This window comes from Canis lupus, chromosome 1, assembly GCF_011100685.1.
Source record: "Canis lupus familiaris isolate Mischka breed German Shepherd chromosome 1, alternate assembly UU_Cfam_GSD_1.0, whole genome shotgun sequence".
NCBI classification, from domain to species: domain Eukaryota; kingdom Metazoa; phylum Chordata; class Mammalia; order Carnivora; family Canidae; genus Canis; species Canis lupus.
In genome coordinates, this window is record NC_049222.1 from 101103332 (window position 1) to 101175420 (window position 72089).

The following is a 72089-nucleotide window of genomic DNA, read 5'->3' on the forward strand; positions in this document are numbered from 1 at the left end:
CTAAGGTGTCCCTAGGGCATTTGGCCATGCAGGTCTGGACTTCAGGGAAGGAGCTGTGTTGGAGACCAATGAGGGACGAGGCCTCAAGTCAAAGCCTGGAGAGCAGATTCTGAGGAAGAATTTTAAGGATGTCTTTATCTCACGTAGTCCTTGAGGTGAGATATTGGAGGGCAGGGAAAAAGAGGTGACATTCTTCATTACCTTCAGAAGGAAGCATGTGAAAGAGTTCTGGCTGGTCTTAGCTGGAGGAAAGGGCTGTAGGGTATAAGGAACCTGACATGAGATGCAGAGGCAGGAGCGAGGTGCTATAAATTTGCCACTCTGTGGGCTCAGCAAAGGCACTGCCTGAAGAACAGAGGAAAAGTCAGCCTGGCTAGTGGAGCAGCCTCAGCCAAATCCAGGACGCTGGCACATCAATTCCCCAACTCTTAAGTAAGAGAGATTGTGAACATCTCTAATGAAGGGCCTCCAGCAGGCTCACCTTCAGAGGAGTATGTTACAGTTAGGCTGCTTTGGCGAAAGGCCAGTGTGCACATGGCTGGTATACATAAGCAGATGTATGGATATAAGTTTCTGTTAATGCTTAATAATTTGCTTGCCTCTAAGTATTTGATTATGATGAAAGTCTTAAATATCACATCTTCTTAAAAGCTTAAAGCTTAAAAATAAATAGTATCAAAACCTGTCCCTTCATTTGTACCACAACCAATTGGAAAAATGTGAAGCTTGTGGAGAGGAAAAACTAATTCAAAGATCCTTGACATGTATTAACCTGTTGCTACAAACTGTAGCCCTGTTAGGTGTCTACTGCTGTTATCCCTGCTTTACAGATGAGGACACTGCAACACATCTTTGTTCATGGACACCCAGCTGGTAGAAGGCAACACTGGAGTCTTCGTATTTGAGATTAGACATTCAGAAATTATCCTCACCAAAGGGCAAGGGATAGGGGAATAGTTCAGTCCATGATACCCCACTCTGGTTACCTGCCACTCTCAGCTTCCTCCTTCTGCCAGGTTGCTTTGATGGTAGAAGCACTTAGGATCTCTGCATAGGTGAGTGCAGAGTATGCAGGTCCTGATTCATCATGCCCCACTTGGCCATGATCTTGGCAACCCACTATGGGAAATGGTGGTGTCTCAGGAGTCTTCACTTATCCTTCTACTTGCCTTTGAGTTTGGGAGTGCCAGTGTTACTAATGGTCTTTTGCCTTGAATCCAGTGCAGTGGGATGAAGTGTGGAACGGTGCTCCAGGCACTAGAACCAGCAGGTGCAAAAACATCACTTGAGGCTGAACTAGGAGTGTTTAGGGAGCCTCAGGTCTCCATTATGTCTGGTGTGATCAGAGAGCAGGGGACAGGCAGGATTCAACCCCAGAATGGCAGCCTGTGGAGCTGGGCTTCTATTGGGAGCCATGGAATGTTTGGAGCAGAGGAGGGAGTGAACTGACTGGTCTTGACAGGCTTTCTCTGGCTGCATGGTGAAAAATGACTGGGGTCAGGAAAGATCACTTTTGATGATGGCTAGACTGGACTGGTGGCTCTGGAGGTGAGGGACAAATGCTTGGATTCTGGATTTTTTTTTTTTTTTCTTTAAGTAGGGCCAACCAGATTTTCTGATGTGGATGGTAAGAGAAAGAATGGGAAGAGTCAAGGATGACCCCACAGCTCCCATAGTTTTTGGACTGAGAAAACATAAGGATGGAAAAACCCTCAATTGAGATGGTGAAGTTGGTGATGGGAGTAGCTTTCAGAAGTAATATCAAGAATTAGGCTTTGACCATGTTGAATCTGAGTGGAGGTACAGGTAGAGAGCTGGACACAGACGTTTGTATTTCAGAGGAGGGATTCAAGTCTCAAAGGTGGCAGCCACTATATGGATTAAATAGAGCTGCTTATCAGATTTATAGAGAGAATCTTTACATCATAGTGGCAGTGCCATTTAGGGTCTAGAAGGGGGTGGACACAGCAGAGTGGGATAGGAGTCACCCAAGGGACAGGAAAAGGGAGGTTAGTGTGCATGGTTGGGAAAGAGGAGGATCTGGCAGGTGGGGAAGTCTTCTAGAGAGAGCATATAGACGTGAGATGGATGTTGGTATAGAGTAGTATTAGAGATGAGATGAATGTGAGGCCAGAGCAAGTGCTTTTCCTTTCGCTGTGTGGTTCCCACATGTTCGTGGTGACCTTTAATGGGATGTGGGGAGTTTAAGTCACGGTAGATTACCTCAGGGGCAGATTGGGTCAGCTGGCAGAGTAACTATGATTGAGGTAGAAGGACAGTGGGTGTGGGCTTTGCATGAGAATTTAGTGTTAAGCCTATGACTATTGAGAATATAGCATCCTTAGTATGTAACAGCAAAGTGGGAAGGAGGCTGGGTTTATCTGACCTATATGTTGTTCTGGATTGCTGAAGTTGAATCAAGGAATAGGGCCTGGAAGGAAGGATTTAAAAATTGGGTTCAGAGTACATGGCGGTGGGGACCATCAACTGGAGCCAGGTAGGATCTTGGATGCATTAACCAAGAATTCTTTGGGTGCTGTGTGCAGATTTGCATGTGGGAGGTGCCTATGTTGTGGATATGCATAGACATGAGGGAGCTCTGGTCTAAAGAACAATATGTACTAGAGATGGGATCTGAATTCATAGCCTGGGGGCTCTAGGGAGAATTCCAAACTCAAATATGTATATGAGATGCATGATCTCTAGACCCCAGGAGAACTAGCTGACAGAAGTGTCTATCTGTCCCCTGCCTGTTCTGGGTTGGACAAAATGATGACTAGAAAGTGGGAAAAGAGTGGGTGGGCACCAGTCACATGAGGGCCTGGTATCTGAGTTGGGGAGCTGGGGAGGAGGGTAAATTGTGGTAGGTAGACCAGGAGTCCTAGGGAGAACTGCTGCCTCTGTGTTCAAGTTGTTGACTTCATACAGGGTCATGTGACTTTCAAGGATGTGTTTGTGTCTTTCTCTTGGGAGAAATGGGGGCTGCATGGTAAGGCCCAGAGATTTGTGTCATAATGCAGTGTTTTCTGTGCTTTGCATTTACGGTCTTGCCAGGTAAGGCCCTGTATGCCCAAGTTTTCTGGGCTGTGCTCTACTCTTTCTTCCCTCAAAGGTTGCCATTTTCTTCCCATAGCTGCCTGGGCACTGCTATTTTCCCTCACTAACCTAGGTTTTCTTAGGTACTGAAGCTCAGCTGTGTATTGCCTCCTTTATTCCTTGTGGTCAGCCCAGTGGACTACCTTGCTTGCCCTTTCCCTTACTATATGGCTCTGCTCACATTCATGATACCTCTGCTCCACATTCTGCCCCTTTCTTATAATAGGCATATTCTTTGGATCTACTTGTGTCATGAATTGCCATAATAGTCACTGCCATGGGGCCCAGTGTGCTGATCCTACAAGATGCTTCTGATACTCATTTTGTAATATTTAGTTGTCTTCATCACTTGTGGATGGGCTGCTCTAGGTCACTGCTTTCCTACTTGCCCTGTCTTTCCTCTATGACTTGTTTCTTCCAGATGCTTTGTGGTTGCTGAACTTAGCAGGGGAAAGAACTCTGAGTGCCTGACTGAGAGGTCATGACTCTAGCCATGGCAGGAGGGACGTGGACAGGCCCTGGTGAGTGGGAGCTTGAAGTGGGTGTGACTTCTGGGCTGGGTTCAACTAGCACCAGAATCCTGTTTGGTGCCCAGGTTGTAGACCATACTTATTTCTATCTTTTTCTCCTTGTTCTTGTCTTTTATGTTCTGACCTCTGACCCAGGGCTGTCCATGCCCACTTTACTAGTGCTCTCTACTATTCCTTCTGCAGTGTTCTTTATTGGACAATGCTAATGTGTCATGACATACATATATCCTTAAATGATTCTAGGATACCAGTTGCTCATTTTAAATCAGATTTTACTGGGCCTGGACATACATTTCTGCATAGCACTCACCAGTAGCCAAGGCCCTTCTAAAAATCATTTGCTGAAGAGTAAATTGGACATCCTGCCTGTTGGTTCTCCCTGAGCTACACCTCATTCTTGTGTATGTCCTTTGTGAAGGCTTCCTCATTCTGTGACCCTTCGGGACCCAGTATTGCACAGCAGCTTTTTCTTTAACCTGATCCCAAATCTGCTGTCCTGCTAATAGCCCCATGAACTAAATCCTGGGTATACTAGACACATTGGTGATAGGGTTGCCCCTTCCCACCAAAGTCATCATGCACTTCAACAGCATTTTTCTGCCTTTAGGTTGTTGGTGTGCAGTGGAGGATGAAGAGGCACCTTCTGAACAGAGTATTTCTATAGAAGTGTCACATGATAGTATTTCCAAGGCAGGTTCATCCACCCAGATGGCTCACCCTTGCGACATATGTGGCCCTATCTTGAAAGATATCTTGCACCAGGAAACACGCCAAGGGCTGAAACCTTACACATGTGGGGCCTGTGGGAAACAATTCTGCTTCACTGCAAACTTTCATCAGCACCAGAAGCAGTACAATGTAGAGAAACTCTTAAGAAGAGACAAAGGGAAGACCTCATTTGTCAAGAACTGTAGAGTTTGTGAAGAACCTCACCTGTCAGAAAAACCTTTTCAATGTGAGGAGGAGCAGACCCTCCAGGTCAGTTTGGGCAGTCACCAGCAGAAGGCCACTCACAGCAAGAAGAAGACAAGGAGCACCAGGAGTGGGGAGGCCTCTCACAGTGGCCAGATGCATTACAGGTGCAGCGAATGTGGGAAGGCCTTCAACCGCAAAGACACACTTGTCCAGCACCAGAGAATCCACACTGGAGAAAGGCCTTATGAGTGCAGTGAATGTGGGAAAGCCTTCAGCCGTAAAGCCACCCTTATCCAACACCAGAGAATTCACACTGGAGAAAGGCCTTATGAGTGCAAAGAATGTGGAAAAGCCTTTAGCCGCAAAGACAACCTTACTCAGCACAAAAGAATTCACACTGGAGAAATGCCTTACAAGTGTAGTGAATGTGGAAAATACTTTAGTCATCATTCCAACCTAATTGTACACCAGAGAGTTCACAATGGAGCGAGGCCTTATAAGTGCAACAATTGTGGGAAAGTCTTCAGGCACAAATCCACACTTGTTCAGCATGAGAGTATTCATACTGGAGAAAATCCTTATGTTTGCAGTGATTGTGGGAAATCCTTTGGTCACAAATATACCCTCATTAAACACCAGAGGATTCACACTGAGGCAAGGCCTTTTGAGTGCATTGAATGTGGGAAATTCTTTAGTCGAAGCTCTGACTTTATTGCACATCAGAGAGTTCACACAGGGGAAAGGCCATTTGTGTGCAGCAAATGTGGGAAAGATTTCATCAGAACATCCCACCTTGTTAGGCACCAAAAAGTTCACACTGGAGAAAGGCCATATGAGTGCAATGAGTGTGGGAAAGCCTATAGTTTAAGTTCCCACCTCATTCGGCACCAGAAAGTTCACACTGCAGGAAGGCTTTAGGAGTGCTCTCAACAGGACTCATACGGAGAGGAGCTCTATGATTGCCCTTTGAGAGGAAGACATCAATCAGATGTTGAAACTCATATCTGAACATTAACACTGGGGAGATACCTTATGAATGCCAGGTACAGGGAAGGTTTCATGAATTGTGTTGCACTTTCAGACCTACTCAGGTCTTTGCCAGATTTGTCACTCAATGCCTGTGGCTGAAACCATGTCTGCTCTATCAGCTTAGTTACCGTTATGTCCTCAGGGAAGGTAGAACTTTGTACTCTCCAGTCCCTAGAGGGAAATAATAAGAATCCTGAATTAAATGGGATTCCTCATTCCCTCCCCACTGACTGGTTAAAAGTGTGGACCTTACATACATCTTTAGCCAAGAGGATCTGAGCTGTGTTCTGGTGGCTTACAAAAAAGGTTTACTTTCTTCATAGTGTTGGTCTCATGTGGTACTTATAACAGATTTTCCAGCCTTCAAGTCACCCAACCTGGAGAACTACTTACTTCTGTTGCTCTGGTTTCTATGATAATAAAGACCTTATTATTTAAGCCATTGTTAATTTTGGACATTCTTTTTACTGTTTGGAGTGGTTAGAAAACAATTAGGCCATGCAAAACTGAAGAGATAAACTGGGAGGGGGGTGCTCCTGGTTTCATGTGCCTCAACTGAAAGAGCAGGTTGACAGGGAAACATTCTCAGTCTACTTCTGGTATTGCTGACAAAAGTTTCTCAGGGGTTTGTGGGCCTGATGTCTGGATTTCAGAGTTATTTAAGAGCCCAGACATCACTTTGATGGTGATGTTGAGGGAGGTTGTGACAGCCTTCAATATGTTTGAGACCAGCATGGATTGAGTGTCTTATTTCCAGCATATGTGCCATATTTCACAGCACAGTTGAGGGGAAGCTGTTTCTGAGGACCTGCCAAGTGCCATATGCCATGAAGGCCAGAATCTGATCTGGTACCCAGGTCTCTGGCTGCAAGACTTACCAACCCAGGAAGGAAACAAAACTGATGCCAAGACACAGTGTGAATAATTGGGCCTGGGGACTGGCAAATGAGAGTGGATGTTCCCATTTTAAAAAGACATCCACAAACATACCAGTCACTATGGCTGTATGAGATTGGGATGCATGGCAATTCTTAGCATCTCCAGAGCTTTGTCACTCTGACCAAGGTCAGTGACAGAGCAAAGAATGTAAATTTTATTTCGATTTCTGTACCTCTCTGGGCTCTATATCTAGTGTCTTTGCTGCATAGGCAAGAACTCTGGGGTATACATTGTGGTCCAGGGATGTAGATTTTGTGACCAGCCAGAGATTCTGGTGACTCACTGGGAAACAGCCTTCACTGCTTGCCAGTTTTTCTTGCTGCAGAGGCAGAGGTTCTCTACCAGATGTTTGGAGAGAGAAAATAGAGTCACTATATTGATAGTCTGGTTTTCTAGTAGAAGTGGGAGACCCAGATGTTGCAGTGGAATCATCTTTTATAGTTTTACTGATGTGTAGTCAACATGGAATACACTGCATATACTAAAGTGCAATTTGGTAGGCCTTAATATATGTATAAGAAATTACCCAGCTGTAGTATTGAATATAACCACCCCCAAAGTTCCCTCATGCCCCTTCCTAATCCCTCTCAATGCTCTTCCAAATACTTCCCATCCCTTCCCCAGGCAACCATTGATTTACTTTCATTATAGATAAATTTGCCTTTTCTAGAACCTTATTTAAATTGAATTTTAGAAGTTTATTATTGTCCACTGTCTTTCATGCAATTATTTTGTGAATCATCCATGTTGTGTGTATAAATAGATGAGTAATACTCGATGGATATACTGCAGTTTATCCCTTTATCTTAATTGACCTGTTCTTCCCCCAAATTCTAAATATTAAAAACAAAGCTGGTGCAAATATTAATGTACAAGTCTTTATATGGACATTTAGCTGAGGAAATTCCTAAACAAAGTGTTGAAAGTGTGGTCTTCTTTGTATTGTTCATGGTAAAATGTGACACGGAAGAGATAAACATAGAGAAGAACTATTATACAGAAAAGACCCAAGATTTGATGATTTGGGGAATTCTTATCCTGTCTTAATTGCAAAAGACATTGAAATGAAATGATTCATGATCAGGAAAGCATGTTCTGGAGAAATAGCCATGGGTGTGACTGTATAGTCTCTTGTAATATCTCAGCAAGATCAAAAGAGCAGAGTATTCAGCCACATAGAATTTCTTTGAAGAGATTTGACTAAGCAGGTCTCCTCAGTATAAGCAGAGACCATCTTGGAAGCTTAAAGGCAACCCTTGGCCATCTCAGCAAAAGCAGAAATTGATATGGGATCATCCAGGGGGGGGAAATGTGTGGACTAACCTCTTGTCTAGTGGAGTGAATCTCTGTGTTATATACAGAAGAGCCACAAAGTTCTTGAAAATTTTGTGGTAGAAACACTTTGGATCTTAAAAGGACAGAATATGAAATTAGGACCTCCGATATTCTGCACATATGAAACTGGCTGGGAAAATTACTAAGTTGCAAACCTTTGTTACCTGTCATAGAAACGGAGGACTTAAAGGACAGAGTAGAACCCAGGATGGGGAGCTGAGAGCCCAGTGGCCAGAGCCCTGAACCTGGGTATTCCCAGACCTTGCTATTTAATGTAGTTTGCTAAGCTTGATTTCCAAATTTCTTGGAACTTGTGGCTTTCCCTTATTCTTTCATTTTCTCCCTTTTGAAACAATGTGTATAACTATTACCCTAGGTCTATCCCACCATTTTATTTTGGGAGCAGATGCCTTGTTTTCCAGTTTTACAGATCCAGATGGAGAGGATTGTGTTCCAGGATGGATTATATCCAGAGCCTCAGACATATCTGATGTAGACAATATTTAGATGAGATTTGAGTGTTGAGTTGATATAGAAATGGAAGGAGACATTTTGTGATCTTGGGATTGGTGGAATATATTTTGTAAGCAGGACAGATACGAATCTGAGGACCAGAGAGCAAACTGTAGTAGATGGAATTGTTGCTGCCAAAGATGTCCATGCCCTTATCCTCAGAACCTGTGAATGGTCCTGTAGATGACCAATGGAGCTTTGCATGTATAATACACTTTGTGATGAGACTTCCCCAGCTGGGCTCGATCTAATCCCATGAGTCATTAAAAACAGAACCTTTCCCAGCTATAGGGAGAAAGAGGCAGAAGAGTTAGACATGGCTGTATCAGGCCCTTTGTTCCATTGCTGGTTCTAAGATAAAGCTAGGTACTAAGTTGAGCACCACACCTATGATAGCCAGCATCTTCAGTCCTGGCTCAGCAAGATCAGGTCAGAGCATTGAGTGACACAGCCCTTTGAAGAAATTGTGTGACTTTGCAGATGGTCTCAATACAACCAGAAGGCCCCTCGGAAGCTTAGAGACCTCAATCCTACAACCACATGGAACTGAATTCTGCCAACAAAGCATAGGAACAGGAATCTGATTTCCCAGAGCCTCCAGAAAGAAACAACTTGCTAACTTTAAGTGCAGCTGGGGCCCCAGGGATTGGGGGAAATCACCGGCTGGTGCACTGCATCAAAGGTACAAAGGAGTTGGGGCTGCCAGGGTAGGACTTGCCTGCAAAGAGGCTTTGGTTTAGATGGGAAGGAAGCCACAGCCCTAAATCCTAAACTGCTGGCTTAGAGGTAGGGTGTTAGGTGTGTACTCGGGCAGAGTCCAGAGAGCTGTGGTCTAACTGGCTGTACCTCTCTGGGCTCTAATCTCCAAGCACCAGGTTCTGCTGCCTCCCACCTCTGCAATCCCTAGCAGCTCAGCTTTGGAGATCTCCATGTGCCTATTGCCCCAGCCTAGGAATTCCCTGCTCACCTAATGGCTCCTTGGTGGCAGCATTGACTCCCTGGACCTCTTATGCTATCAAGACACCCAGCCCTGGTGGCTCCCCAGGCCTTGTTCTGCACCCTTGGCAACCTGCTCCCTCCATGGCCCAGCTGGCTTCTGACCCTAATGCTTTCCTCTTGCCTGCCTGCTGTGTCCTCAAGGCTATTTCTCTCACCTGCTTCTGCACTGCTGCCTGCTCTGCCCTAGCCCCTATAAACCACCTCCTACCACTTAGTCTCAAGCTCAGACCACTGCTGCAAGCCTCTATGCCCTATCCCTGGCACCTCAGGATTTTAGCTTCTCTCTGTCTCCTGAGCCTGCTGCAAAATCACTCCCTCTCCCTCACCCTATTTCACAGAGGAAACACTGAAGTAAGTGTAGATCTATTACGTCAGGGTATTAAGACTAATGTGACTAGACTTTAGGTGTGAAAGGGTAGGAGCTAGGGATGGGGGTGGGTGCACAGGGAAAGAAGAAAGGCAAAGAATTGAGGAAAGATCACTGAATTGTTGACTATGTCCAGTTCTATACAAATGTGAGGGTAAACTATCCGAGGTTTAGAAAAGTACCACTAGAAGACAGTATACCAAATAATTCCTGCAGCTCGTGTAGGGCTGGCAATTATTTATGTTCTTATCTACCAATGTAGAAATACCTATTATAGTATACAGAACAACACTTAGAAAACTCAGAAATATATCGCCTAGATAGTGAAACTTAACACAGATTAAGATTTGCTCTGGACACCCTGAAAAGAATTAAAACCAAACATTCAAGGGAAGGACTGCTAACGGGTACCTTTACCTGAAAGCCAAGAAAAATCTGACACTGAAGGAATACAAGCAAATGCAACGTTCAACAATGTAAGGTTTATCTTGTCTGGCACCCAATAAGCAATTTACTGGGCACACGAAGGAGCAGAAATATAAGGAAAAAACATAAAAAATGACTAAAATGATAAAACTAAACAAGTACGTTTAGAAAGCTTTTATAATTTTTTTTTTGTAAATATCCTGCATTTGTTCTTGGAAAGATAAAAAAAACAAGAACTTGATTAAAAGAAAAATAGATGTAAAAACAGTTATAAAAATAGATCTATGTAGAACTTATGGTAGAATATAATATCTAACAAAAAACTAGTATGAAAATCAGATGAGATATTGCAGAAGAAAATGTCAGTGTGTTTAAAGGTAAAGTTATAGATAAGCAAAATGAACCACATAGAAAGGGAAAAAGTGAACAAAGAATAAACAGCATTAGTGACTTGTAGGAAAATATCAAGTGGTCTAATATACATGTATTTGGAATACTAAGAGCAAGAGCATAACAGGAAAGAAAATACCTGAGTGAAATGTCTATTTAAAACAAAACCAGAGACTGGTTTTTTATGCCAGTACCATACTGTTTTAATTACTACCACTTTATAGCATAACTTGAAATCTGGAATTGTGATGCCTCCAGTTTTTTCTTTTTCAAGATTGCTTTGGCTATTTGAGGTCTCTTATAGTTCCATACAAATTTTAGGATTGTTCTAATTCTGTGAAAAATACTGTTGATATTTTTATAGGGATTGCTTAAATGTGTAGATTGCTTTGGGTAGTATGGGCATTTTAATATTTTTTTCTTCAACTCAAAGCATGGAATGTCTTTCCATTTCTTTGCATCATCTTGAATTTCTTTCATCAGTGTTTTACAAAGTTTTCAGAGGTCTTTCACCTCTGATTAAGTTTACTCCTAGGTATTTTATTGTTTTTGGTGCAATTGTAAATGGGATTGTTTTCTTGATTTCACTTTCTGCTCTTTTATTATTAGTGTGTATGAATGCAACAGATTTCTGTACATTAATTTTTTATGTTGTGACTTTATTGAATTCATTTATCAGCTCTAATAGTTTTTTGGTAGTCTTTAGGGATTTCTATATATTGTATCATGTCATCTGCAAGTACTTTTTCCTTACCAAGTTGGGTGCCTTTTATTTCCTTATGTTGTCTAATTGCTGTGGCTTGGACTTCTAGTACTATGTTGAATAAAGATGGTGAGAATGGACATCCTAGTCTTATTCCTGACCTTAGGGCAAAAGATCTCTGTTTTCACTATTGAGTATAATGTTGGCTGTGGAATTTTCATATAAGGCCTTTATTATGTTGAGATATGTTCTCAATAGATCTACTTTACAGAGGGTTTTTTTATCATGAATGGATATTGTACTTTGTCAAATGCTTTTTCTTCATCTCTTGAAATGATCATATGGTCATTATCCTTTCCCTTATTGATGTGAAGTATCATGTTGATTGTTTTGCAAATATTGAACCACCCTTGCACCATAGGAATAAATCCAACTTGATCATGGTATAAGATTTTTTAAATGCATTATTGGATTTGGCTTGCTAATATTTTGTGGAGGATTTTGCATCTTTATTCATGAAAGATATTGACTTGTAATTCTCTCTCTCTCTCTCTTTTTCTTTTTTTTTTTTTGGTGTCTATCTGATTTTGGCATCAGAGTGATATTGGCTTCACAGAATGAATTTGGAAGTTTTTCTTCCACTTATATTTTTGGAATAGTTTGAGAAGAAGGGGTATTAGCTTCTCTTTAAATGTTTGATAGAATTAATCTGTGAAGCCATCTCTTGTAGGCAATGTATAAATGGGTCTTGTTTCTTTTATCCACTTTGTCACCCTATGTCTTTTGATTAGAGCATTTAGTCCATTTACATTCAAAGTAATTATTGATAGGTATGTGGTTCCATGTTGTTACTTGTTTTGTGGTTGTTCCTCTAGATTTTTTTTTTTCAGACCCGTTCTTCTGCTCTTTTTCATGGTTTGTTGACTTTCTTTAATGATATGCTTAGAATTCTTTCTCTTTGTTCTTTGCACATCTATTATGGGTTTTTGATTTGCAGTTATCATTAGGTAACTTGTGTATAACATCTTCTGCATATAGCAGGCTATTTTAAGTTGATGGTTGCTTAAGTTTAAGTTGCTTAAGTCCATTCTTCTCTCCCCCTCACATTTTGGGTGTATTCTCTCATATTTTGTATACTTTTATTTTTTGGATCTCTGCACTGATTTTATAGAAATATTTATTTTTGCTGCTCTTATGTTTTTTATTTTTCATACTCTCACTTATGGTCCTCCTTTCCACTCAGAGTCCCCTTTAATATTTTTATATTTGATTTAGTGGTCATGAACTCCTTTAGTTTTTGTCTGAGAAACTCTATCTCTCTTTCTATTCTGAATGATAGTCTTGCTGGATAGAGTATTAGCTGTAGATTTTTCCCTTTCAGCACTTTGAACATATCATGCCACTCTCTTCTGTCATGCAGTTTCTGCTGAAAAGTATTCTGATAGTTTTATGGGGTTCCCCTTATATATAACTATCTTCTTTTCCTTCCCTTTCTGCTTTTAATTTTTTTTTTTCTTTTTGGCAAGATTGTGGAGAAAAAGGAACTCTATTGCACTGTTGGTAGGAATGTAAACTGGTACAGTCACTGTGGAAAACAGTATGGAGGTTACTAAAAAATTTAAAATAGTATAACCCTACCATCCAGGAATCACACTGCTGGGAAAGTGAAAGAGTACACTTATGATGAAAAATAAATAAAATGATTTTTAAACTATCAGTAGCTAGGAAAGAGGCAAGAAAGGAATCTTCCCAAGAGACTTCAGAAGAAACATGTCCTAACTGACATCTTGACTTCAGATTTCTAGCCTCCAGAGCTGTGATAGAATAAATTGCTGTTGTTTTAAGCCATTTGTGGTTTGTGATAATTTGTTACATCAACGATAGGAAACTAACCTACAACCATCAACCAACTTGGTCTAATTGACATTTAGAGAATCTTTCTCCAACAATAGCAGAATATATTTTAAGGTCCACAAAAGGATGTTCATCAAACTAGACCATAGGCCATAAAATAAATGTCACTAAATGTAGATTGGTTAAATCCATGAAACTATACACTCTGACCATAAGGGAATTAAGCTAGTCTTTATAAAGGAATATTCTGGGGGGAAAAAAATCCCCACATGTTTGGAAGTTAAAGAAAACACTTAATGTTTGCATCAAAAAATAAATCACAAGAAAAAGTAGATAATATTTTGAACTGAGTAAAATGAAACCCAGTATATCAAGATTTACTATAGCTGAGATTAGAAGAAAAGGTATAGATCTAAATACTTATTTTAGAAATAAATAGGAGATGAATAGGGATGCCTGGGTGGCTCAGCGGTTTAGTGCCTGCCTTTGGCCCTGGGCGTGATCCTGGGGTCCTGGGATCAAGTCCCACATCGGGCTCCCTTCGTGGAGCCTGCTTTTCCCTCTGCCTGTGTCTTTGCCTCTCTCTCTGTGTGTGTCTCTCATGAATAAATAAATAAAATCTTTAAAAAAAAATGATGAGTAAATATTTTGAATACTCAAGGTAGGACACTAAATATAAAAATAATTAAAAACAAAGTAGACAAAAGGAAAAATATTAAAGAGAAGAAAATAAAATAGATCATAAAAATAGAGAAAATTAATGAACTCCAAAGCTATCATTTAACTAGATGAATATAGTTGATAGATCTGTATGTAGCTTGTTCAGAGACAGGACGATTTACCAATATAAGCAATGAAAGATGGTATAGCACTAGATATATTAAAGACATTAAAAAGATTATACATAATATTTTAAACAACTCTCCAACAACTCTGGAAACTAGGAACTGACCAAAAAAATTTCCTTGAAATGCTTCACCTACTCAGGTTCACTGAGGAAATGAATAATCTGAAATGCCCTCTATTATATATGTAGACATTGAATTGGTAGTTTTCAATTTTCCCACCATAATTTCTTGCCAAGATGGCTTTACTAGGGAGTTCTTCTAAACATTTAGGGAAGGAATAATTCCAAACCCAGTAAAATTATTTTTTTAAAAAGAGAGTGGAACTCTTTCCAACTAGTTTTATGATTTTAGCTTTAATTTGATACCAAACACAGGTAATGCCATTCATAGAAAACTGCAGACCAATACTCATATGAACACAGATGCAAAACATCCTTAATAAAATTTTAGGAAATAGAATACAATGATGATACATAGATAGAAATTACATTATAACTTGTGAGGTGATACACACACATACACATGTATATACATATATATAAAAATATATTTCCTGGGATCTCTGGGTGGCACAGCGGTTTGGCGCCTGCCTTTGGCCCAGGGCGCGATCCTGGAGACCCAGGATCGAATCCCACGTCGGGCTCCCAGTGCATGGAGCCTGCTTCTCCCTCTGCCTGTGTCTCTGCCTCTCTCTCTCTCTCTCTCTATGTGACTATCATAAATAAATAAAATTTAAAAAAATATTTTAAAAAATATATATTTCCTAAATAAATGGAAACTATCATAATATCAATATAGTGATCAAAATGAGAAAACTTAATGCTAATCCAACAGTATTATGTATTTCAAAGATTATATTAAAATATCAGTTATTTATCTTATTTTTTTTCAAGTCCAGAATGAAATCCACTGTCATTAATTTTATTTATTTCTCATCTCAATTTAGATAGACAAATAGATTTGTTCTAGAGATTTTTTAAAAACAGCAATATAGGGTAGCCCCAGTGGCTTAGCGGTTTAGCGCCGCCTTCAGCCCAGGGCATGATCCTGGACACCCAGGATCGAGTCCCACGTCAGGCACCCTGCATGGAGCCTGCTTCTCCCTCTGCCTGTTTCTCTCTCTCTCTTTCTCTCTAATAAATAAATAAAATCTTTTTTAAAAAGTTTAAAATAAAAATAAAAACAGCAATATATTCAGGCATTGTTTTGTTTTTGTTTTTAGATTTTATGTATTTATTTGACAGAGAAAGAGAGAGAGAGCACAAGCAGGAAGAGCAGCAGACATAGGGAGAAGAAGGCTTCCAACTGAGCAGTGAGCCTGATGCAGGACTTGATCCCAGGACTCTGTGATCATGACCTGAGCCAAAGGCAGATGCTTAACCAATTGTGCCACCCAGATGCCCTCGGGCATTGTTTAAATGATTGTTATTATTTTCTATGATTACTACTATAGTTACTTATTATTTACATTATTTACTATGATTAAATGTTTCCTAGAGTTGATGAAGAATTATATATTCAATTATGAAAGCAAAACAATTCTAATAAAAACAAAACAAAGTACACTGAAAGGCACACCCTTATCACATTGCACCCTAGTGAAGAAAAAAAGGAAGATTGTGGAATAGCCAAGACGGAAAGATAGATTACCCAGAAAACAATGTCTTTAAACTGAGAGTGAAATATTAAAAGAAATGATGGAAAATAGAGGAGAATCACATAATGTTTTGAAGATTAGAAAGAACAGTACCACCCACTCAGGGTTGCATATAATTTTAAATGACCCTACAAGAATGGGACCATCAGGGCAGCCCCTGTGGCTCAGCGGCTTAGCACTACCTTCGGCCTGGGGCGTGATCCTGAGGACCCGGGATCGAGTCCCACGATGGGCTGCATGGAGCCTGCTTCTCCCTCTGCCTGTGTCTCTGCCTCTCTCTCTCTCTCTCTCTGTGTCTCTCATGAATAAATAAATAAAATCTTTTTTTTTTTAATTTTTATTTATTTATGATAGTCACAGAGAGAGAGAGAGAGAGGCAGAGACACAGGCAGGGGGAGAAGCAGGCTCCATGCACCGGGAGCCCGACGTGGCATTCGATCCTGGGTCTCCAGGATCGCCCCCTGGGCCTAAGGCAGGCGCCAAACCGCTGTGCCACCCAGGGATCCCTAAATAAATAAAATCCTAAAAAAAAAAAGGACCATCATGAAAATACATGTAGATAAACACACAGTGTCTTACTACCAATGATGCTATCAAAATGGATTTCTAAAGTTGTACTTAAGAAAGAAAAGTTTTGCTGGACAAGAACAGGATATACATATGAATAAAACAAAAGCATTTGAAATAAAAGCATTCTGAAGCTTTGAAGAGTTTAAGAAAAGGGGTTTAAATAATTACTAATTTTAGATACTGACACAACAATGATGAAAGTTAAACTATACAAGGTAACCTCCAAGAAAAGTAGCAAAAGGGTTTTCTATACAGGTGGGGATTAAATTGATTTTAAACAAAAGGCAGAGAGAAAGCACAGAAAGAGGTATATAAATTTATGATTATGGAAAAATACAAAAGTTAGAAATTAATCCAATGCTTAAACATTTTAAAATTTAAGTAGATTGACTTTTTATTTTAAAAATCTCTTGTTAGACTTGTATGACCGCAAGTGGTGATCAGATAGGGTTTAATTGCTAAAGAAGCCTCAGAAGATTCAAAATGACTGATACCAAACTGCAGTTTATTGCAGGGAAAAGAATACAATATAGCAAAAACATTTAAGTAATATCCATTCCAAGCAAGGCCTGTCTCAGCAAAGTCTAGAGAAGCAAAGTCTAGAGTAGCTCTGGTAGTCTTCCCTCTATAAGTAGCTCTGCATGACTTTACTCTCAAATCAGGAACAACATGTAGACAGAACACCTGGGAAGCAGGGAACTCAAATGAAGTTTGAACCCTTCTGTTCCTATAGGCACATTCCCTCTGCATAATCAGCCTCAACAGCAGAGAACCTCAGGCACTCCCAGACCCCTAGTGAAAATCATCAATGTGATAAGCATCAATAAGTGCCATCAATAAACTTGTATAAAATGCCCCAATACTAACCTCTGAATAAAATCTTTTTTTTTTTTTTAAAGATTTATTTATTCAGAGAGAGCGCGAGAGAGGCAGAGACACAGGCAGAGGGAGAAGCAGGCATCATACAGAGAGCCTGATGTGGGACTTGATCCAGGGTCTCCAGGATCACACCCCGGGCTGCAGGCGGCACTAAACCGCTGCGCCACCAGGGCTGCCCTAAAATCTTTTTTAAAAATCTTGAAATAATTAAAAAAATAAAGAATGATTGTCCTGTCATAAAAATGCCAATGGTTACAATGGTAGACTGTTCTGCGAATTTTGTCTAGCTGGTCTAGAACCAGCCTGAGCTGTTTTGTTGAGAACAGTGAATAGCAGTGACTCATGGTCAAAGCATGCCACATACTGATAATTGGTATTGCTTTGTACTTACAAATTCAAGGTTAGATTCATTTATTCATGAGAGAGACAGAGGCAGAGACAGAGGCAGAGGGAGAAGCAGGTTCCATGCAGGGAGCCCTGGGACTCGATCCTGGAACCACGGGATCACACCCTGAGCCGAAGGCAGATGCTCAACCACTGTGCCACCCAGGTGTCCCAAGATATTTTATTTTTAAAGCAAGTCACAATACTAAGCTTTTGGCCCATTCTGCTAATGTACAAGCTACAAATGGTTGCTCAGCAGCTGAGGGGCACTCTTTACTAGCATGTTTGTAAAGTGAATAAAAATCCATATAAAACAAATACTCAATAGTTTCTATAGGAACACAGATAAGTGACCCTATCTCCTAGTCCTCCATATTGCATCCATGCCAACTTTACTTAGAAAACATTTCAAAACTACCAGTAATTAAGTTAAACAGTCCCCCCAAAAAATCCATAATTCAAGCTAAACTCAAAGTTAACAGCTACAGTACTGGCACCTACATGTTAATGCTAGCTGAAGCAGAGAGAACAGAGGGACACTTCATTCCTCTCTTCCAAGCACAGGACACAGAGTACTGACATCCTGCTCCTCCACCTCAGGTGAGAAGTCACTTGCTGCATCAGTTGCCATGTTGGCCCTGATATCACATAATGGAAGTTGACCTCTGGAACCCATTTAAAGTAGAAGCATCAGCAACAACGTAAGCACCCATTTTTCAAAGAGCATCTCATCGTCTACATACATCTCAGGCAAATCACAGCACTCAACAGTGCATGCAATCAAGGCTGTCACATGTCAGTCTCCATATGCTGGTTGAATAATACTTCTCATCTGGTTTGAGCATAGATATAGATCTATCCTAAACTTCAGTGTCTTCTGCTGACCTTCCATGATACCTTATTTTTTTAGACACCTAAAGTAAGACTCCTTTAGTTATTTCTGTTCACCTCACCCTCTTGGATAACTTTACTAATAAATGTTAAGAGCTGTCAGTGTTATGCACAAATCACAGGTGTTTTTCAGAGATAATCTCAAATCCCTTGCAGATAGTGTCAATGCAGTTACAGATGAAATTATAATTATTTCCGGACAACGAGGTGAGTTCATGGAATCTCAAACCTTTATCTTATTGTCCAGATGACCCCTTTCTACACCTGTGTGGATGTTGCCCCTGCAGTCGCTGTCCTGACATCAGACAGCAATTTGGTAAGTAGCTATTCTTTTCAAATAACTATTAAACTCTCAGAAGGAATAGAAGCCACCCCATCATCCCCTGTGTCCCGTAGGAAACAGTGTATAGATGAAACCATTCTGCCTGCTGAGGCTGGAACACCAACACACATAACCAGAGGCAGGCTGTTAGTGTTCTAAGGGATTTTGAGAAACGCTGTTGCCCTGTCCAGCTTTTCTGGGACTGCCAGACATTACCCCTCCATCTTTTCTGTGTCATGTGATCTCTACCTTGTTACTGACAAACCCACTGACCCTGAAAATATTTTCCTTAAGACTCTTCTCTGTAGATACATGAAGGGCAAAGAGATAACATTTGTCAGCTTCCACCCACTAATACTTGGTGGTGCTGGCATTTGCTTTCTTCATCTCTGGGAACTAGTGTGCCTAACTGGTCTGTAATAGAGCATCTCCAGAATTTCTACCCTCAGTAAACAGTAGGAGACTTCTAGCTCCTCTGTACAGAAATAAGTCTCTTTAAAGGAAAAGTGACTCAAAAACTGCACTTTTAAAAAGCGCTTGATATTCCTGTTCATTTAGTGATATATTAACCTATCTGTGCTCACAGGGCCTCTGCATCAAAGGGCACTCTGGCAGTTACCCCACCTGCCCACCCATAATTAATAAGGTGGTTTAGGGATCCCTGGGTGGCTCAGCAGTTTGGCACCTTAGGCCCAGGGCGTGATCCTGGAGTCCCGAGATCGAGTCCCACATTGGGCTCCCTGCATAGAGCCTGCTTCTCCCTCTGCCTGTGTCTCTACCTCTCTCTGTGTGTCTCTCATGAATAAATAAATAAAATCTTAAAAAAAAAATAAAGTGGTTTATTACTCCAGCATTCAAAACTCTAACCAGCTGGGTGCTTTTAATTAAGTTGTCCATAGAATACCTATGAGCAGAGAAGAGCTGAGCTTTATTCTCTCTGAATAACTGCAGTCCTTAGTGGACAGATGGGATCAGTAACCACAGTAGTTTTAGGATTCTCAGGCTCAGTTGAGGTCTAGGTAATACAAACTGTTCATTTTCACATAAAGTCAACTGATCTATTAATTCTCTAAATTCATTTCACAATTTAAAATAATTTGGCTCTTTCCCTTCTCTCTTAACTTAGTTTGCTTCATTGATTAATTCAATTTACTTTTACCCTAAATGTGCTTCCCTATATTTTTAAATATTTTATTTATTTATTTGAGAGAAAGAGAGAGAGAGAGAGAGAGAGAGAGAGAGAGAGAGAGAAGGGAGGGATCAGCAGAATCTGCCCTGAGCACAGAACCTGATACAGGGCTCAATCCTACAGCCCCAAGATCATGACCTGAGCCAAAATCAAGAGTGGGAGGCTCAACAAACTAAGTCACACAGATACCCCTCTTTTTATTTTAAGTGCTATTGTGTAAATTAGAGTATCTTCCTGGAAAGTTCTGTAGAAGCTGTGTGTGTGTGTGTGTGTGTGTGTGTGTGTGTGTGTGTGTGTGACACTGAAGTACACATTGCTCTCTGAAGCTATCTGCTGCTCCCCATATCTCCTCTATATCTATGAGGTGAGCACTCTTGTCAGCAGTGTGGGCTCTCTGAGAAGCATTTGGTTTACTTAGAAATATACGGTGCCTTCCCTCTTACTTGCCCTCCTGTCCTAGTTAATCATTTTCTCATTAGCTCTATAAAATACACTCACTGAAGTCCTCAGAATGCAAATCATTGCTTGGAGGATGTATTCTCTCATAACCTCTGATCCCACCAGAGGGTTTTATGTTTATCAAAATTCAGTTAGTTTTTTTCCCAAATTCTTAATTCCAATGTTACTTTAAAATTTTATCATTTGCTTAAGATAATGTTTACCAGTGGAATGCAATTGCAGGAAAAGTTTCTATTTAAGAGATTCCTTAAAAAATAGTGCTCACTTTGGCAGCACTTATACTTAAAATATAAACAAATAAATAAAAATAAAAGATTCCTCACTTTAAAAATTTTAGGCCCTAACAATAAAATTCAATATGAGTTAAAAGTGAGGGTTAAACTGTAAATGATTAGAATATAATATATAATCTTTGACATTTCATACTTAGATTTATGAAACATTTTGAAATTTTTAGTTCACTTACAGAACTCTAGTAATTAAATAATAATATTAATAATATTATAATATTATAATAATAGTAATTGTATTTAATTCACTTTTGTTTTTTATAAACACAAAGGATGATAAAATATTTATGGGGAGATCCATAGTAAAAATTTGACCATATAAGAAATTAGAGAAAATTATGTGCCTTAATGGTGAAATATCAAATATCACTTAACCTGAGTTTTCATAAACATATATGAGATGAGCATTTAATATGTGTTTATGGTTGTTTTCCTCCTAAAATGCTTTTTCATAAAATTTGCCAGAATTTTTGTCTGTTATCAAATTAATAGGGATACTGAAAATTGTCAGGACACCTTCCTCTATATAATTTATGTATTAAATATTTTAATTGGGCTGCATTAAAAATATTCAGTATCATTTTTTAAAAAGGTTTTACCTATTAGTTGAGAGAGAGCATGCGCTGCACAGGAGAGCACAAGCAGGGGTCAGGGAGAGGCTGAGGCAGAGGGAGAAGCTTGTTCTCTGCTGAGCAGGGAGGCGAGGGTGGGCTCTATCCCAGGACCCTGGGAACATGACCTCAGCCAAAGGCCGATGCTTAACCGACTGAGCCACCCAGGTGCCCCTCAAATGATATATTTGTGACCGAAAGCTTCAGAATGCAATTTTATTGACAAACACCAAAAACGGTCAAGTACTTTTCTTTGTCCCTGAGCCAACCAACTGAAGCTCACAAAAGTGACTTTAATACTTCAGCCTGCATTCGTTTAAAGGGCAGTAAGATAATGTTTATTCGCTTCCAGCTATCAGTGGCTATCCATTAGAGTTGGCTTCATAGAGTCTGAAATGCGGAAACACCTCAGTAATCAGGAGCACCAAAGACGTTGAGGGCGCTTAAGACTTCCCAGAAGTTGGCCCACCCCTTTAAGAAGGAGCGAAGTCGGGCAGTCCCGGGTGGCTCTGAGGTTTAGCGCTGCCTTCAGCCCAGGGCCTGATCCTGGAGACTCAGGATCCAGTCCCATGTCAGGCTCCCTGCATGGAGCCTGCTTCTCCCTCCACCTGTGTCTCTGTCCCTCTGTTTCTCATGAGTAAATAAAAAAAAAAAACTTTAAAACAAAAAAAAAGGAGCGAAGTCCTTCCCCCACCCTAGAAGTATAGGAGGGTCATTTCCCGTAGGCCTCGCTTTTGCTGTGCGACCATTGCTCTGGGAGTTTTTGGTGTTGGGCGCTCCTCTTTCAGACCTGCCCTGCCATTGGAACTACATTACCCAGAAGGCTTTGCGTTGAGCGGCAGCGGTAATACTCCAATGAAAATCCAGAAAGGGGACGTTTCCGTCAGGACAACGTCTTGAGGCGGGGCTTCCGTCGTTTCCGTGGCGGTCATTTTAGCGGTTCCAGGGTCTTTGGGCTCCGTCCGACGATCCGGAATACGGGTTGGGACTCAGGCGACGGACAGGGAAGGCTTAGGGTCGGGAACATTCGCTGCCTGCGAGGCCGGCCTGGAGACTTCGGTGCCCGGGACGGCCGGGTCGCTCAGCTGTCATCATTTCATTCCGTCCCCCGAGTCCGATGGCGGCGCCCGCGCCCAGGGACCCGGCGCAGGTAAACGCTAGTTCCCCGGGTCCTCGCCGCCATCCCCCCACCCAAACCCTCAAGGCCCGACCGCGGGGCGCCTGCTCGCGTGCCTGCGGCCCCGGCCCGGTATCCGGGACAGAGAGGCGCCGGTGGGCTGGGGCCTCGTGTGTTAGCGCGGGCGTGCTGGTGTGCGGGAGTGGGCTGCAGGGGAGGGGCAGGGGCTGCGGAGTGGGGGCCTGAGGCGGGAAGACTCTTCGGTCGGGGAACAGGGAACGTGAGGCGGGGTCACGCCGGAACTGGCGGGCGGAGGTGCGGTACCTCTGTTCCGAGGGTCCTGGGACCAGTGGTCTCCGTTAAGGTTTGAGATAGCTTTCAGAGTACGCTCAGTAGAACCGATTGTAGGGGTGATGGGGACATGGAGCGGGGGTGGGGATGGGTAGGCAGTGAGTCGTTTTCCAAGGACACAGCTAGTTGAGAGCCAGCACAGAGGTTGGCCAATCTGCCCGAGGTTACCTGGCTCTGGTGCCCCGCAGGGACACAGGGAAGGCCTGAGCCCCTGGAAAGTCGCCATGGCCACACCCCTTGAAGACCTGCCTCTTCCCACAGGTTTCCATGGTTGCAGAAGTGTTTTTGGAACCTACACAGGTAAGTGGAGGTGTTCCAGTCCCTCGCTGGTCCTGTCCCACATTTTGTCCAGATTTGTGGTATCATGAAATTCTTCATCTGACATTCTTCCCAGCGCTTGATTTTGGGGCCTCTGAAGAATCCTAGCTTAGGGTCAAGTCTAGGCCTGAGTTTTTTATGGAGGGGTTCCCATTTGGGGCCATCAAAGGAAAGAGATGTGAAAGCTTATTACAAAAACAGGTGTCGGTATGTGGAACTGTTCAGAGATGAGGCTAAGTCCATTCAGGTAACTGCAGGCCTCCTTTCTTTCTGGTGAGAACAAACTGGCAGTGGGCCAGAGTCGAGCTTGGAATAACTGCCTGTGAGGTTAGGCATCTATCTGGAGGCAAAGGAAGGTCTGGATCAGAGGGAGGTGATCTTACCTGGATCATAAAACACTCCATCTGGTTAAAGAGTGGGAAACAGAGTGAACACAGCAGTTAATGAGAATATAAGGAAAGAGCAGACATCAGTGACACTAGAGTCTGGTATGTCTTCTGATTTGGGGGTCTTGGGAGGAAGAGGGACATGGGGTAGATGTGTAGGGATATGGGTCTTCAGGAGTGAGGCCATTCCTGGTTTCATCTGTCTCTATCTTGGCAGGGAAGTGTGACTTTTGAGGATGTGGCCCTCTATTTCTCCTGGGAGGAATGGGATCTCTTAGATGAGGATCAGAGATGCCTGTACCATGATGTGATGCTGGAGAACTTTGTACTCACATCCTCCCTAGGTAAGGCCCTCACACCCGCCCCTGTGCCTTGGGCAAGTTTCTTCCTTTTTCTTTTCCACAGGGACAGTTCTGTCTCCCATCTGAACAATAGATACTGCTGCTTTCCCCAATCCCTGGGTAGGTGCTATGGTTTCTAGGGCTGGACTGAGTGAATGCCTATTTCTTTTTATTGCCACACCACCTGCTGCTTCAAACCCTCACAGGGAAGGATTCAGGATCAGTAGTCTTAATGTCAGCCTAATGAATCTTCCCTATTGAATGGTCTTGGCCTCCTTGTGGAAAATCATTTGACCATATATGCAAAGGTTTATTTCTGGGGATCCCTGGGTGGCGCAGCGGTTTAGCGCCTGCCTTTGGCCCAGGGTGCAATCCTGGAGACCCGGGATCGAATCCCACGTCGGGCTCCCGGTGCATGGAGCCTGCTTCTCCCTCTGCCTATGTCTCTGCCTTTCTCTCTCTCTCTCTGTGTGACTATCATAAATAAATAAAAATAAAAAAAAAAAACAGTTTATTTCTGAAGGGTTTATTCTATTGCATTGGTCTATATTTGTCTTTATGACAGTATCACAGTGTTTTGACTATGATAGCTTTGGAGTAAAATTTTAAATCAAGAAATGTGACTCCTCCAACTTTATTTAGTCTTTTTCAATATTGTACTGGCTGTTTGGTGTCCTTGAGATTCCATGTGAATTTTTCTATTACTACAAAAAAAAAATTGGAATTTTGGTAAGAATTGCATTGGATCTGTAGATGGTTTGGGGTAGTGTTGACATTTTAACAGTATTAAATCTTTCAGATCTCGAATCTAGAAGTCTTTCCACTTACTAATGTCTTCTTTAATTCCTTTTAGCAATGTTTTATAGTTTTTTTGTGTTCATATTTTTTACTTTTTTTGTTAATTTCTAAGTATTTTATTCTTTAATACTATTATAAGTGGAATTGCTTTCTACATTTCCTATTTAGATTGTTCATTATTGGTGTATAGAAATACAGTTGGGTTTTTTATGTTATATTTGTATCCTGTTATTTTGTTGTTTTATTTTATTTTATTTTATTTTATTTTTTTAGATTTTATTTATTTATTCATGAGAGAGAGAGAGAGGCAGAGACACAGGCAAAGGGAGAAGCAGGCTCCATGCAGGGAACCCTATGTGGGACTCCATCCCGGATCCCGGGATCACACCTTGAGCCGAAGGCAGAGATGTTCAACCACTGAGCCACTCAGGCGTCCCAAATTCATTTATTTTAAAAGTTTTTTAATTCTTTAGGCTTAGTTTTTTGTGTATAATATATTCATAAGGATAGGTAATTTTACTTCTTTCGTTTAGGGTGCCTTTCTTCCTCCTTTTTTTTTTTTTTCCTTCTGTCTAGAGCTTCCAATACCATTTTGAAGAGTAGTAGTGAATGTTGGCATCCTTCCTAACCTTGGGAAAAAGCTTTCAGTCTATCACAGTTGAGTATATTAGCCATGTTGTAATCTTTTGCTTTTACTATGTTTAGGTAGTTTCCTTCTGTTCTTCATTTGTTGACTATTTTCATCATGAAAGGGTGTTAAATTTTGATAGATATTTTTTTTGCATTAGCTGAAATGATTATATATTTTTTTCCTCATTCTCTGAATGTAATGCATTACATTGATTAATTTTTGTATGCTGAAGCATCCTTTCTTCTAGAAATAAATCCCAGTGGGTCATGATGTATAATCCTTTACTATGCTGCTGAATTCAGTTTGGTAGTATTTTGTTGATTTTTTACGTCGATGAATCATCAAGTATATTGGGCTGTAGTTTGCTTGTAGTGGCTTTGTCTGTTTTTTATTAAAAAATGGTGTTAGTTCTTCATTAAGTGGTTGGCAGAACTCAGGAGTGAAACCGTCAAGTCCAGGGCTTTTCTTTGTAAGGAGGTTTTTGATTAGTGATTTAGTCTCCTTTTGGTATTCTCTTATAATCTCTTTTATTTCTATAGAATTGTAGTCATGTTCCCAGTATAATTTTTCATTTTACTATTTTGAGTCTTCTTTTTTTTTTTTTTTAAGCCAATCTAGGTAAAAGTTTGTCACTTTTAGATTTCATCTTTTATTTATTTGAGAGAGAGAGCACAAGTGAGGTTGGGGGAAGAGCAGAGGGAGAGGGACAAGCAGACTCACTTCTGAGCAGGGAGCCAAATATGGGGCTCGATCCCAGGACCCTGAGATCATGACCTGAGCAGAAGGCAGACATTTAGTGGACTGAGTCACCAAGGTGCCCCTTATCAATTTTTTTTTAGAGATTTTATCCTTTTAAGTAAGCTCTAAACTCAACATGGTGCTTAAACTCACAACCCCAAGATCAAGAGTCATGCATGTACCACTGACTGAGCCAGCCAGGCACCCCGAAAGTTTGTCCAAATTTTGATAGCTTTTTGAAAGAACCAGCTTTCAGTTTTGTTGATTTTTCTTTATTGTTTTTTCCTGTCTCTGTTTATCTCAATTCTAATCTTTATTATTTCCTTTTTTTTTTTTTTTTTCCTGCTGGTTTGAGTTACTTGGCTCTTTTTTGTAGTTCTTTCAGTTGTAAAGTTAAGTTGTTGATTCAAGATCTTTCTTCTTGGGACACCTGGGTGGCTCAGTGGTTGAATGCCTTTGGCTCAGGGCGTGATCCCAGGGTCCTGGGATTGAATCCCACATCAAGCTCCCTGTAGGGAGTCTGCTTCTCCCTCTATGTCTGCCTCTGTCTCTGCCTCTCTTTGTCTCTCACGAATAAATAAATTAAATCTTAAAAAAAAATTCTTTTTAATGTGTTTATGGCAATAAATTTCCCCCTTTAGTGTTGTTTTTCCTTCTTCACATAATTTTTGCTGATACTGGCTTTTCATTTGTCTCTAAAATACTAAAGTATTTTCTAATCTTTCTTGTGAGTCTTCTTTGACTCATTGGTTGTTTAAAAATGATCTGATTAATTTTCATAGATTTGTGACTTTTCCAGTTTTCCTTCTGTTTTTGATTTCTAACTTAATCTATTTTGGTTGGAAAGATACTTTGCCTGACTTCTGTCTTTTTAAATCCAATAACATTTCGTTTGTGGCTGAGCATATGGTTTCTCCTGGAAAATGTCCCCTGTGCAATTGAAACAAATATATATTCTGTTGCTGTTGGACGGAGTATTATGTATATTCTGCTAGGTCTGGTTGGTTTATTGTGTTGTTCAGGTCTTCTATTTGCTTATATTCTATAAGCAAATTATTGTTCTATATTATTGAGAATGGGGCATTGATGTCTCCAACTATTATTTTAGAACTGTCTGTTTCTCCCCTCAATTTCATCAATTTTTGCTTCATAGGTTTTGATGGTCTATAATTTAACAGAGATCTTTATTTGGTTATAGTTGCATAAGTGTTTATAACTGTTATCTTTTCTTATATATTGAAACTTTTATTAATATATAATATTTTCCTTTTCTCATAACCTTTTTTAACATAAAGTTTATTGTCTTATACTAATATAGCCACCCTACTCTTTGGATTACCATTTGCATGGAATGTATTTTTCCAAGCATTCACTTTCAATTTACTTGTGTCTTTGGGTCTAAAGTGAGTGTCTTGTGGACCACACATAGCTGGATCATGTTCTGTTATCCATTCTACCAATTTTGTCTTTGGTTTAGAGAGTTTGGTCTATTTACATTTATAGTAACTACTGATGAGGTACTTGTATCATTTTGCTCTTCGTTTTCTATTTGCCTTGTAGTGTTTTTTTTTTTTTTTTTTTTTGTCTCTCATTTTCTGCATTACTGTCTTGTGTTCATTTAACTTTTTTGTAGTGAAATGTTTTGATTTGTTGGGGTTTTCTTGTATACTTTCTAGAGCACTTTATTTTGGGGTTTTTGGTTTTTTGTGTTTCTTGAGGGCTTTTTTTGTTTTTGTTTTTAGTTAACCATGTGGTTCATTTAACATATAAAATTATAACACATAATTTGAATTTATACCGGCTTAGCTTCAATCATATTTTTTTAAACTCTGCTCCTGTACAGCGCTGTCCCCACCCCTTTTAGTTATTGATGTCAGGAAATTACATCTTGTGTGTGTTGCGTGTCCAAAAATTTAGACCTGTAATTGTTATTTATGCATTAATTTCTTTTTTTTTTTTTAATTTTTATTTATTTATTATAGGCACACAGTGAGAGAGAGAGAGGCAGAGACACAGGCAGAGGGAGAAGCAGGCTCCATGCACCGGGAGCCCGACGTGGGATTCGATCCCGGATCTCCAGGATCGCGCCCTGGGCCAAAGGCAGGCGCTAAACTGCTGCGCCACCCAGGGATCCCATATGCATTAATTTCTTAAACATAGAAAACAAAAAGTGGAGTTATAAAAGCCAAGTTACTAGCTTTTATAATTGTATATTTAACAGAGATCTCTATTTGGTCAAATGGCTTTTTTTTTTTTTTTGAAGATTTTATTTATTCATTCATGAGAGATACAGAGAGAGGCAGAGGCACAGGCAGAGGAGAAGCAGGCTCCATGCAGGAAGCCCGACGCGGGACTCAATCCCAGGACTCCAGGATCATGCCCTGGGCCGAAGGCAGGCGCTAAACCGCCGAGCCACCCAGGCATCCCTGGCCAAATGGCTTTGAGTTACTATCTAGTGTCCCAAAGGACCCCCATTAGCATTTCTTGTGGGACACATTTAGTAGCAAAGAACTCACTTGGCTTTTATTTATCTGCAGGGTTTTAAGTTTCTCTCTCATTTTTGAAGGACAGTTTTGCCTGTTATATAAGGTTTCTTTTTTTTTTTCTTTTTTCTTTTTTTTTTAAGATTCTTTTCTTCCTTCAGTACTTGGATATATACCCCACTGCCTCTGGCCTCTGTGGATTCTGATGAGAAGTCTGATAATCTTTGGAGATCCTTTGTATATGATGAGTCATTTCTGTCTTGCTGCTTTCAAGATTCTCTCTTTGCCTTTTGCTTTTGAAATGTAGAGTATAACGTGCCAACTGTGAGTCTCAGTTTTTATCCTGGTTCGAGTTCACTGAGCTTCTTAGATGTTAATGTTTGTATCTTCTGTCAAGTTGGTAAGTTTTCAGGTATTATTTCTTCAAATAAGCTCTCTGTCTTTTTGTTTCTCTCTTCTAGACAAACACATTGCATATATTGGTTTATGATGGTATCCCACACGTTCTTATATTTTGCTCACTCTTATGTTTTGCTCACTCTGGTCAATGCTTTTTCTTTCTTTCCTCAGATTTGATATCTTCAAGTTTACTGGTTTCTTCTGCCTACTCAGAGCTGCTTTTGTACCCTCTAGTGACCTCTTTCATTCAGTTATTATACTTTTCAGCTCCAAAATTTCTTTTTGATTATTTTTTTTCCTTTTTCCATTGATATTTCTATTTTGGTCATGCAACATTTTCTTGACTTTGTCCACTTTAGCTCTGAGCATCTTTTAGACAGATGTTTTAAAGTCCTTTTTGAGGACTTGTTTGTTTTTTCTTTAGAATGGGTTAAACTTTCCTGTTCTTTGTATGTCCTGTGTTTTGTTGTTGTTGTTGCTGAAACTTCGACTTTTGGAGATGGTTATTTGTTTGTTTAATGGTTGTAGGATTCTCTACTGGACATGAGTCTGAGGTGTAAACTTAAAGTCTTCTCTGTTTTTTTCTGAGACTGTGCCTTTCCCTGAAGGGGAAAATCATGTATGATGATTTTTTTATATTCCCCCATATATGTGATTTTGAATATCCTAGTCCTTGAATTTCTGCTTCCCACAGGGGAATAAGAGAAACATGAAGGGAGGGTGGTGAGAGGGGATAGATGTCTGCCCTTTAAATCCCCTGTAAAATTGCCTGTGTCAGCGAAGGAGATGTTTTGCAACAATGGCTGCCCACCGGTCACATCTCCACCAGCAGAAGCAGTAATCAGAGCACAGATCTGTGTTACTTGAAGGACAGGGTCCTTATTTCCCACCCTGGCTCCAGCAAGCTACTCTAGGAAAATGTGCATGACTACCTGCTCTGAGTTATACAAGTTGGGAGATGGATAACTTATACAATGCTGAGAGCTGAAATTGACAAAAATGAAAGCAATTTAGCATGTTGCAAGCCTTCACTAGACTCTAGAGTTGCAAAATAGTTACATCAGACTGATTCTGTCAGTGCATTTGTGGTCCAGGTGAGGAGACAGGCTCCTGGTGCTTACTGTCCCACCATCTTCATTCTAGCTGGGCCTTGAGGTACTTTTTATAGTATCTTTTCTGATTTGTTGTGTGCTGAGTTGTTCCAGGCCAATATTAACCACTGACCTGTCCTGTCTAACCCTTAGAATTTGGATCTTCCAGATCCCATGCTGTTGCTCAGCTGGGGTTAGGGGAAGAGTCCCCTGTGCTTCACAGCATGGATATAATTCCAGTCTCCACAAGATGGGCCCAGAGAGGGCCTGACCCAGGTGAATGTCAGCTGGAAGAGAATGTGATGTCAGAGCTTTGTTCAAATCATACCAGAACCTGTCATATTTGACTTGTGTCTCGGTGCCATTGCTGGTGGCCACAGCTGACTTCTACCTTCCTTTCTCTCTTCTTGACACTTTGCTGACTTATCATTTTTATGCTTTTTCCAGCCCCAGGCTAATCCCCACCTCTCTGAACCTTTTTTCTCATTCCTCACACTCTTATCTCAATAGTGATTTTCAACACTGTTGTGTTCTAAGTGTACACATATCTTTCAATAATTTTTTTTTTTTTTAAGAGAGGGATGGAGGGGAAATAGAGAATCTTAAGCAGTTTCCATGCCCAGTGTGGAGCCTGATGTGGAGCTTGGTCTCAGATTGAGATCACAACCTGAGCCAAAATCAAGAGTCAGATGCTTAACCAACTGAGCCACCCAGGCACCCCATCTTTTTTTTAATTCTTAAAACCGGTTGCTTTGTTCCAGTCAGATTTTCCTACGTGTAGACATAGACATCTACATAGCACCACATGTCACCAGCAGATGTAATCGTGCAAAAAGGCATTAACAGTAGATGATGTGTTCACCCCAGCCCAACCCTTTCCTTGTATCCTGTGCCTAGTGAGGCCTTCCCAATTCTGTGACCTTGAGGACCCAGTAGTACAAATCAGCTGCTTCCAAAACCTAACCCCAACTTCCTTTTCCTGGAAACAGTTCCTTATACTGGTTCTTTAATTTGTCTGATGTACATTTGTAATGGATTTTGCCCCTTCCCAATAAAGTTGACATGTATTTCATCATCACTTCTTTGCTTTCAGGTTGTTGGCATGGAGTGGAAGATGAGGAGGTACCTTCCAAAGAGAGCATTTCTGTAGGAGTGTCACAGATTGGGACTCTTAGGTCAGGTTCATTTCCACAGAAGGCTCAGCCCTTTGAACTGCGTGGCTCGATCTTGGGAAACATTTTGCATTTGGCTGAACACCAGGGCACATATCTTGGGGAAAAACCATATGCATGTTGGAAACAATTCTTTGTAGCTGCCAACCTTCAACAATACCAGGGTCAGCACACTAGAGAGATACCCGTTAGAAGTCATGTGGACAGAGGTTCATTTATAAAGAACTGTACAGTCCATGTGTCAGGGAAGCCCTTTCCCAGTGAGGAGACAGGGAAGGACTTCTTAGCCAGCATGGGATTTCTCCAACAGGTCACTCCTACTGGGGAGAAGCCAAACAATGAGTGTGAGGCTGTCTTTCACAGTGGAAAAAGTCATCACAACTGTGGAGAATGCAAGAAAGCCTTCAGCTGCACAGACATACTTGCTCAGGACCAGAGAGTCATCACTAGAGAAGGACTTTATGAATGTGGCAAATGTGGGAAAGCCTGTACCCGAAGATGTAACCTCATTCAGCACCAGAAAGTCCACACTCGAGAAAGGCCTTATGAATGTAGTGAATGTGGGAAATTCTTTACCTATTATTCCAGTTTCATTATTCATCGGAGAGTTCACACAGGAGAAAGGCCGTACGAGTGCAATGAATGTGGGAAATCTTTTAGCCAAAGCTACAGCCTCAATAGCCATAGGAAAGTTCACACTGGAGAGAAGCCTTATGAATGCAGGGAATGTGGAAAATCTTTCAGCCAAAGGTCCAACCTCATTCAACATCAGAGAGTTCACACTGGAGAAAGGCCTTATGAGTGCAGTGAATGTGGGAAGTCTTTTAGCCAAAACTTCAGTCTCATTTACCACAGGAGAGTTCACACTGGAGAAAGGCCTCATCAGTGCAGTGAATGTGGGAAATCCTTTAGCCGAAGCTCCAGCCTCATTCACCACAGGAGACTTCACACTGGAGAAAGACCTTATGAGTGCAGTAAATGTGGGAAATCCTTTAAGCAGAGCTCTAGTTTCAGTTCGCATCGGAAAGTCCACACAGGAGAAAGGCCTTATGAGTGTGGGGAATGTGGAAAATCCTTTAGCCATAGCTCCAACCTCAAGAACCACTGGAGAGTTCACACTGGAGAAAGGCCTATTGAGTGCAGTGAATGTGGAAAGTCCTTTAGCTGTAAATCTAACCTTGTTAAACACCTGAGAGTTCACACTGGAGAAAGGCCTTATGAGTGTGGGGAATGTGGAAAATCCTTTAGCCAAAGCTCCAGCCTTATTCAACACCGGAGAGTTCACACTGGAAAGAGGCCTATTGAGTGCAGACAATGTGGGAAATCCTTTAGCTCCAAATCTGACCTCATTCAACACCAGAGACTTCATACTAGAGAAAGGCCTTAGATGTACAGAGATGTGCAGTTTCCTTTAAGATAATTACACTGGAGGAGAGAAGTTGTGAGGAAGCCATCTACCTAAATTTAAGCCCATACTACTGAAAATCCACAGTGAGGAGATCTCCCTTTAGTTGAAGAATGTGTGAATCTGTAAGGAGTTGTGTTAAGCTTCCTAACCTGTCCAGGGCTCTTGCCAGATTTATGTCAGTCTTGGCTTTTGTGGAAGTGTTTTGTCACATCTGCCACTCAGCAGGTTCACAGTGTGCATCAGATACGTTATATACCCCTGCAATGTGCTCAGGGAAGCTGACCTCTTTGCCTCCCCTTTTGCTGGAGGAAATCATGTTAGTCTTAGCCCTTATAGGGTCTTCATTCTCTTCTCTTGTAGAAGTTAGGGCATGGCTCAGTGGACCCAATCTGAGTTCTGCTGGTAACTTGCCAAGAAGGACCACATTTTCTAGGATGTGCTAGTTATGTGTGATACTCCTCTTGGATTTTCCTATCTTCCAAGTCACCAACCTGGGAACTCCCTGCCTAATATTGCATTGGACTTTGCAATAATAAAGAGATTATTTAAGCCACCTTTGATCTTGGAGTTCTATTCACTGTGTGAGGTGAATTGGAAACAGCTGGGCTTTTCAGCATTAAAGAGCAAACAGCTTTATTGGGGTTCCCAGTGTTTTTGTGCCTCAGAGATGACCATCTGATGAAAGAAAATAGCTCTTTCCAGCTTTGGCTTAATTTACATTGTTGCCTGAGGTCTCCTAGGAAAGACAGCAGGGCCTTATCCTAATTTGTGGACTGGCTATCAGGATTTTTTTGTGTGTGTGGGCTCAGAACACCGTGAAAAGTCAGGAAGTTGTGACAACCTTCAGTGCTTCTGAAAACTACATGAATTTTCTTTTTCACAGTGGATGTCACATAATGGTCAGTAGTGTTCAGGGGAATCTCTAGATCCTATGAATGAGCCATGTCCCCTAATTCCCAGAATTCACTAGGCTAGTGTCATGGTGAGAATTCAAGGCCCCGGAGAAACCATAATTGGTACAGTAACACTGCAGCGGAGAAGACTCCAGCAAAGTAGATGGCACGTGCCTCTTCTAACATTGCATCAACAAATGATCCAATGACTGTGACTGCAGGATCAGTGTGCACAGAAATTCTCAGGATCTCCATGTATGTGCATCTTTTGTGGCTGAAATCTTTGTCAAAGAAAATAAACTATCGGTTTTGTGGATTCCCATAGCCTTTCTGGTATGTTCACCTAAAGGCCATTTCTACACAGATAGGAAAACAAGCAGAGAAAGGAGATCCCTTAGTTCCTCAATGTGGCTCTGTGACCTAGCCAGCATTCCCGTTGACTTTGAAATAGATTTAATTGCTCATATTTGCTACCAAGGCAAGGCTGCTCCTCCTCCAAGGTTATTAGGAAAGAGAGTCAATATGGGGCTACCAAACCTGATTTTATGAAAAGAGAGAGAGATACAGGGTTTTGTGGTTTTTTGGGGGGGTTTTTTGGAACTATCTTACAGAACTTTATTCAGGTGTAGTTGTCATGCAAAATAGTGCACCTATTTGAGGTGTACAGTTAAGTTTTGCCATACATATAAACCCACAAAACTTGATCATAATCATGATTGTGAACATGTCTGTCACCCCTAATTTGCCTCATGTAATTTTATAATGTCTTTTCTCTCTACAGGCAACCTTTGACTTACCTTCATTTATAATAAATTTGTATTTTCTAGAATTTTATATGATCTGAGTCATAAAATGTTCATTTTTTTTTCCTGGTTTCATGATTTGTAATTATTTTGAGATTCTTCAGTGATGCTTACATAATTATTTTGCTCTATTGCTGCATAGTATCTTTAACATGGATATACCATTTGTTTATCCACTCATCTGTTAGAGGCCTTTAGGTACCTCGTCTTGGCATTGCAAATAAAGCTGCTAGAACATTTGTGTATAATTTAATATATATATATGTATTTTTCTCTTTTCTTGTGTTATAACTCAAAGTAAAATGCCTGAGTCATAGGATAGGTGAATGTTTGAATGTTTAACTTATTAAGAAACTACCAAACTGATCTAAAATGATTTTTTTGCTTTTGCATACCCACCAGGAGTGCATGAGTGTTCCAGTTTTCACACTCTTGCCAGCACATGGTATCAGTCTTTTCATTCAGTCTTTTGAATTTACCCTTTTAACAAGCAAGAAGCAATTTTAACTGCATTTCCCTAAGGATTTATGATGTTGAAAAATTTTTTCTTCTGTTCATTTGTCATCTGTGTATCTTCTTGATAAAATGTCTGTTCATATCTACTGCCTGTTTTCTTTTTTATGAATTGTGGCTGTTTTCTTTTTTATTAACAAAGAGACCATTTATTTTTGTTTCTCTGGTGTTTTTTATTATGTACAATGTAATGATTATATACACCACACACTTTTAAGTTTAATCTGAATTATTTACATGTTTTCTATTGTGTTCTTAAGTCTGGACTTTCAGTAATATATGTAAATCCTGGTTTGTAGTGTCTTTTTTTTTTTTTTTTTTTTTTTTTTTTTTGTAGCGTCTTTCAAGTTCTCTGGTGTAAGTACTCCCACTATGGCCAATTTCAAACTGTCAGTGTGATGTCACTGAGCACAGTTGGGAAAAATTCCCAGAGGCACACCATTCTATTTTCCACACTTCTGATCCAGTAACTGCTAGTAACCTGTAGAACATAGATGATCATAAAGCATACTAAAATCATGAAGAAGTGACAAGTTTTAAAGATTTGTTTAATAGAGCTGTAGTTGGCAACTATAAACTGCACATAGTTAAGATACACATTTTAGTGTTTTGAGACATCCTTAAGACCCTTGAAACCAAAATTTCATTGAAAACGTAAAGATCTATGATACTGACAATAATTAGGTTAAATACTTCAGTTCAAGAAACAAAAACAAAGCAGGCAAGCTATTTGAAATACAGGAAATTCTTGGGAAAAAGTAAAACTTTGGTGTTTTTTTTTTTTTTTCACAAAGGATCAGCAATTACCAATTGAGATGCAATTTGCCAACATTTTATTTTGGGATCAAAGCCTGTTTTCATTATGAACCCTCTGGAAATTTAGATCTTCATTTTTGTTTACAGGAAAACTGAATAATCCAGCATAATTCTCAGCTTGGGGTTCCATAAAAGGATTGGGAAATCTCGATTTGAAAACATTCCAAAGGAACATTTAGAGTTTAAAGTGCTATTATCCTCTCAACATTCTTGATATTATCACCCATATTTAACTGAGGAGCAAGGCTTCGCTTCTAATTTCTAAATTTTTCCAGTGCAGATAAATTGTTTATTGAAATCTCTCATATTTCAGTTGCCCATGTTTGGTATGTTTTTTTTTTTTTAATTTTTATTTATTTATGATAGTCACACAGAGAGAGAGAGAGGCAGAGACATAGGCAGAGGGAGAAGCAGGCTCCATGACCGGGAGCCCGACGTGGGATTCGATCCCGGGTCTCCAGGATCACGCCCTGGGCCAAAGGCAGGCGCTAAACCGCTACGACACTCAGGGATCCCGGTATGTTTTTTTAATAACAATATAAGCAGCACTCATGTTTGGAGAAGATAATAGCTGTCTATTGTCTCCCTGCCTCAGATCCAGGGCTAGGTCTCAGAGAACACATCTCACTAGCTGTAATCACAGCTGTCCCTGGGCATCTGGCAGGGGCTAAATGTGTTTGTGTAAATTTATCATGTATTTATTTTTTAATTTATCATGTATTTAAATGAGAACTTTAAAGTAAATTCAAAAATGAAATGAAGCAGTAGGCAAAACCACAATTGAATCTTTTTTTTTTCTTTTTTTTTTCTTTTTCTTTTTTTTCACAATTGAATCTAATAAGAGAAAAGAAACAAAAAGGGCCAGGAATCATTTTGAAGACATACCAAGAATATAACATACAAATTAGGTAAGGTTCATTAACTTATAGGAAGTAGCCATTTTGTTTACATCTGAGAAACCACAATAGATATTTAAGAATCCTCAGAGAAATGTCATCTCATGGTAAGTTACTGCTACCTTGGTCCCATCCATTAAAGTTCCTATACTCACATAATTGAAACAAATGAAGCCATTCAGTCATCTGCTGGCAAATATTTTGTTCTATATGTTCCATTCAGTGCCTAGTTCAACAACCTTTCAATCACATTCACTCTCAATGATGAATCCAACAGTTTATCAGTTTACTCAGTTTTCCATGGGATACCTTTGAAGTTCAGCCATCACATACAGCCTCTACTGGCAAAACCCTAATTAGTTTTAGCTGTCCTGAGGTACCCATATATAGCAGTACATTGATGACATCCTCCTGTGAGGGAACTTACTAGGCATACAAGACAAACAATCACTGTTGCACTTACAGAGAGTAGATGGTCTGTTGCCCCCATCCCCATAAAGTTCAGGGTTATGCCACTTCAGTGAGTCTTAAGTTCATCTAGTATGCCTAAGGGCCACTCTATTCCTGATGTTGCTAAAAGGCAACATCTAGTCAGGAGTTGAATGCTCCAATCAGTCTCAAGCAGGCCAACCTACTGAGTCTGGCTTCTGAAGGCAAAGTATTCTCCATTTACAAATACTACTAGTTTATTTGTGCACTCACCCACAAATCAGCCCGCTTTGGGGACCTTTACAACAAAAGGCCCTGGATTCAAGTCAGATGGCCATACAGCAGCTCACCTTTTACTTGCCTCCTGGCAACCATGTGGTGGAAGTTCTGGTGCTCACCTCCTATGTTTGTTAGAATCTGTCCTACTCATGCTGGCAGTAAGTTACCTGTAGGCTTTTCTGATAGAGAAAGCTGCCTTTTTTTTACTCCACATTACATGCCCTTTGAGCAACCACTGTTGGCTGCTTACTGAGCCCTTTTGGAGATGGAGGCTTTCAGAGGACCTGAACCTGTGGCACTCTGCCCTCAGTTACCAATTATTTTCTGGGTTATGAAGGCTACACCCCACAAGCTCAGCATGAACATCAAGGTTTTGATAAGGGATGGAGCCAAACCTAGACCCACTGGTGTATCCCACCTGATGGAAGAGGTGGTCTTACCTGTCCTCAGTCTCTAGCCAGATGCCACAGTGATGAAGGAGGGCACCCTTCTGGGTATGATCATCTCACTATCAAATGCTCCTTTGGCTCTCTGCCAGAGTTATTTGGCACCCTGCTAAATGCTGATTTGCTTAGCCTACACCACAAGCTTAGCCAAATATTCCTGGCTATAAAAAATACTTAATTTCTAATGCCTATAATAATCTTACTCAATAAATAGAGATTATGTGTCCAAGACTCACACACAGCAGTGTGAATAGCAGAGAGGTCAAAGAGAACTAAAACTGGACATATCTAATAAGATATTCCACTAAGGAATGCAGGTTCCCTCCAACCACATAGACCTGAAATGGGAACATCACCCAGTCCACACTAAGCCCATGTGGTTAGTGGGCCCTTAGTGCCTCAGGTTAAAGCACTCATACAAAACAAATACTATTGCCCAGCCTTCTGGCTTCTCATAGCTTGACTATACCTACTTTGAGTAGGTAATAGCATGGGCCTGGAACCCTGCAGGCCATAAGCAGACCCCATCTGGCAATGCAGCAGCCATCTGGTTATATTTTGGCACACTGACACCTATGGCCTCTTAAACACCACTGCTCTACCAACCACTAGTTAGCACCATGATTTTGTTCCCATCTCAATGGCAAAATGTTGTACAGTTGGACATGCCATAAGTTTCTCTTTCAGCTGACCAAACATGCTGAAGCCTATTCAGATGATCTTAAAGAAACGTTGGCCATAGCACTACCCACACCCTATTGATCTCTTTGGATGGATACATTTCCATATCTAAACCTTGATTGTTCTAGTGGCCTTTCCTTTTAAAACCAACTCAAACTAGTCAGGATGGTCACTATAATGTCATGACCAAAAATGCTTACTGACAATATAGAAATTCTTGGTTGCCCATGTCAAATGCTAAGCTCAAAATTTTAGCTCCCAAGGACTATTTTTACCCATTTCTGCAGGCATATATTGCTCCACCTCGGATTTCTCTTAATTTGACTTGCACCATCTCCATTTGGGTGCTAAATATAACCTTTTGACCCCCTGCCAAAAAAGTTCTGTATCTTTATTGTGGAGGTAGTTAATGAATCCACACATATAAAATTGCACAGGACTACACACACACACACACAAGTACATGTAAAATGGTAACTTTGGGAAAGATCCAAAGATTAAGTTCCTGATTTTGATATTAAGATTATGTCCGATGTTACCATAGGGTAAACTAAGTGAAAGATATTACAACTTCTTGTGAATCTATAATTATTTTAAAATAAGGCATTTAAAAAAAATCATGTGTTTATTGTGTTAAATCCTTCCCATACCTTCCCAGATCAGTCAGAATAAAATCCAGATTTTCATTATAGCCTATGAAAAACCATGTTCATCAGTCCCTTTCCCCTCATCCCTCCAACCATCACTCTCCTCTTCCAGCTCTACTGGCATTCACTTGATTCCACAAACAAGCCAAGCTCTCATTGACTTTGGGGTCTTGGCACATGCTTTTCTCTTTGCCAAGAATTTTCCTTCACCTTTGCACTGGGATGGGGTCTTCACTGGGCTGTATAATATCATCTGTTATTTAATGTCTGCTTCACATTCTGTGCTGTACAATTTTATGTTCATTATTCTTATTTTACAGACATGAATCTTGAAGCCTAGGGAGAGTAGACATGACCAAGGTCAGCCAGTTGGTAATGGGCACAGCTGTACCCACCATCAAGCACTTAGCTATTAGCCCTCTACCCCTCTTCACACATGAACTAGAAGAAAGTAAGATAAAGAGCCAAGAAATCCAGTTCTAAGCTTCATCTTTAGTTAAGACATCAAAATCTTGAAGTTAGGTTTACTTCAAAAAATAATGGAATAAACAATACGGAAATGCAAAAGACCTATAAGAGTCAAAATGTTTTCTTTAAAGTAGAACAAATCTGGACCTTAAAAATCTGATTTCAAAACTTAATATAAAGCTATGGTAATGAGAGTGTGGCATTATTCTGAAGAAAAAAAAAAAGTGTGATATCCTCAGTCACAAAAAAACCCACAAAAACCCCTCAACTCTACCCTCAGAATATTCACAGATAACCCAAAATGGAACATAGACCTTGATATAAGAAATAAAAATATATACCATCTCAAAGGTAACATCGCAGTAATGCTTTTTCGTCCTTGCTTTAGGCCAAGATTTTTTTACATGGGAAAAAAACAAACACAAACCATAGAAGAAAAATATAAACTAGACTTTAATAAAATTTTAAAATTCTTGTAGTTCAAAAGATCCTGTCAAGAAAAGGAAAACCAGCTACAGACTACAAAAAAAATATTTGCAAAACCTTTATCTGATAATAGATGGGTAACCAGAATATCTGATAAGACAAACATTAAAAATTAGGCAAAATATGTGAACACATATTTCACTGAAGATATATGAATGGTAAATAAGCATATGAAAATAAATTCAGCATTATTAATATTTAAGGAAATACAAATGAAAACCACAATGAGATACCACTACGCATATTCATTTCATGGGAAACATTAAAAGACTGACAGAACATTAAAAGTTGAAGGTATAGGGATCCCTGGGTGGCGCAGCGGTTTGGCGCCTGCCTTTGGCCCAGGGCGCGATCCTGGAGATCCGGGATCGAATCCCACGTCAAGCTCCCGGTGCATGGAGCCTGCTTCTCCCTCTGCCTGTGTCTCTGCCTCTCTCTCTATCACTGTGTGCCTATCATGAATAAATAAAAATTAAAAAAAAAAAAAGGTTGAAGGTATAAAAAAACCAGGACTTTCAGACACTGCTGGCGGGATTGCAAAATAATAACAATACATTTGGAAAACACTGGCAGTTAACAAAATTAATCATCCACTTATCATTTGATGTGAACTTCTACCTAAATATAGCCACAAGAGAAATGAAAACTTGTATTTACATTTTCCCAGAAACTTTATTCTCAAAGCCAGACACTAGATAACAAAAACAAACATCCATCCACAGATGAATGGTAAAAAATTATGTTATATTTATAAATGGAAAACTCCATCAAAATAAGGGAATGAATTACGGATACAAGGAAAAAAACCATGAGTATCAAAAGCATTATAATTAGTATGAATGTGTGCATCATCTTTATCAATAACTGTCAGAGAGATCAGAAGCCCTCCTACATCTTTATCAATAACTGTCTTAGAGAGTACAGAAGCCACCCTATTGCGACGGGATGTTTACATCTAAAGAAAACCACATGAAGTTTGGGATGTGGCCCTGTGTGCCCAGTTCTGATGGGCCAACCTATCAGAAAGGAATACAAAATATGTTCCTCTTCCTCTGAACTGACGGCAGGAAGATTGAGGGCGCGACTAGGAAATGGGAGAGAAAAACTGATTCTTCTGTCTGAGCTCTACTAAATGCAAAAAGATTGAGGAGATGGGAGAGAGCTTTTCAGTTCTCACTGGTCATATCCACCAAAGTATCAATCTCCCTTTCCCGCCTGTTCTGTCTCAGACTCTGCCCCATCTGCTTCACTTTATATGAGCCGCACCATTTCCCAGTGTGGAAATTCTGCCCTCTCTCTGCCACTCCTGCCACCCTCTGTACATACATCCTCTGGTCACATCGTCATGGTGCCCACAACAATGGTCACCTGTGCATCCTTGTTCTTGTCCCCTGATTCACCCATAGTGTGTGTCTTTCTGCTGCATCCCTGAATTTCTTCTACCACCTCCTCTCACATGCCTCAGAGTCCAACAACTTCAGGATCTCATGTCCATGCCCAACTTAAACCACTGAAACTGCTACCCATGTGTCTTCTGCTGGGTCATCACAAAATTTTCCCCTCTTTTGGGGACTACTTGCATCTAGATCTTGGTAACTCTCATTTTCTTTATGTATTCCACAATAATGTTTAGTAGCATTACGTGTTAGCCACTGATTCAGAGGCATAAAGCAGAAGAATATTCCTTCCCACAGTTAGATCATGACCTTTACTCTTTAAAAAAAAAAAAAGATTTTATTTATTTATTCATGAGAGACAGAGAAAGAGAGGCAGAGACACAGGCAGAGGGAAAAGCAGGCTCCATGCAGGGAGCCCGACATGGGACTCAATCACGGGTCTCCAGGATCTTCAGCCTGGGCTGAAGGCAGCACTAAACCGCTGAGCCACTCACGCTGCCCAGACCTTTTCCACTTCTATGCTTTCTACTTGATTCTTGTATCCTTTGCCTTTCAGATATCATCTTCAATCTTATCATCTGACTCACTAGTTAAGCCTTTAAATATCTCATTCTCCTATTTATTCTAACTAGTCCTATCTTTATAAACATTTTCCATGATAAATATTTTCCTATTTTTTTAAACATATCTTCTTCTTCCTATGATCTTTGTTTCTCTTCATCTCCGTGATTTTTAAAAAAGATTTATTCATTTATTTTAAAGAGAGAGCAAGCAAGCAGGGAAAGGGGCAGAGGGAGAAAGAGAATCCTGAAGCAGACTTGCCACTGATTGTGGAGCCCAACACAGGGCTTGATCTCACAATCCTGAGATCATGACCTGAGCCGACACCAAGAGTTTTTAACCAACTAAACAGTCCCGGCAACCTTCTTTGATTATTTTATCTGCTTGTTTGAATTTCTTTGTACTTGTCTGACATCACTGTTTTCCAGATGTCATATTCACTATGGTTTTTTGTGTTGTTCCCATATCTATGTATGTATGAGTTGTTCTACCTCATATGTGCATGGAGGAAAGGCCTAGGTCAGGCAAGTGCTCTGGCAGATGCAGTGAGTATGAAATGGGGAGGGGGCAGGGAAAGGAGCCCTGCTCCCAGTATACTAGGTCATCGGTTTGCAGCATATCTTGGCCAGGGTGCAGGCATCACCTAAACTGTCATCCCAAGGTCTGTGGGCTGAAAGAGGATGGCACAACAGCCCAGGGGCAGCTGGTCAGCCTGACTGAATGCTCCTCAAATCCTCTTGCTCTGATATTACTGCTTACTGCAGCACCACAAAAGGGAGGTAGTACAGGAAAGTAATGACTGTCCTGAGGCCCTGTAGGTGGTAAATGAAGCCACTTTTTTTAGCTTGTCCTCAGCTCTGGGCTCTCATCCAGACAAGTCTGAGATCACCTCGACTTCCCCATATATTGGAACAGGACTCTGGAACTTGCTGTCATCTGTGCTTCCCTATAACTTTTCATTTCTCTACCTTGAAAGATCACCACCCCTCCTGGACCCTGAAGGCGTCTTGATGTTTCTGCCCTATATACCCTTCTGCAGTTCAATTAATTCTGCCCTTCCTGCAGCTGCCATATTAGTTTAGGCCACACCCTCTCACATTTGGAATATTCATTTCAAATAGACGCACAATTAATTAGAATTTCCAAGGGCCCAGATCTATATAAACCACTCAAGATACAGTATAGACAAAAACAAAAAGAAAGGAAAATTTCATCTGTGAGTCAGTTAAACTCTACGGAGAGTGACAGATAAGAAATAAGACAAGTAAGAATAATATAGTTTTTCTGATGAAGGTCATTTCTATGGAGAAAAATAAAGCAAAGAAAGTGACTAAAGACTGCCTGGTAGGAATGAGGCACTGAGATGTGACGAAACACATTCAGTGCAGGCCTGGAGAGAAGTGAGGAGAACTATGGGTCCCTTTCCCATGGACAAAGGGAAGGGAGAATAAAGATGCAAGGTGGGAGTGAGGCTGCCAGTGGGAGCTATGGGGGGAGCTGTGAGGCTGTGGCAGAGGGGGCTGCTGAGGCAGACAGACCACTGGAGCCAGATCAACAGGTCTCTAGGCCACTATCAGGAAGCTGGTTTCACACTGTGTCTGTGACACTTAGAGGGTGGTCCAAGGGCACTGTCCTTCTCCACACTTGCTCCTGTCTTTGGTGAGGAAAGTACCTAAGCAGAGAGTAAGTATATAAACTCAGAGCACATTACAGATGTTTCACGTCCTTTGAATCTGATGACATAAAAGCCCTTGCACTTTGTATGCCTTTGTTTTCTTGTTGGTTTCACATTTCTGTTCATTCATTTTTATTGTATTTTGTGAAACTGTGAGTCTGTGACATTTTGAGGAGTGGGTAAGTCCTTCACCAAGGATGGTGTGTACTCAGGCAGAATGACTTTGGAAGCCACCAGGGAGCTTCTGCAGAGGAGGGATGTGGTCAGACAATTATAAAAGGGTCCTTGTTGACAGCTGCTTTGAGGATAGAAAACTGGCAGGAAAAAAAAAAAAAGAAAGAAAACTGGCAGGAGGAGAGGAGGCCAGGCAGGAGCCAACCCCACCATGGAATGATAAGAGCTGCACAGTAGAAGGTGAAAGTGGTGTGACTCTGGATATGACTTGAAAGTGAAGGTCAGACATGATGTTTGGATTGCTCCACAGGTCCCTTCCTTAAAGAAACCCATTCGATCTGCTTCTCCAACTCTCTTTCATGTTGTACTGGGTGGTCATTTCCACTACAAAGAGTCAGGAAACAGAAATGCTGAGTTTCCCAAAATCTATTCCTGCCACTTTTCCCTAGTGAGTACAGGCTGCCCCTCCCAGCCACATTTCAAAACAGGGGCCTCTCACCATTGTAATTCTTCCCTCTCTGACAGATGGGTCTTCACAATTATAGGATCTAGTTTTCTAACACAGAGACCAAAATACACATAGGATCCACTGTACTGCTATGTTCTGTTCACCTGTCTGATTATATTCTCTCTCTCTCTCTTTTTAAACTTTTTTTTTTTTTTCAGCTTCAGGTCTCTTCTGATTTGTTTAGAATATATTTCTCTGGGGCTGTTGTTGCCTTTTTAGTATTTTGTTCTCTTGTTCATCTATTTTTTCTCCAGACAGAACTACAAGATGGAAAAACTCACCTCAAGAAAGAGAACAAGAGGCAGTACTGACTGACAGGGACCTAATCAGTATGGATATAAGATGTCAGAAATATAGTTCAGATTAACAATTATAAAGATATTAGCTGGGCTTGAAAAAAGCATAGAGGACACTAGAGAATCCCTTTCTGGAGAAATAAAAGAACTGAAGTTTAATCAAGTTGAAATAAAAAAGGCTATTAATGAGAAGCAATAAAAATGGAGGCTCTAGCTACTAGGATAAATGAATTAGAAAAGAGAATTAGTGACACAGAGGACAAAATGATGGAGAATGAAGATGAAAAAAGAAAGATGAACAACTACTGGATCACAAGGGGAGAATTCCAAAGATAAGTGATACCATAAAGCAAATCAATATTAGAATAATTGGCATCCCAGAAGAAGAGGAAAGGAGGGTATGCAGAAGGTATATAGGAGCAATTTATAGCAGAGAACTTCCCTAATCTGGGGAAGGAAAGAGGAATCCAAGTCCAGGAGGCACAGAGACCCCCCCCCACAAAAATCAATAAAAGTAGGTCAACACCTCCACATATAATACTGAAACTCGCAAATCTTAGAGAAAAAGAGAAAATGCTGAAAGCAGTTCAAGACAAGAGGTCCATAACCTACAAGGGTAGAAACATTAGACTGGCAGCAGACCTATGCCCAGAGACCTGACAGGCCACAAAGGACTGGAATGATATATTCAGGGTGCTAAATGAGAAAAATATGTTGCCAAGAATACCTTATCCAGCTAGGCTGTCTTTCAAAATAGAAGGAGATACAAAAAAGCTTCTATGACAAAGAAAAACTGAAAGAAGTTGTGAACACTAAACCAGCCCTACAAGAAATATTAAAAGGGATCCTTTAAGTGAAGAGGTAAGATAGACCAGAATGAGGCAGAGACTAGATCCAGAAACAGTGACTCTACAGGTAATAAAATGGCACTAAATTCATACTTTCAATGTTACTCTGAATGCAAATGAGCTAAATGCCCCAATCAAAAGACACATGGTAACAGATTGGATAAAACAGCAAGACCCATGGATGCTGTCTGCAAGAGACTCACTTGAGACACAAAGACACCTGCATATTAAAAGTGAGGAGGTGGAAAACCGTTTATCACGCTCATGGACATCAAAAGAATGCTGGGATAGCAATCCTTACACCAGACAAATTAGATTTTAAACCAGACTGTAATACAAGATGAAGGACACTATGTCATAATTAAAGGCTCTATCTAGGGACATCTTGGTGGCTCAGTGGATGAGCATCTCCTTCAGCTCAGGGCATGATCCCAGGATCTGGGATTGAGTCCCACATCAGGCTTCCTGTGGGGAGCCTGCTTCTGCTTCTGCCTCTGCCTCTGCCTCTGCTTCTGCCTCTGTCTCTGTGTCTCTTATGAATAAATAAATAAATCTTTAAAAAAAGGTCTACCTAACAAGAAGATCTATCAATTGTAAAAATTTATGCTCCTAACATGGGAGCAGCCGATTATATAAACCAATTAATAACATAATTAAATAAACATATTGATAATAATACAATAATAGTAGGAGACTTTAACACCTGACTCACTGCAATGGACAGATAATCTAAGTAGAAGATCAACAAGGAAACAAGGGCTTTGAATGACACACTGGACCAGATGGACTTCACAGACATATTCAGAGCATTCCAACCTAAAGCAACAGGATACATATTCTTCTTGGGTTAACATGGAACATTCTCCAGAATGTGACTCATATCTGGGTCACAAATCAGGTTTCAACTGGTACCAAAAGACTGGGATCATTCCTTGCATATTTTCAGACCATAATGCTTTGAAACTGGAACTCAATCAAAAGAGGAAATTGGAAAGAACTCAAATAAATGGAAGCGAAAGAGCTTCCTACTAACGAATGGGTCAACCAGGAAATTAAAGAAGAATTTAAAAAATTCATGGAAACGAATGAAAATGAAAACACAACTGTTCCATGAAACATAACCTTTGGGATCCAGGAAAAGCGGTCCTAAGAGGAAAGTATATCGTAATACCTTTCTCAAGAAACAACAAATGTCTCATATACTTAACCTAATCTTACACTGAAAGAAGCTGGAGAAAGAACAGCAAATAAAGCCTAAATCCAGTAGGAGAAGGGAATTAATAAGGAGTAGAGCAGAAATCAATGAAATAAAAACCAGAAGAACAGTAGAACAGATCAAGGAAACCAGGAGTTGGTTTTTTGAACAAATTAATAAGATTGATAAACTCCTGGCTCAACTCATCAAAAAGAAAAGACAAAGGACCCAAATAAAATACAATCATGAATGAAAGAGGAGAGATCACAACCAACACTGAAGAAATACAGTTATAACAACATATTATGAGAAACTATATGCCAACAAATTGAGCAATCTGAAAGAAATGGATGCATTGCTAGACATGTATAAACTACCAAAACTGAAACAGGGAGAAACAGAAAACCTGAATAAGAACCATACCAGCAAAAAAGTGAAGCAGTCATCAAAAATCTCTCAAGAAACAAGAGTCCAGGACCAGATGGCTTCCCAGGGGAATGTTTTTTTTTTTTTTTAAGATTTTACTTCTTTATTCATGAGAGATACACAAAGAGAGGTAGAGACATAGGCAGAGGGAGAAGCAGGCTCCCTGAAGGGAGCCTGATATGGGACTGGATCCCAGGACCCCTGGATCATGCCCTGAGCCAAATGCAGACGCTCAACCACTGAGCCACCCAGGCATCCCTTCCCAGGGGAATTCTACCAAACATTTAAAAAAGAATTAGTACCTATTCTTCTGAAGCTGTTTCAAACAACAGAAATGGAAAGAAACCTTCCAAAGTCTTTCTATGAGGACATTTCCTTGATCCCAAAATCAGACAAAGACCCTATCAAAAAGCAGAATTACAGACCAATATCTCTGATGAACATGGATACAAAAATGCTCACCAAGATATTAGCCAGTAGGATCCAACTGTACATTAGAAGGATTATTCACCACGACCAAGTGGGATTTATTCCTGGACTGCAGGGGTGGTTCAACATCTGCAAATCAATCAGCGTGATGCACTATATTAATAAAATAAAGGACAAGAACCATATGATCTTCTCACAGATGCAGAAAAAGTATTTGACAATGTACAGCATCCTTTCTTGATTAAAACTCTTCAAAGTGTAGGGATAGAGGGAATATACTTCAATAGCATAAAAGCCATTATGTGAAAGTCCACAGCAAGTAGAATATCATTCTTAATCTCTTTCAAACTAAGAGCTTCCACCCACTAAGGCCAGGAATGGCAGGGATGTCCACTATCACTACTGTTGTTCAACATAGTACTAGAAATCCTACCCTCAGCTATCAGATAACAAAAAGAAATAAAAGGCATCTGAATCAGCAAAGAAGAAGTCAAACTCTCACTCTTTGCAGATGACATGATACTCTATTTGGAAAACCCACGGACTCCACCCCCAAATTGCTAGAACTCACACAGGAATTCAGCAAAGTGGCAGGATAGAAAATCAGTGCACAGAAATCAGCTGCATTTCTAAACACTGACAATGAGACAGAAGAAAGAGAAATTAAGGAGTCTTCCATTTACAATTGCACTCAAAGCCTTAAGATACCTAGGAATAAACCTAACCAAAGAGGCAAAGGATCTGTACTCAGCAAAGTATAAAACACTCACGAAAGAAATTAAGGAAGGCACAAAGAAATGGAAAAATGTTCCATGCTCATGGATTGGAAAAACAAATATTGTTCAAATGTCTATGCTACCAAGAGCAACTATACATTCAATGCAATCCCTATCAAAATACCATCAACTTCTGTTACAGAATTGCAACAAATAATCCTAAAATTTGTATAGAACCAGAAAAGACTCCAAAAAGCCAAAGAAAAGTTGGAAAAAAACATAAGCTGGTGGCATCACAATTCCACACTTTAAATTCCATTACAAATCTGTAATCATCAAGACAGTACGGTACTGGCACTAAAACAGACATATAGATCAATGGACCAGAATAGAGAACCCAGAAATGGACCCTCAATTCTATGGTCAACTAATCTTTGACAAAGCAGGAAAGAATATCCAATGGAAAAAGACAGTCTCTTTGAGAAACAGTGTTGGGACAATTGGACAGCCACATGCAGAAGAATGAAACTGGACCAATTCCTTACACCATACACAAAAATAGATTCAAAATGGATGAAAGACATGAATGTGAGACAGGAATCCATCAAAATCCCAGCGAAGAACACAGGCAGCAACCTCTGTCACCTTGGCCAGAACAACTTCTTACTAGACATGTCTCCAAAGGCAAGGGAAACAAAAGCAAAAATGAACTATTGGGACTCTATCAAGATAAAAAGCTTTTGCACAGCAAAGGAAACAGTCAACAAAACCAAAAGAGAATGGACAGAATGGGGGAAGATATTCACAAACGTCTTATCAGATAGAGGGCTAGTATCCAAAATTTATGAAGAACTTCTCAAACTCAACACCCAAAGAACTAATAATCCAATCAAGATGTGGGAAGAAGATATGAACAGACATTTCTCCAAAGAAGACATACACATAGCCAACAGACACGAAAAAATGCTCAACATCACTCGGCGTCAGAGAAATACAAATCAAAACCACAATGAGATACCACCTCACACCAGTAAGAATGGCTAAAATTAACAAAGTCAGGTAATGCAAGCTGGTGCAGCCACTCTAGAAAACATTACAGAGGTTCCTCAAAACGTTGAAAATAAAAATAGAGCTACCCTATGATCCAGCAATTGCACTACCAGGGATTTACCCCAACGATACAAATGTAGTTATCTGAAGGGGCATCTGCACCCCAGTGTTTATATTTATTTATATTATTTAAAAAAGAATTAGGCAGAATAGCAATCTCCACAACAGTCAAACTACAAAAGAACCCAATGTCCATCAACAGATGAATGGATAAAGAAGATGTAGTGTATATATACAATAGAGTACTACCCAGCCATCAAATAAATAAATAAATAAATAAATAAATAAATAAATAAATAAATAAATAAGAAAAGAAATCTTGCCGTTTGCAATGACATGAATGGAACTAGTGGGTATTATCTAAGTGAAATAAGTCAATCAGAGAAAGACAATTATCATATGATTTCACTCATATGTGGAATTTAAGAAACAAAACAAAGAGGATCATAGGGGAAGAGAAGGAAAAATGAAACAATGAAATCAGAGAGGGAGACAAACCATAGGAGACTCTTACTCAGTGGAAACAAAGTAAAGATCGCTGGAGGGGAGGGAGATGGAGGGACGGAGTAACTGGGTGAGGACATTAATAAGGGCACATGATGTAATGAGCACTGGGTTATATATAAGACTGATGAATCACTGAACTCTACCTCTGAAACTAATAATACATTACATGTTAATTAATTGAATTTAAATTTAAAAAAAAATTTAAGGGATCCCTGCTTGGCTCAGCGGTTTAGCACCTGCCTTCGGTCCGGGACGTGATCCTGGAGTCCCGGGATGGAGTCCCGCGTCCGGCTCCCTGTGTGGAGCCTGCTTCTCCCTCTGCCTGTGTCTCTGCCTCTCTCATAAATAAATAAATGAAATTTTTTTTTTTAAGATTTTATTTATTTGACAGAGAGAGAGAGCGCACACAAGCAGGCAGAAGAAGAGGGAGAAGAAAGGAAAAGGAGGCTCCTGCTGAGCATAGAGCCAATGTGGGGCTCAATCCCAGGACCCAGGGACCATGATCCACGCCAAAGGCAGATGCGTAACCAACTGAGCCACACAGGCGTCCCTAAATAAGAGAAAAAAAAATTTTTTTTAATTTTTTATTTATTTATGATAGTCACACACACACACACACAGAGGCAGAGACATAGGCAGAGGGAGAAGCAGGCTCTATGCACCGGGAGCCCGACGTGGGATTTGAGCCGGACGTGGGATTTGAGCCCGACGTGGGATTTGAGCCCCTCCCGACGTGGGATTTGAGCCCCTCCCGACGTGGGATTTGAGCCCGGGTCTCCAGGATCGCGCGCCCTGGGCCAAAGGCAGGCGCTAAACCGCTGCGCCACCCAGGGTTCCCCAGAAAAAATTTCTTAAAAAGAAATATCAGCTTGTTTGATTGTGGTCAATTGTCCCAGAGATGTTTGGGGATCATTAATTTATTAAGGATTATTAATTAGTTTATTTGAGAGAAAGAGAGAACATGAGTAGGGGGAGGGGCCAAAGGACTACCAGACTGCCAGCGAAGCCTGGAGGGGTGTGGGGGCCTGAGACCTGGAGGCTGGCAGGGGCTTCATCCCTGGACCCTGAGATCATGACTTGAGCTGAAGTCAGACACTTAATCACCTGAGCTATGCAGGTGCCACTCCAGGGTTGTTATGTAATAACTATTGGAGAGCTGGAACTGGAGCCAGATCGAGATTCCATCAAGGATTTCAGCAGTGAGCAAATTTTATCCAATCATGTCTGTAAATGCATCATTGACTCCACACCCTATAAAAGGGAGGAGACTTAGGAAGGCCTGTCAGATGAATCCAGTGTGGATAGTGAGTCACATAGCGGCCCAGCTTTCAGCCCAAAACTGCCCAGTTTGAAGTCAATCTTCCTGAGGTGAGTTTCCAGGATGAAAGGAAAATTTCTGATTTTGTGTGTGTAAGTGTGCATGCGTGTGAATGTAAGCATGCCTCTGGGAAGGAAATTCCTCGGTGCAAAGTTATGGAGGTCCCTCAAGTGTGGGGATGGCCTATTGTGTTAACTTCTCTATAAAAACCTTGCCTGATTGCAAGAGACTTCTTGAGAAAGTCTTTTTTGTATGTTTCTGTTGTCTTGTTAATTTTATGTTTCTAGTAATTCACTTTTATTACATCTTGTGAATGTGTTGGCCCACAATAGATTGGGATGAGTGGGTAGGAGCTAAAATTCAAAGGAGGGGTATCAGGTATTTAGCAGACTTTACTGAATTGCTTATGAGCCAGCAAATGCTCCAATAGTCTTCCTAGGTATTAACTCTTTTAGCTCATTGAAACTCTGGGTTCTAGGTGTCATCAGAGATCAGAGCCCCCATGACATAGACAAGAACCCAGTGGATCATGTGCCTGTGGTCACACAGTTGGTTAATGTCCGACTCCAGGTTAAGCCTGGGCTTTGTTTCATTTTGTTTTGGGATATAATTGATGTATAACATTGTTAGTTGCAGATGTACAACATATGATTCTATTTTTATATATATTGCAAAATGATCAATACAATAAGTCTAGTTAACATCCATCATCTTACATAGTTTCATTTCTTTTTTTCTTGTGATGAGAGCTTTTAACATGGCAGTCAGTTTTTAATTCCAAGGTTTTGGCTGTAATAATACTCCAAAGCTGTGTCTGTGTGGGATTGAGAGCATGTGTGCAAGTATGAGCATGTGGCTCCTGTGTGCCTGGAGAAATACAGAAAAAGAACTTGTGGGGAGGCTCAAAAGAAGAAGAGGGCATGGATTCTACAGTAGAAAGGAGAGGGAGGGAGGGAGGGGGGCTGAGGTACTTGGATATAAAAAATCAGCCACAACACCTAAGGTGAGGATGGAGGGGTGAGATGCCTCTGGCAAGGCTTCCTGAGACAGGGAAGGACTTGGTACTTTTCTTGAGGAAGAGGGAGTTGTAGAGGGAGTAAAGTGGAGTCTGACCTGAGCAGATGAGGATGTTGGAAAGGTTGACTAGAAGCTTTGTGATAAATGGATTAGGAAGAAGAAAGAATGTGCTCAACTTTCTCCTATGGGGTTTTTCCAGAATCCACTGCCTCATTAACTGATGGGATCAGGGTGGCTAGTCTGAGCAAAGCTTAACACAAAGCATGAAACAAAATCGACTAACAGCAATTAATTAGGTCTTTGTGTGCCCACGTATCAATCCTACCTTTCACATTTTTCTGATTTTTGTGGCGTGAAATTTCCTTTTTTTTTTTAATAATTTTTTTAAATTTATTTGTGATAGTCACACACAGAGAGAGAGAGAGAGAGAGGCGCAGAGACACAGGCAGAGGGAGAAGCAGGCTCCACGCACCAGGAGCCCGATATGGGATTCGATCCCGGGTCTCCGGGATCACGCACTGGGCCAAAGGCAGGCGCTAAACCGCTGCGCCACCCAGGGATCCCTCCTTTTTAAAAAAAAAAAAAAAAAAAAAGATTTTACTTATTTATTTGAGAGAGGGAACCTGTGGCAGGGAGGGGCAGAGGAAGAGGGAGAAGCAGACTCCCCTTTGACCAGGGAGCTCAACGTGGGGCTTGATCCCAGGACCCTGAGATTATGACCTGAGCCAAAGGGAGACACTTAACTGATTGAGCCACCCAGGCACCCTGTGCTGCATTTTAAAAAAATGAATGAATGACTTTACTTGATGAATACTACTTCTCGTTTTAATGTAGTCCAGTGTGTCAGTCTCCTCTGTGGAAAAGGAAATTCCTGTTGAGTAAAGAATATCTTTTTCTACTACAAGGTATTAAATATATTCTTCCAGGTGGTCTTCTAGAAGCTTTATTTTACATTTCTGAGATTTTTAAAAACCCATCTATAACTATTTTTTTAAAGATTTATTTATTTATTCATGAGAGACACACAGAGAGAGGCAGAGACACAGGAGAGGGAGAAGCAGGCTCCTCACAGGGAGCCTGATATGGGACTCAATCCTGGATCCCAGGATCACGCCCTGAACCACCCAGACATCCTTAGAACTAATTTTTGTAAATGGGGCAAGACTGGGACGCCTGGGTGGCTCAGCGGTTGAGCATCTGCCTTTGACTCAGGGCGTGATCCTGGGGTCTTGGGATGAAGTTTTGCATCAGGCTCCCCGTGAGGAACCTGCTTCTCCCTCTGCCTATGTCTCTGCCTCTGTGTGTCTCTCATGAACAGATAAATAAAATGTTTAAAAAAAATTAAATGAGGTAAGATTGGGGTCAGGATGAACTTTCTCCTTTATGAATGTTCAGTTGACCTAGCACCATTTATTGGAAGAAAAAATTAAGCTTACCTATCAGCACATGCACTTCAGTGTCGTGTTTATAGAAAGCCAATGGCAGTATAGCCGTCAACCAATATCAGGATAACATTCTGTTTGGTTGCCTTATTTGTCTATCCTTGTGCCATCGTCCAAGTCTTAATGAATATAGTCTCATAACTTGTTTTGTTTTGTGATTATATAAATCCTGAAATTGTTATTATTCTTCAGGATTGTATTGGCTATTCTTAGCCTATACATGTCAATGTAATTTTAGAATCAGCTGTCAATGTTCACACACACACACGCATACACTTGCTGGATTTCCAATGGCATGGCATTGAATTTATCCAGCAACTTGGGGATAAATGATGTTTTCCAACTGGAATTGAGTCTTGCAATTCACGAACATAGCTATCATTTATGAATATAATATTTATTAATATTGTTTTTCCATAGAGGGCTCGTACATTTTCATTCGACTTTTTCTGAGATATTTGATGTTTAATGGTAATACAGTAGTTGAGTATTTTTTAAATTTAATTTTCTAGTGTTATAATACAATCCAACTGATTTTGGTAAATTAGTCTTGTATCAGACATCTTGCAAAAATTCACCTCGTCTAATATTCGTAGAAAGGGGAACCCTCTTGCACTGTTGGTGGGAATGTGAATTGGTACAGCCATTCTGGAAAACTGTGGTGTTCCTCAAAGGGTTAAAAATAGAGTTCCCCTACCACCCAGTAATTGCACTACTGGGGATTTACCCCAAAGATACAGATGCAGTGAAAAGCTGAGACACCTGCATCTCAATGTTTATAGCAGCAATGTCCACAATAGCCAAACTGTGGAAGGAGCCTTGGTGTCCATCAAAAGATGAATGGATAAAGAAGACGTGGTATATGTATACAATGGAATATTAGCCATTAGAAACCACAAATACCCACCATTGGCTTTGACATGGATGGAACCGGAGGTTATTAGGCTGAGTGAAGTAAGTCAATCGGAGAAGGACATTCATTATATGGTTTCAATCATACGGGGAGTATAAAAAATAGTGAAAGGGATTATAGTGGAAAGGAGAGAAAATGAGTGGGAAAAATTAGAGAGGGTGACAAAACATGAAAGACTCCTAACTCTGGGAAACAAACAAAGGATAGTGGAAGGGGAGGTGGGTGGGGGGATGGGATGACTGGGTGATGGGCACTGAGGGTGGCAATTGACGGGATGAGCACTGGGTGTTATACGATATGTTGGAAAATCGAACTTCAATAAAAAGAATATATGTATATATATATAAAGAACATTTGATACTTTATTGGAAACAAAATCAGGACATGTACAAAAAATGATATTTAATATATTTTCTTGCCTTTTTTTAACTGATTAAAAAGTAGTCCAATGTTGCATAGAGTTGGTCATCCATCTCTCAGGGGAAAACACTTAAGGATACGTTTTGCTGTATTTTGTATACTTTATGACATTAAAGAAGTTCTCTTTATTCCTCGTTTACTAAATGTCTTTTAATAATGAGCACTGACTTTCATTAAACATGTTTAATGTACCCAAGGAGATGATCATATTGTTTTTCTAAGCTCTATTCATGTGGTAATTGACTTTTTAATTTTCACCCAATGTTTCATTTAGAAAGTAAACTCCACTTGTTTTGTAATATATTATTCTCTTTATATGTCACTGGATTTGATTTGCAAATATTTTGCTTCCCATTTCTACACCTCTCATTTGTGAGAGATCCTGACCTGTAGTGTACCTTTCTTTTTTTTACATTTTATTTATTTATGTATTATTGAGAGACACATGCAGAGAGAGGCAGAGGCATAGGCAGAGGGAGAAGCAGGCTCCATGCAGGGAGCCAAATGTGGGACTCGACCCCGGGACTCCAGGATCACGCGCTGAGCCGAAGTCAGAGGCTCAACCCCTGAGCCACCCAGGCATCCCTGTAGTGTACCTTTACTTAATGTACTTATAATATTTTTGTTATCAGGGAGCTGCTGAACTCATTAACTAAAAGGGAGTGATCCCACTTTTTTATGCTCTGGGGACAGTTTATGGAAGATTAGCATTCTTTCTTAAATGTCTAGTAGAGTTTATCCATGAACTTACCTGAAACTAGATTTTTGAATTATGCCAGTGCTGTAATTAATTATATATCTCTTCTATTTTTTAGCTTGCAGTCTTCAACCAGCAGTTGAAACAGACCTCCAGAGAAATAAATCAGTAGGAACTGAATATCTAAAGTTGAATCTCTCTGAGAATTCTTGTTAAGAATGGCTTCAGATATCAGAATATCATTTCAGGGAGAACCATCTATGAATGATCCTGGGTCAGAAAACCTAGAGCATAAACTTAGCCAAGGACCAGCCATTCAGGAGGAAGACGAGATCTATGAGTTCCCAAGCACTCAGCTCACTTTATTGCAAAACAGTAACTCAAGTGCAAGGCAGGAACTGCAAAATCTCTATAAGTTATTTCACTCATGGCTGCAACCAGAGAAACACAGCAAGGATGAGATTATTTCTCATCTGGTCTTGGAACAGTTTATGATCAATGGCCACTGCAGTGACAGGTCCATGTTGAAAAAGAAATGGAATGCAAGTGGCAGGAACCTGGAGAAATTCATGGAAGATCTGACTGATGATGGCATGAAGCTACCTGGATTAGTAAGTAGAGGGTTTTAACTCTTGAGGTGAGGGGAAGAGGTGTGTAAGGATTAAATATAGCCCGTTTAAAAAAAATACAACCTGTTAGAGTTGCTTGTAAGTAGATAAAGAATCCATTTATTAGTTCTCACAAAAGAGGCTCTTTACCATGCTAAGTAAGCAAAATTAAAGCATACGTTTTATAGGTAACTATTCAGTAGGACATATAAGAGCTAACATACTAATTGATTTTAGCCAGTGAGATGGTAGGAGGGCTCAGTAAGAAATTGGCAATAGAACAGAAACCTCAAGAATGGGGAGAAACGCCTTAACACAAGCTCATTCTTCCCTCAGAAGTCCTTGGTATTAGTCTTTTTTCATTGAGAATGACACACTAATTAGAAATCACCATGAACTTTAAGGCTGGCAGGCATAAGGGCAGAATAGTGGGTGTGGCAGCATGCAGTAGAAGGATCCTGGGAAAGCCTGATGAGAGCAGAGCTTCCACAAAGGCTTCTGTCACTCAACAGATCCATAAACGACAGTGATCAGGCTTTGTTTCTCTACAGGTCCACGTCCACATGAAGGGCCAGGACGCCCTCTTTTCTGAGAATATGCCCTTAAGAGAAGTCATCGTTCATTTCATGAAACAATTGTCAGCAGGAACCCCAACAGAAGAGAACATGGGGACACCCTCCTGGACTTCCCAAGATACTTCCCTGGAAACAGGACAAGGTGAGTGGGGTAAGCCAAGGTACCAGAGGGATGTTGTGTGTGGACTCCTTCTTGGGTACAACTTCACTGAGTTGTTTTATCCCCCACAGGAGATAAAGCAAATGGCTACAACATTTATCACAATGACGGTACTACTAGTCAAGGCAATGCAGTACCTTCCCTGTTCATTGTCCATGAGGAGGACTGTCCTCACCCTGAAGAGGACAGTGTTTCTTTGAAGGATCTGCTCAGCCCTGGAAGACCGGGTCTAGGTACGTCCAATTCCCAGGAAGGGTGCCTGCAAGGACGCCCATATCAAGATGTCCTGATGGAGGGGGCACCAGGGTTTCACTCTCGGTCAACCGCAGTCACCCCTGACCCTGTTTCTACCCACCAAAAAACCGAGGGGAATTCCACATGTGGGGGACACCAAGAAAGATTCCGTGACGCCCAAAACTCCTACAGATGTGAAAAATGTCCCAGGATCTTTAGGTATTTCTCTCAGCTAAAAGCCCATCAGAGAAGACACAACAATGAGAGGACATTCATTTGTGCTGAGTGTAACAAAGGCTTCTTCCAAGCGTCAGACCTACACGTGCATCAGAAGATTCACACAGAAGAGAAGCCTTTCAGGTGCAGCACATGTGAAAAATCCTTCAGCCACAAAACCAACCTTCTGGCCCATGAGAGAATCCACACGGGTGAGAAGCCCTATGTATGTGCGCTTTGCCAGAGAAGCTACCGCCAGTCATCCACCTACCACCGCCACCTGAGGACTCACCAGAAAATTGCCGTCAAAGGTACTCCTTCCACATCAGAAGCTTCCTCAGCTGTAGCCTCAGTGTAATGCTATGTGAATATGTATGCAAATACGTATATTTCCATAGCACCTCCCTATTTAGAACATATAATTTCCTGATTATATTTTCCATTTATTTTCTTCACTAAAATGTAAGTTTAAGGAGGAATTTCTGTTCGTTCACTGGAGTGTATCTCAGGTGCCCAGAAAAGTGGCTGACAAAAAATTCAAATAACCAATAAATAACCTGCTGAATAAATGGATGAATGTGTAATGTTGGTGTTTATTCCTTAAAATCCATGAAAGTTCAACTCCAGGACACAAACACCAGCTTCCAGTGGTCAAGTGATGCTTTCCCTCCTGCTCCCCTGCCTCTGTCCACACACTTTATCTTTACTGGGTCACATGCACTTAAAAAGGTGCAGAGCAGGGGCACAAACCCAGAAATAGGCCTTAGTCTATAAAAGGGAACTTCTATATTCAAATGTTATATTTCTTTAATTCACTTGATATATTAATGGCTAAACTCCATCTGATATGATTGGTGATTGAAAGTTTGAGAATGCTATTTTATTGACAAATACCAAAAAAGGTCAAATGCTTTCTGTTCATTTTTTCCAGAGATGGCAGGTATGGGGTGGTGGTGGTGGTGGGGGGAGGATGAGGAGCTCATTTGCAGAACTAGTTTGAAAGGGCACTTTGGAGGAAATGAAAAGATGCTGTGCACAGCTGAGGCAAGAGCATTTATGTTGGTTACTTGGAATACATTTGTGAGCTGGTTTCCACTAGGAAACTGGGACTCAATCACATTGAGAAACTAGAAGGTACCATGTGAAAATGGCTTCAATCATGGAAGGGGGTATTCTGTGAGGTATATTGTGACATTTCTCTCACTACATTCATAGTGCAGAGGACTATGGGGCTGCAGACAATGCTCCACTGTGTGGAGAAGCCCACTGATCCATCCTCTTTCCTGGGCTGTCTCCAGGTGTTTCCTATTGTGAATATTCTTGCACATACCTCTTGGTACAAGGGAAACCTTTTGTTTGGAAAGACCTCTGTGAGGCAGGTTGTGAAATAACAGAAAATATATATGTGGGTCTCTGTCCCTAGTTCCAGGCACAGAGCCCCTAAAACCCTTGTAACTTCTTAAGTGATGAGAGCACTAGAAGCATCTTTTGTTCTAATATTTGGTCTTTGACCTTGGTTCCTGATACAGAACCCCAAAATCACTTGGAATTTCCTGGGTGATAGGAGTGTCTTTTGTTTCAGTGAGGCAACTCCCGGGTAGCTTCAGGATGGGGGCTGGTCTCCAGAAAGACTAATCCATGAGTAGACGTTTAGGACGTTCATCCCTATCCACAGTGGAGAGGAGCTAGAGATTGAGTTAATGATCAATCATACCACAGAGTTTGGAGAACTTGGTGAACACCCACGTGCCAGGAGGGAGGCACACCCCCAACTCCATGGGACAGAAGCTCCTGTGCTGGGGACCCTTCCAGACCTCACCAAGCCTGGCAACATAAATGCACAAATACTCAGAGACTCATGAGACAGGCATGTCATGGGGACACCCAAACAACACAGAATTGTGTAGTCCCCACAGACCAAGTGTGATGAGGGGGATGGGTGTAGAGATAGTCTAGCTTAGAGAAAACAACCTATCCCATCTCTGCATATTTGATGACGCGCTGGTGGGAGTCAGAACAGAAAGTTGGGTGCACACCTTGGTACAGCCCGGAGGCTCACACAGGTTTGAAGACTTACAGGTGGTGGGGGAAAAACCAGCTGGGGCCCAGAATTCATTACAGGTTAATGCTTGCCCCCAGGGCTAAGAAGCCTCAGTCTAGTTGGGAGAGGAAGGTGGGAGGTTTACAGGCTTTACAGGAGGGATGGGAACTTTCTAGCAGGTTGGCAGTCACTGTTTGGACAATTTGCAATTTACCAACAATGGTGAGGGAGAACTGTAAGCGCTAAGGTCTCCTGCAAGAGCTGCGGGCAGGGATATGTGAAGGCCTCAGTGGCTGCTCTCAGTTCTTCAGGGCCACACAGCACCCATAATAGTGACAGTGATAACTGGGTGACAGCTCAGTATGGGGGCACAAGGTGGAGCGGCCACCTAGAAGCCATATTTAGGCTTCCTCCCTCCGCGGGGAGGAATTATTGCCAATGGTGGTGAGGGGACAGGATGGTCTACAGTGACACTTATGACCCGGAGAGTCTCAGGTGGAGATGTCAGGGTAGGGTTACTTGGTGGGTCAGGCTCCATGGACAGTCTGGCAGGTGAGGTGTCTGAGTGTCTTGGCCCGAGTCCTGGGCAATTTCCAAAGGAGAACAGAGGCGAACAGGGTGAGAGGGTCCAGCATGGTGTAGGCTGACCGTCCCCAGCTCAGGGATGTAGCAGCTGTGCTGCCCTGTGGAAGTCCCTTGCCCTCTCCGAGAGCTAGATCCCTCCTTTGAAAAGTGGAATAGTCTCTGCACACTGTATGGTTTGCAGGCTGTTAAAATGAAATGATCCTCAAGAGAGCCCATCAGCATTAGGTCCCCATGAAAAGATGAGTGGAGGCCCTCAGCAAAGGGGAAGGGAGGGTGTGTCTGCAGAGTGCCGCAGAGGGCCTGTGGGCCAGAAGCAACGCCAGTGAGGGGCCTTCTGTGAACCTCTGAGACCCTGGCCTAGCGGGAGTTCTGGAGGACATCTCCTGCCAGCTGTTATCGTTGCTCCTGCAGAGCAAAGCAACAGCCAAAGAGCAATCCCAGACCTGTTCAAACTAGTATGAGATGTGATGGCTGCCAAATTTGACCTTTCACGAACTTTCCCCCTCATTACAATGCTAAACGTCATTGCCAGAGGTGGAGACTTGACACACAAAAGAAACATACGTGTATAAAGAAGCATGTTCTGGGATGCCTGGGTGACTCAGCGGTTGAGCGTCAGCCTTTGGCTCAGGGTGCCATCCTGGGTCCGAGGATCAAGTCCCACATTTGGCTCCCTGCGAGGAGCCCGCTTCTCCCTCTATGTCTCTGCCTCTCTCTCTGTGTATCTCATGAATAAATAAATAAAATCTTAAAAAAAAAAAAAATAAAAGGAAGCACGTTCTGTCAACTGTGCTTGCACTCGCTCCCAATTCCCTGTATTTCCCCACCCCACATGCTTAGCCGTCACTCCTTTCTCACCTCGGGTCCTTTAAAACTTTCCCTGCCTATTTTTCCAGGAGCCAATGTGACACATTTTCGTGACTGTGTCTCCCTTCAACTGCAGCTGGTGCCCCAATAAAGCCTTGACTCTGCTTTTAAATTGTGGACACAGTCTCATTTCTACCATCTCTGGGTACAAGGACCCAAATCTGATAACATCATTATGTGCTCTCTGAATCAAATAAACCATTAATTTCCACATTACATTTACTGACTGTCATTACTTCAATTCATTCTATGATTTCATGTTCAACTTAGGCCTACACTTTTCCCTTTCCCTTTCTTTTGCTTCACAGTTCTAGTCTATTATGTATTTCATTCCACTCACAATTTCTTAAATGTCTGATTTCAATTACAAATGGATTTATAAAATGTTAAACAAATTCATCTGTGTGTACATTTAAGGTTTTGCTCTGTTAAATAACAAAATTCAACTGAGTAAGTTTTAAAGATCTAATTGGCTTTACTCAGCAATTCATGAATCTGACAGCGTCCCATCCAGCGTCCCATCCTTAAATAGAAAGGAGCCCCAAGGAGCTATACAAAATGGAAAACTTTTATAGGCAGAAGGGGTGGGACAAGGAAGTTACTAGCAAAGAGTAGATTGTTTCAGGCAAGATCATTTTCCTTTGGGGAGCACAAGTCTGTTGGGCCTCACTGGTGCTGATGAGGTAATTCCAGATTGTCTGCTTTAAGGTTCCACAAGTGTGAGAAGTTGAAATCATGATTAAGTTAGGTATTAAGTCCTAGTTTGATGACATGGGCTTAGGGCATGTGACTCCCTTTGGGGCCTCTTGTTTCTTTTCTTAACAGTTCCGTCTGACACACTTAGCCACTCCTCCCTCCAACCTCCTAACCCAAGGGAATGAACGTTTAAATTCGTGAGAATCTACAAGACACATTTTCTCCCTCATTTACAAACATTCAGTAAAATATCCATTGACTTGCCTTTACCTGACCTGTTTGTTAAATTCATTCATTGGCTCCATTTGTTTCAAAAAGCTTACTAGTCAATACAAGTGCAAGAAACCCACCAGTGCTTTGTTTCAACTGTTTCTAAATTTATTTTATTTTTTTTAATTTTTTAAAATTTATTTATGATAGTCACACACAGAGAGAGAGAGAGAGGCAGAGACACAGGCAGAGGGAGAAGCAGGCTCCATGCACCGGGAGCCCGACGTGGGATTCGATCCCGGGTCTCCAGGATCGCGCCCTGGGCCAAAGGCAGGCGCCAAACCGTTGCGCCACCCAGGGATCCCTGTTTCTAAATTTAATATCCTGGAAAAACAGTACTTTAAAATGTTACTGAGTTTTAAAAAGAACAATAACACAAGATTAGGTAATTGTATCATATGTCTATTTATGTATTCCACTCTCTGAATGGTTTTCAAAGATCTTTAACTTTTCTGGCCACTTTTAGTACTGCAAATTGTACAGTACAAATGGTGAATTATTGTTTCTTTTTTTAAAGATTTTATTTACTCGTGAGAGAGAGAGAGAGAGAGAGAGAGAGCCCCCACGCGCGTGTGTACAAGCAGGGGGTGGGGCAGAGGGAGAGGGAGAAGCAGGTTCTCCACTGAGCAAGGAGCCCAATGAGGGGCCTTTGGGACCATGACCTAAGCTGAATGCAGACACTTAACCAACTAAGCCACTAAGCCACCCAGGCAGCCCATTGTTTTTTTGTTTTGTTTTGTTTTTAAGACAAGAATGTTTATGCACAATTTCTTTTATTTATTTATTATTTTTTTTAAATAAGATTTTATTTATTTATTCATGAGAGACACACAGAGAGAGAAGTAGAGACACAGGCAGAGGGAGAAGCAGGCCCCATGCAGGGAGCCTGATGTGGGACTTGATCCCAGATCCTGGGATCACGCCCTGAGCCAAAGGCAGACGCTCAACCACTGAGCTACCCAGGCGTCCCCACAATTTCTTTTAGAGGAAATTAAGCCATAATAGAATTTCAGCAAATGAACATGTTATATTTGAATTTCAAATATACATGATTTTCAATCTAGTTAATATTTTGATCATTTCTTAGAAATTTTTCATGTGTTTATCATTATTCTTCAAGGATTACCATTCATATATATTGCCTGTTTTTGTTTTAAAGATTTTGTTTATTTATTCATGAGAGAAACAGAGAGAGAGAGGCAGAGACATAGGCAGAGGGAGAAGCAGGTTCCCTGCGGGGAGCCCCACGCAGGACTCGATCTCAGGATCACACCCTGAGCTGAAGGCAGACGCTCAACCGCTGAGCCATCTCTACATTGCCTGTTTTATTTGCTCTTTAACCAATGTGATTAGTTACAGCATTGAAATTAGCACAGTCCATTACATACTGTCACATATAAATTTTTTTACATTTTTATTTTTAGTTTGTTTTTGTTATATTTTGTTACAGTCTACTTTCTTTTTTTTTAAAGATTTTATTTATTTATTCATGAGAGACACAGAGCGAGAGAGAGAGAGAGAGAGAGTCAGAGACACAGGCAGAGGGAGAAGCAGGCTCCATGCAGGGAGCCTGACGTGGGACTCGATCCCAGGTCTCCAGGATAAGGCCCTGGGATGAAGGCAGTGCTAAACCACTGAGCCACCCGGGCTGCCCTATAGTACACCTTTAACTGAATTTTTACTTTTATGGATTTGAGTATGCCAGTAAAACTTAAGGCTTCCTATTAACACTTAATGATGAGCTGTCCAGTTCAAGACTGTAAAAATCTATTCTAATACATTTATATAGGAAAATCGTCTGTCTTCATGTTTGAACCCTTATTTACTACCTCTAAGATGAAAGCTAAAATATTTTTTAAAGATTTATTTATTTTCTTTTGAGAGAGAGCGAGAGAGAGCGAGCATGAGTGAGAGGGGCAGAGGGAGTGGGAGAATCGCAAACCGACTCCGCCCTGAGTTCAGAGCCTGACAAGGGATTTGATCTCATGATCCTGAGCTGAAACCAAGAGTCAAGACACTCAACCAACTGTGCCACCCAGGCGCCCCTAAAAATGTTTTTACTTTAAGTTCTAAGATGGGAGCTGAAAATATCCCCTTAATGCTGTCAGTGAAATTTCCATATATTTTAATAGCCTTATTTAAAAAAATCAATTCCCAACTAACTAGTAACTGACTTTTATCAGATATCAATTTCTAGAAATTACCTGACATCTACTCCTAAACATGGTTTGTTTGGGGGCTCCCTAATAACCTGTGGTTAATAGAGTTTACAAATGGGAGGACAAGTTTTCTTCATTGCACTTTCCATTCAGCCCTGAAGTTTGTTTCTGCTATTATTGAAAATAGACCTAGTCTATGGTCATATTGCCCTGAAAGTGTCCCATTTCGTCTAACCATGGCCCATCCTGCTTTAGTACCACCTTGGTTAGTATCTGGATGGGAGATCACCTGGTAAAACTGGGTGCGGTAGGCTTTTGGGATAAAAAATGGGGAAAAGAGGGAAGAGGAGTAGGGAAGAATAAAAGAAAAAGAAATTGAAAGACAAAAGAAAAAAAGAGAAAAGCTAAAACAGAGTATATCTAATCTAAATAGAGTTCTGAAATTTATTTCAAGATCTTCTCCCTATTTCTTATGTATTGAAATTCTACCTCATGGTCTAATAGATATCTAAAATGGAATATATTTTTTAAAAAGCCCTGATGGCTCCTCCAAATCTCCTCCACACACAGCCTCAAAATCTCAGCCCATAGCATATCTGTCCTTCTGGATGCTTGGGACAACATTTTTTGAGTCATCCCATCTCGTTGTATTGTGTTTCAACAAGGCTGCTCTTTGAGAGTGAGCAGGGAAGAGGAGTAAGGAGAAAGAAACCAATCTCTATTCTTTTGTAGGACCTGGGTTGGATCCTGCTGAGGCTGTGCCACCTGTTCTGGTTGCCACCTCTCATGATCCCCTCTGGCTACAAGCTCCTATGCCAATAGTAGTAGCACTGATAGCGAAGCACAGGTGGGATGAGTGGAGGGTTTCCCAGGCCCTTTTCCGCTAGACCTCCACCCCCACCCATATGTATTTTGTGCCCCAATACAGAGGAAGGTTTTTCCTGGACACTTCATCTTTCTCTCTCCTTGATGTTGAGTCTGGGGACCGTGGAGGGTCACTTCCAAACTAATGTACTAAATCCAGGCCAGAGGTGATATGATATGGGGAGGTTCCCACTTCAGGAATCCAATGAGATACAGTGTGGAAGTATAAAGTGTAATTTCTCAGAATCCCACTGACCCTGTGTCATTTGCATGGAGGGAGCCACAGAGAAGAGCAGAGCTGCAGAGACCAGAGACCTCAAAGTGCATTCTACTTGGGCCCTTCTCCAGGGCTGTGACCTGAAGTAAATCTCCTCACTGCCCTTGCTATATATTTTCTTGAGTATAGAATGGGAATACTGACAATCTCCCTCCTTACTGGAAACTAGGGGAGTTCTTGGGCCCTGAGACCTCAACCACCAGCTAGTGCCAGGCTCTTGACTTCCCCCACTAAGAAAGCATTCAAGGATGAGTCACAGTAAAGTATGACAGAAAAAGCTTTATTGCAAGGTGAAAGTACACACTCCAAGGGACACTGAGTATGCGCCCACTGGGGAAGATCTGAGCCATGCCAGGTACATACAGGGCTCTGATTCTTAAGGGTGGTTATTATTTGGGTGTGGACTATTCAAGTGGGGTTCTGGGAATAGGCATGGATTTCTAAGAACTGTACATATCACTATGCATGCTATTCTAGCTACCATGCACAGGCGCAGTCTGATTTCAGGCTAACTGGGCGTTTGTGCACAGCGTGTCACAACAACTGTCTGGAGCAACAACTTGACTTAGTCATAAATGGTTGGATTTGAAATACACCAACAAATCCATAACAATCCATTTTCCTGTTTAAGGCAATTACTTGATTTTGGAAAGTGAGTCCACTAAACTGTTGGGCTACAATAATTGCAGAAATGAGGTGTCTCTTTGGATGTAAATGGCCGAGAGGCCCTGTGTTCTCTTATTGTAATGCCAATCACCATCAAGACTTAAATATTTTATTCATCTGTTGTCCATATGGGTTCCCTCCTTCACTTCATTCCAGACTACTCCCATATCCTCTTCTCTTAGAGCCCTTCCTAGGTTGCCCAGTGTAAAGTTGCCCCAAATTCTAGGGTCTTCCCTCTGCTTTGCTTTTGTTTTTTCAGGATCCCTAGGGCTCTTTGACATTCTCTTCATCATTTATTTAGTTCCTGTGTGAAGATCTGACTCCATCAGTGGAACTACAGGTCCTCTTCATGTAACTCCACATTATCACTCATCACAGAATTATTTTGAACTAAAGGCAATAAGCAGCAGCAAAAACCAGAAAAACACTATGCTCTCCTCCTATTTGCCTAAAAGCTGGAAAGAAATTTACTAGGACTAAATTTAATCACCAAAGACAACTTTAGACCCTTATCAGCCTGGCGACAGCACCATAGGAATTTACAAAACACACCTTACTAACTATCCTTTATCTATCTGTGCTTGCCTTCCCACAATATGCCACCCCTAGAGACTCAGGTACTTTTCCCTTGTCTTGCTACTTCTCTAATATTGTACTGTTCCTTAAAGATGTTCTGTAAGACTGAAAACAAATCCATGTCTTTGAGTTATTCAACCCAGACTCTCTCTCATGTACATATGAGATATACATACTAATAAACTTATGGTTTTCTTTTGTTAATGTCTTTTGTTATAAAAGTCTGAGGAGAGGGGCAGCCCGGGTAGCTCAGCAGCTTAGCGCTGCTTTCAGCCCAGGGCCTGATCCTGGAGATCCGGGATCGAGTCCCACGTCGGGCTCCCTGCATGGAGCCTGCTTCTCCCTCTGCCTGTGTCTCTGCCTCTCTGCCTCTCTCTGTGTCTCTCATGAATAAGTGAATAGAATCTTAAAAAAAAAAAAAAAAAAGTCTGAGAACTTGGGACGGGTAGCAGAAAACATTTGCATCCCCTTTATCTCTACATATATGTGATGAATTGCAGACATGACTCCCCTGCACTATGCTTGTGGCCCTTCTAAGAAAACACAAAGTCCCCAGCCCTCTGCCTTGAAATCCCTGCAATTTCCAGTGCCCCTTATGGTACCCAAGACCTCTTCTTTTCCCGCACATGACACTAAGGACATCCTTCTCAACAGGCCCCTGGAGTAATGGGACCTATATTAACCAGAAAACACTGGTCCAAGGACAGGTGAGTTGCTCCAATGTAAGCCCAGCAGAGGGGCAATTCCCTGCCTAGGAATGATGTTAGGGCAGGACCGCCCCCATTCTCCTCCTGGTTTTCTCCATAGTGCCAGGTAAGGATCAAGGTGATTGACTCCAGGACAGGATAGGGATCGCCCCACCCCCAGAATCCCCCTCCTCTCTGCCCTGCTCCAACCAAGGACTCCGAAGGTTGGTGAGGGGATATCAAGTGCAGGACAACCGCAGGAGAGCCATCGGGATCTGAATCTGATTTGATTCTTGGTTAACGACATTGAAGCAAGGAACAGGGAGGGAGGCCTTCTTGATAGGACTCATGGCTGCCTCTGCCAATGGGGAAATCATAGTCTGGGATAGTACTTGATCCTGTCTGAATCTGCCAAGCGTATTCTGGGCAATGTATGCTGAGTAATAATTAGAGAGGTGGAGGAGATAAGTATGATGTAGGGCAAGGAGGAGCTGTGGCTGTGGGAATGCAGTTGCGAGAGGTGTGGCAGCAAGAGTAATGTGCCCACGGAAAGGGTCTGCGCACTCATGACCCAGGACCCCCATACTGGCATAACAGTAAAGGTGAGCCCACGTAATGGAGGTGTCTGGGAAAGGCGACCTGATGAACCCCAGGAGCACTGCCTGGAAAGAGGGGGTGTTGTGGCAGTGAATGGCAGGGCCAGAGCTTAGGTGCCATCTGTCGGCCCACCTGCCTATATTGTTGAGGCGTGACACAGTCACCAATGGGACCATGAGATACTAATTGAAATAAGGTAATGTATATTAACTTCCACTAAGCGAGGACATCTTGTGACGTAAAGACGCTATGGAATGATGTATTTCTTTGGTTTGTAGCCTTTAGGATCATCAGAAATATTCTCGGCCTCCAAGAGACCGCGAATTTCGCTGGGTCTGAAATAAGTATCCAAACATTTGGGTGATCAGTGGCAGAGACCACTGCGCAAGACTATGATAACATTCTCTCAAAGAGGAAGCGAAGAACAACAGAATCGGCCTTTTCAGACGCACTAACCTGCAGGACTCGGGCCTTACCTGCCAGATGTCCCTGACCCCGGCCTTCGTAAAAGCGGAGACTACTTTACCCAAAATGCCCGGAGTCGAGTGGCAGCGTCGCTCTCCAATGAGAACTTAAAGAGAGGCTCTTCCGCGTGTGGCCCCATCGCGAGGGCGGGACTTCCTGCTGTCTCCTCAGGGCGGCCATGACAGCTGCTCTTGTTGAGGGCTCACCTGGTGAGAGTCTCTGGCGTTCTGCGTTCAGATTGATCTGACGCAACAGAAGGGGCCCGAGGAGCCGCTGACCCTGCTGCACGGTTGCGAGTCCGCGGCTCGGAAACGCCGCCCGGGCTGCCCCGCGCCGGGGACAGAACAGGGACCCCCGGGCCGGCTGTCCGCTCCCCACCCCGAGTCCGATGACGGCGGCGGCGTCCAGGGCCCCGACGCAGGTAAACGCTCGTCCCCTGGGCCCTCCTCGCCCTCCCCGCGCTGCCCGCCCTACCCCCCCACCCCCCGCCGCAAATCCTCGAGGCCGGAGCGCCGGGCGTCTGCTCGCGTCCCTGCGGCCCAGGCTCCCGTGTCCCGCAGAGGCAGGCGCGGGTGGGCGGGGGCCCAGTGTGTGAGCGCCGGCACGCGCGCTGGCGGGCTGGAGCGGGCTGCAGGGGAGGGGCACACCTAAGGGGCGGTAGTGAGCGCTGAGGCACACAGCTTGCCTGCCAGCGCAGGCCTGGTCTTCCGGGCCGGGCAAGGGTACAGGGAGCTTTGAGTCCGTGGAACCCGCCGTGGACTCGGTCAAAGGCTGGACTCTCCCCAATTCCCACGGCTGCAGAAGCGCTTATGGAGCCGACACGAACAAGTGGGAGGTGGCCCACGCCTTCACTGGCCCTGACCTGACCCCCACCCGCTTGTCTTCTGCATTGTTGTGTCCCGGGACTCTGAAGTGCCATTCTGACAACCGGTGTGTGCACGGTTATCCCAGGAGCATCAAACACGGTGTGCACATGCTTGAATTAATACTCAGCTGGAACTGTCTAGGAAACCACCGTTCTTTTTTCTTAAGGGTGGGAGCAAAGAGCAGGAAGGCGGACAGGAATCAGGACTGGAATAACTGCCTGGGAAGTTGGGTGTGTCCTCTGGTGGTAATGGGAGGCTTGGATATGAGCAGCCATGTGGTATTACCAAGGTCCTGATAGGCTCCATCCCGCCATAGCATGAAGTATAGACTATGGGCTGAGGGAGGAGGCAGGACGATCAGGGTGGAGGCTCCTGTCATAGGCTAGGTGAGGGTTTTTGGACCAGAGTGCTGGGTTCGATGTCATTGTATTCTGGATATGTGTTTTAAAAAGTGACAACTGTATTTTCTATGTGGACAGAGACAGGGTGAAATGGAGGATTCAGGGGTTATCTCTAGGGGTTTTTTTCTTAGCAGCTGTAGGAATGGAAGCTCCATCAACTGAGATGAGTGATGTTGGTGGGAGATGTTTTGGAGAGCACTGAGTGGATGCATTAAGTGAGCAGTCAAACACACAGGTCTGGAAATCTGGGGAGGGGTTCAGAAGAGAGACATCTAAAACCATCATGGCTCCTGTGTGGCCCCGGGTGAGTGAGCCATGAGACACATTTGTGAAGAGCAGTCTTCTGGTTATGGTGATAAAGCTCTTCTGGTGCCAGGAAGTTGAGGGGGGAAAGGGAACCAGGACTGGATACTTAGCTGATTGTATGACTTCAGCGATGAGAGATGTGAGTGGCCATGAAGGAAGAGTGCGTCCAAGACTGGATACCTGGGCAGGTGGCCAAGGTTTCCAGCAGAAGAGTAGACAGAAGAGGGATCCGGAGCTGAGGAGGAATTAAGACAAGATGATGACACTCAGCACTGCGCTAGTGCTTCTCCACTCTGAACTCCACCAGGGTTTTGTGAGGACTTTAGTAGGGCCTGGGGTATTTCATCCTGGAGGAATAAGGTCATGTGTAATGTGCTGATGTGATCACCTGTGAGAGTCACTAAGCCTGGGGTAGGCCACCCAGCAACCTTGGCTTTGGATGAGGGTCAGGACAGAGGGAGATTGTGATTGCTGAGGGGACAACAAGTGCAGTACAGGTGGAGGAGGACTTTGAGAGGAGGTATCTTGAGATCTACATACGGTTCCTAAAACATAACAGGTTCCCTGTTATGACTTTATGTCTGGTGAAAGGTGGAGGAACTCATGGTGTGAGTATAAGTTCTCCCCGCTCTTCTGCCACTGGCAAGGTCTCCTAAAGAAACAGCCTTTCATCAAAGGTGTGTTTCCTGCTTATCCCACCCACCCACCCACCCACCCACCCTTTTTCTTTTTTGGAAAGATTTTATTTATTTATTCATGAGAGACACTGACAGAGAGGCAGGGACATAGGCAGAGGGAGAAGCAGGCTCCCTGTGGGCAGCCTGATCCCAGTTCCTATGGACTCGATCCCAGGACCCCAGGATCACGACCTAAGCCAAAGGCAGACGCTCAACCACTGAGCCACCCAGGCATCCCCCTGCTTATCCTTTGTATGGGTTTCAGTTCCCTACCAGCCCATGGAGTTATTCAGAAAAGCCAATCACATCCTCTTACAGGAACCAGGAGGTACCTCACCCTCTTGATCCCACAAAGCTCAGATCCTACAGCTCCCGGCTGTTCACTCTTTCTGAGAGTGCCACCCCCATGTGGGCCTGTGTGGGGTGTGGTGTCCTCCTCTCCCAGGCTGTGAATATACATGATTAATAAAGTGCTATCCGTCTCCTCTGTACAGGGTCAGGTGTCGTGTGTTTGGCCATCCCCATAACCCTAAGATGAGACTCCTGCACTCACCAGTGGGTTGAAGAGGAGGTGATTAAAATACAAGTAACATGGGGGGAGGCCAGGGAGATTCCTGTGGTGTGGGACAGTGAGGCAGTGATGACCATAGGCATGTGGCCTTGGGCTCCAGTCTCAAGAGTGTTGTGTACTTGGAGAGGGAGTATGCCTGGTGATGCCAGGGCCCTGGTATTCAGCGGAATAGCCTGGGTGGCCGGGAGGATCCTTCTGTGCCAGGTCTGCAACTTAGTGTCCACCTGCCTCTTGTTGTGTCGGCGGGCCCTGTGATCAGTGGGCCCATGAGGAGACAGTGGTGCCATGGCACCCAGGCACTGGGGCCTGGTTTCTCCTGTCAGATGGGGAGATCGGGGGGGGATGGGCATAGGGTAGATGTGGGTGGGAAAAGGGAAATGGGTTCTTGGGAGAGGGGCTTTTTGTGGTTTCATCTGTCCCCATCATGCCAGGGCAGGGTGACCTTTGAAGACGTGGCCGTGTACTTCTCCTGGGAGGAATGGGGTCTCCTTGATGAGGCTCAGAGATGTCTGTACCAGGATGTGATGCTGGAGAACTTGGCACTTATAACCTCCTTGGGTAAGACCCTCAACCCCACCCCTGTGCCCTGAGCTAGTCTCTGCCCTTCCCTTTGTCCCCAGGAGCAGTCTGTCTTTGCACAGGGGCCATGAGCATTGCTTCCTTCCCCCGTTCTATGGGTAGGTGCTGTAGTTGCTAAGGCTGAGGTCAGTGAACTGCCTTCCTTCCTTGAGCAGCCGCCCCAACACTAGCTTTCCTGCTGCCTTTCAGGGAAGGAATCGGGGTCAGGAGTCTTGCAGTGAACCTAATGGATATCAGCTTTCTTGCCCTCTCCCTGACTGGGTGACTTTGTCTAGATGCAGGATATCTGCATGCTCCAGGTCTGCTGCTTTTCTCTAGCTGAGGCTTCCTCGTGCCTGCCTATGTCAGGACTTGCTGTCTCTTGACAAAGTTACTACTTCTATGGAGCATGGGCTGTTCTCGTGAGAGAAACCCTGTCCAGACTTCTCTGGGGACTATTTAGTTCTCTTTGCCATGGGCTGTCGTGTGCTGCGTTGTTCTGGGATACTGATGGCTGCTCATCTGTCCTGTCTTTTCCTTAGCACTTGTATCATAAAGTTGCCATGTACTTGCTGATTATGGGCGTGGGGTTGGATTGGAGAGCCTGTGGTGGTTCACAGTGGGTACATTGACCCACATACAACATGATGGCTCAGAGGAAGCCGGGCCTGCAGTGGTACCTGGGGGAGATGCTGTGTGTTCAGGTCATACCAGAAGCCCATTCTGTTTGACT

At 42.0% G+C, this 72089-nt stretch overlaps 3 protein-coding genes across 3 annotated transcripts in view; all 3 read left to right on the plus strand.

The window, feature by feature from the left end:
* LOC119870876 (zinc finger protein 134-like) overlaps nucleotides 1-6019 on the plus strand; it is a 6957-nt gene extending 938 nt beyond the window's left edge. Inside the window, exons 2-3 of the mRNA XM_038527565.1 lie at nucleotides 3518-3617; nucleotides 4234-6019. Of these exons, the coding sequence (XP_038383493.1) occupies nucleotides 3578-3617; nucleotides 4234-5459 (1266 nt within the window). The 5' untranslated portion in view covers nucleotides 3518-3577 and the 3' untranslated portion in view covers nucleotides 5460-6019. The remainder of the gene's footprint in view (nucleotides 1-3517; nucleotides 3618-4233) is intronic.
* Nucleotides 6020-22149: 16130 nt separating this feature from the next.
* LOC119871018 (zinc finger protein 211-like) lies at nucleotides 22150-57795 on the plus strand. Its single transcript, XM_038525520.1, has 7 exons — nucleotides 22150-22346; nucleotides 22926-22964; nucleotides 23586-23712; nucleotides 30943-32401; nucleotides 55653-56046; nucleotides 56595-56760; nucleotides 56850-57795. The coding sequence occupies exons 1-7, from the start codon at nucleotides 22314-22316 to the stop codon at nucleotides 57584-57586; spliced, it is 2955 nt and encodes a 984-aa protein (XP_038381448.1). The 5' UTR covers nucleotides 22150-22313; the 3' UTR covers nucleotides 57587-57795.
* Nucleotides 57796-68123: 10328 nt separating this feature from the next.
* LOC119870875 (zinc finger protein 154-like) overlaps nucleotides 68124-72089 on the plus strand; it is a 6746-nt gene continuing 2780 nt past the window's right edge. Inside the window, exons 1-2 of the mRNA XM_038527581.1 lie at nucleotides 68124-68398; nucleotides 71230-71356. Of these exons, the coding sequence (XP_038383509.1) occupies nucleotides 68366-68398; nucleotides 71230-71356 (160 nt within the window). The 5' untranslated portion in view covers nucleotides 68124-68365. The remainder of the gene's footprint in view (nucleotides 68399-71229; nucleotides 71357-72089) is intronic.

What these genes read in the sequence shown, in the direction of transcription:
- LOC119871018 (XM_038525520.1), top strand. Translation starts at nt 22,314, where the DNA reads ATGGCGGCGCCCGCGCCCAGGGACCCGGCGCAG. An exon ending in TGTACTCACATCCTCCCTAG is followed by an intron (nt 23,713 to 30,942) that starts GTAAGGCCCTCA and finishes CTTTGCTTTCAG; the next exon opens with GTTGTTGGCATGGAGTGGAA. An exon ending in GCATGAAGCTACCTGGATTA is followed by an intron (nt 56,047 to 56,594) that starts GTAAGTAGAGGG and finishes GTTTCTCTACAG; the next exon opens with GTCCACGTCCACATGAAGGG.